This window comes from Cryptomeria japonica, chromosome 4, assembly GCF_030272615.1.
Source record: "Cryptomeria japonica chromosome 4, Sugi_1.0, whole genome shotgun sequence".
Lineage (NCBI taxonomy): Eukaryota > Viridiplantae > Streptophyta > Pinopsida > Cupressales > Cupressaceae > Cryptomeria > Cryptomeria japonica.
Window position 1 is genome coordinate 364,887,517 of NC_081408.1, and position 72,089 is coordinate 364,959,605.

Sequence of the window (72,089 nt, forward strand, 5' to 3'; positions counted from 1 at the left end):
AATTAAATGATGAATATATTACACCTTCTCTACTTGATGAATTGAATGTACATAATGCATCGATGTTAACACCTCCTAGAATCATTCATAGGAAACCAAAGTATCTAATTGACATTGATGATAATATATTGAAGTCAATGCCCAATAAAATGAATGAACAAACTTGTAGGAGAATGGTTAAAATAATATGGCAAAACTATTTTAAAAACTTAAATCAAACCACAAGATGTCAATTAATTGTTCAAATGATTAAAAATTTGAATTTTAGAGAGACAATGAAAATTCTAGGCCTAAGATCATCTAAAAGTAACAATGAAACAACTATTGTCAGAAATCTATTTGATGCATATCAATCTATTGGTTCAAAATCACATAGTAAAGATTCTAATGCTACTCAACATGTCATTACATCAACCATAATGAACAAGAAAATAAAAAAAGATCGTTTGATAAGCAAAACAAGTAAGTCATTGAATGTTAGTAGAACAACATTAAGTAAAGCATTAAAGAGGCAAGAACAAATAGAGGAACCTAACAATAATTCTCTTTGGGCATTCTCGGGTAGACTACCACGCAAAGACAAGGTTGTTGTAGATGCACTAAAAACATTAATTGAAAATTTTTGGCATGACAACACAAGAGTATCACCCAACCAAAGAGATGTTGTTAGAAGGTGAATTGGGTCTAAAAATCACGAGCCACATGCGAAACACTATTTGGATATGACTCAAACTAAATTTTATGAAAGATTCCTTCAAAAGTTTCATGAAATAAAAATTTCTCAAAGATTTTTTGAAATGGAAAAACCTTTTTATATTAAGATTAATCATGTAAACACCACATGTTGTTGTAGGATGCATATTAAATTTTCCATGCATTATGATATTTTTCATCATATTTGTTCTACTTTGCACACTAATGATGTTTTGCAGGAATGCAATATACAAGCACCTCCTAAGTCAGCAAGAGAATTTATTTCAAGTGTGTTATGTAATAGACATGATGGTTGCATTTATTATAAGATGCCTTGTTTGGAAGGTTCTTGTGCTATATGTGGTGGTTTGCAACGTTTACCAAGATGCATACATTTGGAGAGCACACATGAAATTTGTACGAAACTAGTTTCTTTCAGAAAATACAAGACAGTCACATATGGAGTTAAAGATGGAAAAGATTTGAAGAGATGTGAGCTAGTGAAAAACAATATATGTGTAGCTCAATTTATGAAAATGTTTTAAGAGAAACTAGTTTTTGAGTACATAATGCATACACATAGAGATCGATGGTTAGATGAGCAATTCAAGTTGTGTAAGGACACATTTCCTCTTGGCACCATTGTCTCTATCATTTATTTCGCTGAAAATTATACACTACAACCTCAAAATGAAGTGCAATCCATGTATTATCACTCTACACAAGTTTGTCTTTTTGTACACATAGAATTCATGCATGCAGATGATAGCACAAAGGAGGATAGAAAGGTTGTAAGAGAGTATCACTTCTACATAAGTGATGATCGTACTCATTCATCAGAGTTTGTACAAGGATGCTTTAAAGTTTTCTATGATAGTTTAAGGGAAAGGAACATACGATACAACTAACACTTAATATGGTCAGATAATTGCACTGCACAATTCAAGAATGCAAGGATGTTTTATTGGCTGACAAGGATGCATGTGACAAGCGGTGTACAACATTTTTGGAATTTCACTGAGGTTGGACATGGTAAGGGAGAGCATGATGGCGTAGGAGCAATGTTTGAAAAGAGCCCTAGCCAGGGAAGAATTGAAGTATGAAGGTGGTGCTGAGTTGGTAGATGCAGAAACAATTGTGCGATGGTGTAAGTCTACGATGGGTCCAGGTAATCCAGGTACGTCATTGGTTCGTAGAAATTTTTGGTTGATTACTGAATCTAACATTGAAAACTATCTAGATTGTTGTACAGTTGCAGGATCGAGTGACACGCAGTCATTTATGAGTTCAAATTCAAGTTCACTGGTAATTTATATGAGATAGATGGTATGTTTTTGCTCTTCATGCATGCATTGTTTGTGGGAAGAATGTGAATCAGAAGAGTGGGTTGACACATGGTCTTATAGACCATTGGTTCCCATTGATTCATATCAAATTCCCAAAGCACTACAATTGAGCCAGATGGAGACATCAATGGATTTTGACCATGTATCCGACCTAGTGGATTCAGGTGATTTTTTGAGTTAATTTTTTTGCAAGTATTCTTTTTGGTTCATTTTGTTGTACATCATACTTTATTTTTGGTATTAATTAACACTTTATAAAATGCAGGTCATGTGTATGCAGTTGTTGTAGAAGAGAACAATCAAGAAGGAACAAATTACTATTTGTGTCATTGTGTTGAGCCTAAAAGAAAATTGACAACCACAATCATTGACGGAGAGGGTATTGAGTACCCAATAGGGTCTGTTGTCGTGACAGGAACATGGCTTTGGAGATACCCTATCAAGAATTATGATGTTTGGTTGTTCAAGGACTTTGAAACACACAGACATATTCTTCATTTCTCTAACCTTGTTGTTGCAACAAATATTCATTTGATGAAGTATCGTGGTAGACCTCATAACAAGATTTTATGGAAAGTTCATGAATCTAACCATGAGGCAATACTTGAAACAATACGGATTAGAGCCAATCCTGAAGGCTCACTTGATTGATTCTATGGTTCAGAGTAGAATGATTTTGAGAATTTTGTATAAATCATCGATGAATTGTTCTATATTCATTTTTTGTATATATAAATGCCCATGAGCTGATTTTTACATGTTTAGGGGCATAATTTTGTATATTTAAGTGACAATGAGCTGATTTGTACATATGTACATGCCAAATTTTGTATATTAAAATGGCGATGAGTTGAATCACACATATTGTAATGCCAAATTTTGCATAAAAGCCCATGAGATGATTTGTATATTAAAATGGCGATGAGTTGAATCGCATATATTGTAATGCCAAATTTTGTATAAAATCCCATGAGATTATTTGTAAGACAATTTTTTGTATAGTCAAATAGCCAAGAGCTGATTTGACCATATTTAGAGGCAAATTTTTGAATAATATGTGACAATGTTTTGTGACTATTTTGTGTGTCAATGTTTTGTGACTATGTTTTGAGTATATGTGAAGTGTCCCTGGTCAATCATGAGAATTCTTGATTCTTGTATAATCATGGATAATTATTTGAGTCATTATCAGGTCATAGGGGTGATAGATTGAGACTATATACAATTTGAGCAAAAATTGTCATTGTTGTCAAAAAAATTGTCAAAAAAGTTGTCAAGCAACTTCGACATTGCGTCGATAGGGTATGACTCTTGATGTTCTGGTGCTTTGGGATGCACGATAGGGGCATGCCTAGCATAAACATGCCCACCTGGATGTGATCATGATGTCGATTTGTGCACATGAGGAACATAATCAATTCTAGCCAATCTTGCAACTTTTTCTTGCAAACAACTGACGGTTTTTTGAGCAGGCGAAAAAATGCTACTAATTGAAAATGGCTTTGATTCCTTGAAAATAGAGATAGGCCATTGTAGAAGAGCCTCACGCGACCCCACAAGATCAAACAGATCGATCGTATGTGTCGTGGATTGGAAGAAACAGTTCATCAAATTTTGACAATTTTTTGGACTCAGGGCACTTGAGAGATCTCACCGGTAGGGTATGACTCTTGATGTTCTAGTGCTTTGGGATGCATGACAAGGGCATTCCTAGCATAAACATGCCCACCTAGATGCGCTCGCAATGTCAGTTTGTGCACACGAGGAACAAAATCAATTCTAGCCAATCTTGCAACTTTTCCTTGCAAGCAACTGACGATTTTTTGAGCAGGCGAAAAAATGCTACTAATTGAAAATGGCTTCGAGTCATCAAAAATTGAGATAGGCCATTGTAGAGGATCCTCATGCAAACCCATGGGATCAAACAAATCGACCATATGTGTCATGGATTGGAAGAAACAGTCCGTCAAATTTTGATAATTTTTTGGACTCAGGGCATTTGAGAGATCCCACCGGTAGGGTATGACTCTCAACGTTCTGGTGCTTTGGGATGCACGATAGGGGTATGCCTAGCATAAACATGCCCACCTGGATGCGCTTGTGACATCAGTTTGTGCACACGAGGAACAGAATCAATTCTAGCCAATCTTGCAACTTTTCCTTGCAAGCAACTGATGGTTTTTTGAGCAGGCGAAAAAATGATACTAATTGAAAATGGCTCCGAGTCATCAAAAACCAAGATAAGCCATTGTAGAGGAGCCTCATGCAACCCCATGGGATCAAACAGATCGACTGTATGTGTCGTGGATTGGAAGAAATAGTCCGTCAAATTTTGACAATTTTTTGGACTCAGGGCACTTGAGAGATCTCACCAGTAGGGTATGACTCTCAATGTTCTAGTGCTTTGGGATGCATGACAAGGGCATGCCTAGTGTAAACATGCCCACCCAGATGCACTTGCGACGTATGTTTGTGCATACGAGGAACAGAATCAATTCTAGCCAATCTTGCAACTTTTCCTTGCAAGCAATTGACTGTTTTTTGAGCAGGCAAAAAAATGCTACTAATTGAAAATGGCTCCGAGTTGTCGAAGGCCAAGATAGGCCATTTTAGAGGAGCCTCATGCGACCCCATGAGATCAAATAGATTGACCGTATGTTCATGGATTGGAAGAAACAATCTATCAAATTTTGACAATTTTTTGGACTCAAGCCACTTGAGAGATCACACTGGTAGGGTATGACTCTCGACGTTCTAGTGCTTTGGGATGCATGACAGGAGCATGCCTAGTGTAAACCTGCCCACTCGGACATGCTCGCAACATTGGTTTGTGCACACGAGGAACAAAATTTGACCATTGTGAGCGTGAGGGTGCTCTCGCACCAAACACATTGTTGTTTAAATTCATATTGTTAATTACATATGCAAATATTCATTTAAATTTATAAAAGGGCAGCCACCAAATACAATGAATAAATAATAATGAACTGAATACAAGGAGTTTTGTAGGGTTAATTCAACATTTTAGAAATTTTATCAAATCATATTCCACGATTGCAATGCTTTATATCGTATATTTTTGTTGTTTATATTCATATTGTTGATTACATATGCAAATATTCATTTAAATTTATAAAAGGACAACCACAAAATACAACGAATACAAAATAATGAACTCATTACACATTTATTGGATCGAATATCGATATTTATATATATAAAAAAAGGCATGTCTGCCAAGTCAATACAAGTATTACAAAAATGTGGCATATGCCATGTCCAAATCGATATACAATAAAAATGTAGAATATATCTACATGTATTGGTCATTCTATGACCAAAACTAACACTATATGATCCTAAACTTCTGGTGGATCATCAAAATCAAGCCTCTTCGGCGCAGTACCCGGCTCTGTAGATGGCTGCAAAACCACAATTCAAAAGCCAAGTTAGAATTCTTTTGTAGAAAATAGTTCACAATTGACATCATAACTATGCATTTAATTTTAATTCCTTTGCAATTGAAATGTAGATTACCTCATCGGCTGATCTAGGAGCTAATGTCTTCTTTGTCCTCTCCTTGTCACTCTTAGGATTTTTCTTGAAGACATACTTAAATTGATCCACGTTATGGCTATACCGCGAAGGAGTCTATTGTAGATTAAATGTACAATTAATATAATGTACTAACATAAATATATCAAAACCACTTAAAAGCTATAATATAGAGAACAATGACGTACCTGTGCCTGAGATGCTTCTCCAATGGACTGAGGATGGCTCACCATCGATGTAGAAACTGATGCTATTACCTATACAAAAAATGTACAAAGATTAAATACAATTAATATAATGATAAGTATTGAAGGTTGAAAACAATTAATTTTACATATCAAACAAAAGTGTACCGGATCCTGAGATGCTTCTCCAGTGCAAGGAGGAGGGTTTGCCATTGATGAAATAGGTATGGATATTTCCTGTATGAAAAAATTATAAGATTATAATATATCACAAGTTCACATGTACGCGTGCCTATAATCATGAAATCAAGAAAATAAATTAGAGATACATACCTCCACCCTCTCTTGATCCGCGGGCGAATCAGGTGCATTCAACATATCCACAAAGCTTAATGGCCGCTGTACATGTAAAATAGACAAAAAACACTAATCAATCTACAAACCCCAACTAATACTTGATTTCAACATTTTCAAACAATTTTACAACTAAAAATGTGTTCAATTAACTTCTTCACACATTTTGGTATCTTTGAGGAATTCTTTTTCTTAGGACGAGCCCTAGACGCATAGGGGGTACCCTAAAAACACAAAATTAACATGAGATATTAGTAGAGATAATAAATTAAACATAATTTTAAAAATCTAAAATGAAATGACTTGCATATTCCATCAAAACAATACATAAAAAGAGTTGTACAAAATATCATACCGTATAGCCTTGTAGGCCAAAATCGATCGCTGAGAGAGTGATGTCATCAATCTGGGACATTTCGTCCCCTGTCAACACCTACAAACAAAAAATTGGACCAAGCATTAAAGATAGTTAGTATATCTTGTATTTTTTTGAATTCAAAGTGTACTATTCTATTTTAACATGTTACAAAATTTATACCTCAGGCATCGAAGTTGTAGCTGTGGTAACCGGGGGAGGTGTATGGGATACCGCTGCTACACCCTGAAATGCATATTATTTGTCTCAATTTAAATTGATGTATAAATGAAAATTCATTTATGTAATTACAAAATTAAAGTGACTGATAAATAAAATTTTATGAATTCAAATCAACACACCTGTGTCTGTGGCTCATGGGCAAACACCATGTCCATCAACTCATTTGTCAGCGCGACATCCTCAACTGTGTGAGTCTGACATCTACAACCGCAAATCATGCATAGATGATATGAGTATCCATCTACACCGACTACATCATCTATCCCTGAGCAATTGACACACATATGCTCAATGGGCTCTCTGTTGCCATCTTACGACTCATCATCCAATACAATAGGGTGTCCTAATAATGTCCCATGCTAGATGATGGCACCAGTCAATGTTGTGGCTGCCTGAAGAGTCTGTAGCTCCATCGACTCTTTCAGCTCTAATGGGACAGCCTGATGCACCTTGGGTTTGGGTGCTAGGGGGCGGTGACTCTCCGCTGCTAATCGCCTAGGGCTCTAGGTCTATCTTGGGTAGAGCCACCACCTCTACCATGAAACTCTCTCATGTCAAAATAATTTGGGTGCACATTGAGCACAAACTCACAATATATTTTTCTCAAAAAATATAATGGCACCTCATAATTATTACAAGGTGGATCGTCAAAGACCATCGACCACCTCTGCCAAAAAAGATTCTTCATCTGCACATTGGTACACCAATGTATGGGAAACCTCTTTTCATTAAGAGGTAATGACTGACCAGTTTTGGGGTCAACAAAAAGGGCACATATTTGTTGTTTAGAAATATTTTTGTTTTTAACTCCATTGTATGATAGCCCATTGGCATAGAATTGATGACACCTATCCCTAAAGCTTCCCCATTTGGTAATTTCTATGGAAACAACTATGGCACCACTAGTTAATGTTTCTAGGCTAGTGGCGAGGGATTGATGATGGTCAAGTTCAGAAGTTTTCAATTTTACAATCAGTCTATTGATTTTGGATGTATTTTGCCCTAACTGATTAATTAATTCTTCCTGTGTTTCGGCTGTGCGGTCAAAAGGAGGAATTGGGGGTTGTTCTTGTGTGTTTTCAGGAGGTGCATTTGGTTGTTCTTGCGGGTTTTTAGGAGGCGCATTTGGTTGTTCTTGTTCTGGATTAGAAGAATCTGGTTTTTGAAACAAAAAATAAAAAAACCTAATCAAAATTAATGAAATTAAATTCAAAATGTAAAACAAATTGCATAAACCAGAAGGAAAGACAAAAATAAACAAAAACTAACCTTGATCCATAGCCTGGAGGACAAATTTAGCACCCCGTTCACGGTTTAGGTTAGAAAATGGGAAAAAAAAAACTAAAAAACCGGCTTTTCGGATAAATGAGGACCCAGTTTTTTTAAAAAAAATTTTTATTAGGCACTGCGTACATAGTTTTACTAGGATTATTAGCGTGTACGTGCTCATTTTCCTATAAGCAGTGCTTACATGCTAATTTTCCTAGCCGTAGAGCATATACGCTCAGTTTCCTAAACGCAACGTGTACACACTACCTTTTCTAGGCTCGGGAAGAACAAACCTAAGTGCGTACGTGGGAATTTGAAATTTTAAAACTGCGTATGCGCTTCCTGTTTTTCCAAGTTTTTTTTGGGTGGTGTCCACTTTTCTGACCACCATCTTTGTGCACATGCCCCAATAAGGATTTCTTTTCCTTTGGACCTGATCAACAAGGCTTCCCGGTGGGGGTGTAGTCTTCCTCTCTTTCTGATCACCACCTCATTATTGCCCAATTTTCATTCAGAGATGGTATCAAGGATCTGATTGAGGGAAATAACAAATTTATTCTCAACACAAAACTGTTAGAAGATCAGGATGTTCTCGGTGCTATCCACATTGTCAGGCTTTTAACAGATGAAATTCTCACTCTAATTGCTATATTGCGAGATGGAATGCCTCTATAACCAGTTGGTAAAATTTCCTTAAGACTGTGGGCAAAAAGAAAGCCAAGGATGTGAGGCAAATTGAACTTATCCTAACCTCCAGTCTGCACAAGGTAGAAGAGTGGATCCAAGATGACCCAAGTAGTGAGGTCCTTTCCCATTTAGTGGCTATGGCTAGAGATAAAATTAGGAAATTTCAACATGACAGAGCATTAGGAGCAAGGAAGAGAGCTAGAATGTAATGGTTGCATCAGGGAGATAAAGGTTCTAAGTATTTCTTTAAGTTCCTAAAGGAGAAACAAACTAGAGAAAGAATTGATAAATTATGGGTAGAAGACAAAGAGATCTCTAGTGGGGAAGGCATCATGGCAGAATTCCTGATCTTTTACCAAAATCTTTTCTCATCTAAGGACTCACCTACCTCCCTTCTTTCTAGGGAGATATGTCACTCTCTCATTCCTAAGCTTCTTTCACCTGAAGAAAATTAGAGGCTAAATCAACCATTTTCAGTGGAGGAAATCAAGAGAGCAATTAACTCACTTCACAATGATAAGGCCCTAGGCCATGATGGGATTTCCATTAAATTCTACAAAGCCAATATTAGATGGATTGCAGATGACTTGTTGGAAGTGTATAAGGAAGCCATTGAGCAAGGTTCCCTTGGGGCTGATATTAATAGGGTCCTTATTAAATTGCTTCCTAAAGGGGGGGACATGACTTTCATAAAAAATTGGAGGCCTATCACTCTCCTCAATGTTTCCTATAAAATTCTAACCAAAATGCTAGCTATGAGACTAGAAAATATCCTTCCTAGATTTATATGTGCCACTCAGATAGGCTTCATTAAAGGCAGATGCATACCTTAAAACTTGATCACCTGTTGGGAGACAATGGAATGGTCCAATAACTTGGGTTAGAAGTGGTGCAGGAGCACCTAGGACTTAGACTATCTAGTTTTTTCAATTTTGGCTTGTACTAACCCTAGCCAAGTTAGTAGTGAATATTGACTCTAGGAGGGTCCAAGAGTTAGTGTTTTGGGTCAAAGTAGGCCTAGGTTGAGTTCATTCTTCTTCGGTTTGCATTTTTGTGTAAATAGTGGATTTGAGTAGGTAATTGACCTTTTTGATGGTCAAAAATGTCAAAACTTGGTATAGGCATTAGGGAGGGTTAAATTAGTCCTAGAAATGTTTTAAAATTCATGTGTGATTACTTAGAATAGGTATCATAGGTTGGAAAGACCAAAAAGTGCAAAAGTGCAAAGTTGCAAAAAGTTGTCATGACAACTTTTGTCCTGAATTGGTTAGCGATGGAGTTAGGGATTTTAAAACACCATAGGATGAATCCACATGTGGGAAAGCTATAATTATCCTCTCTTTCATGGTTACCAAGGTTGGAGAATGTGTCATGTAAGTTCAACAATCTGAAACTCCTCATTTTCAGACTAGTTGGCAGCATTTTGGGTTGATTTAACTCATTTTGTAATTGAAAATGGATTGAATCCATTGATCCAGAAATGGATTGAATTTCAATAGTGTGTTATAGTATTGTTGTTTCCATTTCAAGCTTTGTAGATACTATTCATTAGTGTTTTCTTGCTTTAGTTTGCAAACAACCAGTTTTGTCTTGTATTTAGCAGTTTTTTTGTAAATATGGTTGCCCCATGAGTTCCACACGTGCTGCCATCACGGATTGTTGAGAATGGAGGGAAACCAACTATAAAGTGTAAATATTTAGGGAAAAGTTCTGGAGAATAATTTAAGCATGACTGTCACCTTGTTCTAGGTGAGTCCAGGAGCAACCCGACTAGAGGAAATAAGGTGAAAACGAAGTGCTAAGTGCAAAGGTGAATGCCAAATCACTTTCTAAGTTTTTGGAGGGGTCCAAGGAGTTGAGGAAGAGTTTAAAATGCAAGGAGAAGCATTGAAAAGATTTTTTAATGCACAAACCCCAACTTGACCAGTCACTGCCACCTAGAAGGCCTAGAAACCCTTCAAAACCCTCATTTTTGGGGTTAGCACATGGAATGGTGGGATAAGAAGCCAAAACCAAAAAAATATATTGAGGTTAGGTGAATAATAGAAGAAAAACCATACTTTTTGGGGGATCTTTTGGACCGTCTTCACTCAAGCCCTAAAAAATTGGTTTTAGGAGGCCTAATTGGGCTAATTTCTTGTAGCCCTTTTCTAGGCAAGATTTTGAAATCGGTAAGAAACCTAATGGTTGCAAACCTCAAATGGACCCTAAATGCATTCAAAACATAAAAGAAGACACTTACACACCTCTGCATCATCTCACAATAGTAGGAGGTCAATTTGACAACTTGAAGCCAAGAAGCCATAATTGAGCACATGGGAAGCACTGTGAATTGGTAGGGTTCCTAGCCAAAACACTTGAAGAAAACACCTTGGAAAGGTAAAGAGTCAAGACCTAGAAGAGACTGATAAGGACTTGGAGGTCTAGAGAGAAACTAGGCCTGGTGAGTTGGTGGAATTGAGCAACACCAACTAGGTGAAGTGTTAAGCAAACTAGGTGAACCCCATCAAATTGGTATCAGAGCCTATAAGATTTGGGCTAGGTGAGTAGATGTCCTCAGTGGAATATGTAGGAGATAACAATATGGTGACCAATGCAGAATTGGCAAAGAAAGTGGATGATCAGGAGGAAGAGAATGAACTCCTAAAGGAGAAGTTGCTAGAATTGGAGAGTAAGCTTGGTGAGGTAGAAACCAAGGTAGATGAAGTGTTGGTAAAGGTAGAAGGAGCAGAAGGGAAGGGTAAAGAAGTGTCAGAGATAGAAAAAATACCTGAACCTGATCCTATCCTAGAGCAAGAACCTTTCCTGAAGGCATTGAAGGCCTTGAGTGGTAAATCACTGGAAGGATTGCCATTGTTCACTGGTAAGATGGAGGCATAAATAGTCCTAGAGTGGATAGAAGGCATGGAGAACCATTTTGAATGTGAAGGCATAACTGAAGCCTAGAGAGTCAAGGTAGCTAAGTCAAGGATGAGAGGATCTTCTCTCACATGATGGAAATTTGTGCAAGATGAAAGGAAGAAAATGGGCAAAGCATCCATCTCTTCTTGGAAAGGGATGTTAGTCAAAATCAAAGAAGTCTATCTCCCTAATGACTATGAAGTGCAAATTTATAGGAAGAGGAAAAAATTAAGACAAAAAGACATTGATGTTAGTAGCTATACAAAGGAGTTTCACAAACTTATCCTTAGATCTCATGCGGTGGAAAAAGAGAGTCTCAAGATTGCTAGGTACCTAAATGGTCTACGGTGGAACATCCAAGAAGAAATCAGTTTAATGAGCCCAAAAACAGTCCATCAAACCTATCAACTTTCCCTTAAGGTGGAGGAAAAAATGAAAAGAGGACATGACTCAAGTAGCTATAGGGGCAGGGGTAGAGGAAAAGACAATAGAGGCCATAGGGGAGGCTTTGGAGGAAGAAGTTATTTACAAAGAACACAAGGAGAGTCTAAACTCATTGAGCAACAAGAGAGTGACACTAATAGAGGAGGATTCAATAGAGGAAGGGGATCCAACAGTGGTTTCAGAGGAAGATCTAGTGGCCAAGGTAGAGGTTCCTCATATTTTGCAACAATGAAGTGTTAGCATTGCAACCAACTTGGTCATCTAGCATATAGGTGTCCAGAGAAGGGATCATCATCACATGGCAGTGAAAGAAGAGTGAGCTATGTTCAAGAAGAGTCTTCAAGTAGCAAGACTTCAGGGGTTGCCTTAGAATCAGAGGTAGGTGACAAATTGATGATAAGGAGAACTTTGATCAAAGAACTGGTCAGAGAAGATCCAAGCCAAAGAAGGTCCTTATTTAGGATTAAATGCAAGATTATGGACAAAGTGTGCAAAGTGATCATTGATTCAGGGTCTACAGATAACATTGTGTTAGAAGAGGCAGTGAGTAAGCTCAAGTTGCAAAGGATACCTCACAATAATCCTTATAGAGTCACTTGGTTGAACAAAGGCCAACATGTCCTAGTCAATGAGAAAGCATGGGTGAATTTTACCATTGGGAGGTATAAGGACAAGGTGTTATGTGATGTCCTACCCATGGATGCATGCCATCTTCTATTAGGAAGTGTTTATGGTGAAAATAGATAACAATAATAACAATATTGAAAGGCTAAATGAATCCAACCACTAAACCCTAGCCTAACAATCAACAAAGATCCACCATAACATATGAAGATTACCTAAGACAATGCAAAATAAAACAAAATCACAAAGATTATACCATCACATGTCCAATAGGGTTTTGATCTCCATTCTTCCTATCTCCATTGATCTTGCTTGATATATTTGCTCTCAGATTTTTGTATGCACAAGAGCTCAACAAAGAACGGAATGTGGTTGCAAGTAGGATCATAGTGTAGCAAGTTGCATGAAAGATCATTAGCATGAGTGATTAGGATGATTGATTAGGAATGAATGATTAGGGTTTGATAATGAAGGAAGCATCTCCTTATATAGAAGACACTATATGAAATGGAGGGATAAGATTGAGAGGTGTAAAAGGAGGTCGGCTATGATTAGAGGGTAGGTAAAAGAAATAATAAAATAATGAAAGGGGTAGGTAGTGTATGAATTAAGAGATGAATGACATGTGTCATGGGTATAAAAAGATAATGAATTAATTAAATAAATAAAGATTTATTTAATTAATAGAAGAAGTAGGATAATTAAATAAATAAAATATTTATTTAATTTAGGAAAAGGATAATTTAAATAAATAAATGTATTTATTTAAATGAGAAATAAGGCTAGAAGAGGATAAATGAATTAATTAAATAAATAAAGATTTATTTAATTAATAGAAGAATTAGGCTTAGATAATTAAATAAATAAAATATTTATTTAATTAGACTAGACAATTTTAGGTGTCTACATTTTGCCCCTCTTTGAGACAATGCGGCTTGTTGCGTTGTTTCAAAGAAGATAAGATGAACTGATACAGAGTTGCCCCAGAATGGGAATGATATGCCCCCTCGAGAGATTGGATGAAAATGTCTAGAAAGATTGCAGACAATCTCTCGATAAGAAAGACAAGATAGAATGGATTGACCGGATAAAGTGACAAAGTCACGGGATAAAAAAGACTAACTCGGGAAATGAAGGCTAGGGGTAGTCTATAAGATAGACCACGGGGGAAAATACATCCTCATTGTCATCTACACATCCACGAGAGCACATTGCAGAGCGAAAATAGAGCAGGAGCAGTCAGCAGCGATGGCTTTCATTCATAGATTCGATTGCGTTCGCCGATTTCAGAGGCCAACAGAGGCAGGAGAGCCACTAAGTACCACAAAACCTCCTTGTACTTTGATGCATTTATTGTTGTCATTAATGCATACTAGGTAATGTAATAAATGCACGTTTATGTCAGGAAAGCGCGTTTGCATTTGAAAAGTATGAATTTGCATCTTCTAGGTCAAATCGATAGTTCTGTGATGAACATACGCTGTCGATTGGATAAGCTGCTGAGGGGATACACTCAAACAGGCCCTCTAGGGAAGACTAGGATAGATCAAGGCACTTTGTGATGAATAGTGAGTACCAAGATAGAGTACTTTGTGATGAACAGGGAGTACTAAAATATGAGCAGCACTTTGTGATGAACAGGGAATACTGAAATATGAGCAGCACTTTGTGATGAACAGGGAGTACCACTAGGATAAATAGCAACACTTTGTGATGAACAGTGAGTGTCACTAGGGTAGATAGCCATATGCATTTAGATAGCGAGTAGCATTTTGTGATAAACAGTGAATGCCACTATAACTGACATGATTGATTTGCTTGACTGCAGGAGTATTTGCCTATGCTAGAGTCACGGGAGAGATTCCCGTCGACACAGAGGTTGCGACCTGAGTTGTCGTTTCAGGATAGAGCTGCCATCGAGGAGATGGGTTTGAGACATGTGCTATATGTGCCTGAGTTTCAGGCAAACATGGGTTTGCTGACTGCGCTGGCTGAGAGATGGCACTCTGAGACGTGCACGTTCCATCTGCCAATGGGTGAGATGACAGTCACCCTGGAGGATGTATATAGGATTATGCGGATATCGATTGATGGGGAGCTGATTCCGTATGATCGAGACGGAGACAGGGATGCCCTTAGATGAGTGTTCTAGGATCCAAGACTGGAGATGAGGGTGGGACACGTGGCATGGGATACCATGACATGGATAGGATTAGCACTACCAATAGTGTTGGCAGGAGTGATCAGTGAGTTCTTCTATATCAGTTTTGTACCATTTTGTATAATGATGTAGACACCTGCGGGTGATTGTAGCCATATGATTTTGACATCATTGTATCATGACACTTTATATATATATATGAGATGATGCATCTTTGCGGCAGCTATATGCATGTGTACCTATGTGATGATATGTTCTTAGAATGTATGCTTATGATATGGATGCAAATATGTATATGATACAATGCAATATTTTTGTTCTTTTATGTTTTATATGCGTATGCATGATGCAAATGTGAATGTATGTAATGCAGATGAATATGATAATGCAAATGTAAATTATGCTAACAGGTGTTGTGTGCAAGATGTGATGCAATTGTGATATCTATATGTATGTATGAGATGCTTATATGTGGTAATGCAGGTGCAGCTACATGAAATGCAAATGTTTTTGGTGTGTCATTATACTCAGTCATGTGATAGCAGGCTATGCGGACTCAAGAAGGATGATGGAAGTCAATCAAGAAGGGGGGATGGAAGACAGAAGATATGAAAGTGAAAGAGCTCCTTGTGCGTTATCATCATTGAGCTTTATTATGGCAAAATAGGTTATGACAATCGAGGCATATGTTCGACCTAGAAAGTCATTGTACCTATTTGCATGGAGATAAGACAGTCACAAACAAGGAATGCCCCAGTTCATACTAGACTCACAGTGTCCTCATATCCTTGGACAAGTCATAGCATTACTAAGAGACAATCCACAGACAGCAAATGCAAATAGGTGACGATACCCCATCCTCGCCTTTCTAGTCAAAGACATCCTGGAGATAGAATCTCTAGTCAAAGACATCCTGGAAAAGCTAAAAGACATGTCACCAAAAGATAAAATCAAAAGAAAACCAAGACTCGACACCAACATCCACTGTAGTCCTCAAGTTTAGTGTCTCTTGTCACTTGTATAAGTCTTATTTGATTGTGGTCACAATGTTCACTTTCACAAAAAAGGATAGATAGCACTGAACCATATGTTGTCTGAGTCTGTTGAAAGATTTGATTTTGTTGAAGCCCATTGTTGCTGCTGTGTCTCATCTGAAACTGACTGAATCCATGAAACTGATACTTTATTGCGGAGAAGATGAAACTTTATTGTGGATCTATGATGCAAATGTTGCTTTATTGCGGATTGTGCGCGAATAGACTGAAGAAAGCTAGAAGAAACTGTACTCCTCAAAACATGTGATGTTCTCAGTTCCAAACCCATTACTAGACATAGGATTTGCCTTAGCCACAGATAGGATCTGATTTATTATAGATGGAAAGGGAGGTGAAAAGGGAGATTTATTATGAATGGCTAACCAATCTTGGGTAGATCAATAACAAGCCATGATGGGAATGGGTAAGTTTATTATGAATGAAAAGGTTGTGAGTGTGTGCAAAGTGAAATGATGAAAGAGAATCCTGAAGGAGGGAGGGGCAATGTCTCTACGCATGGCACTGGTGACCCAGTTTTCACCATGGTACTTGCCCAGGGCGCCACCGATGTGGTTTTCACCGTTGGACGAAATTATTTCTCTTTACTTTTTTTGATTTTTCAATGTTTTTTGTGTCACAAGGCGCCTGTTTGCCAGGTTTTCACCAAGTAACGATTTTTTTGTTTTATAAATTTTATTTTTTTTTGTATTTTTTTTTTTTTTTAATTTTTTTGTATTTTTTGAATTAGGATACTCTAAAGAGCTATGTGTAGAACTTGCGAAGGTGCATGTTGTTGATAGGATCCTCTAAAGGTTCACCTTCTGTAGTAGAGAGCTGATATGCCCCAGATCCATATGTTGTTGTAATGATGTAAGGACCAAGCCAGTTTGGTTCGAACTTGCCCTTCTTCTCTCTGTCTTGTTGATTTTTGGGGTTTTCTCTGAGAACTAAGTCACCTACCTCAAATGTGCAAGGCTTGACCTTGTGATTGTAGCTGCATTGTTCCTTGACTGAATGATGTGTAGCTTGAGTGTCTGTCTTCCTTGATAAGGGAATTGAGATAGAATTACTAGTGTGTGGACTACACAGGCCCGTATGCGTGTCACCTGAAGAAGTTTGGGCATCCCTGATAACAAAGTCCTTTGAGGAAGCTCCATTAAAGGTCCATGATGTATCACTAGAAGGGGATGGATGTGTGGAACAAGTGGAAGAGTTATGAAGGCTTATGATTGTGAAAAGAAGTGAAAGTAGGATAGCATGATGGAGACTTAGGATCAACAAGCATGCTTTTTGACTTAAAATTGTAGAACTTTTGCCCCCAGTTATTTTGGTGTTAGGGGAGATCAACTCTTGCTCTTTTTGCTTCATATGAGTTTTATCCTTGACTTTGATTTTTGTAGAGTCCAATAGCTTTTGATTTTGATTTGGACTGAAGCACTTTTCTTTATTTTTGACTTTTAAATTTTTCTTTTCAAAGCTTGATTTTTGATCCCTAATGAGTAAGGGCTTTTGTGATTCTTGTTGATCCAAGTCTAGAAGTGGAGTGGAAATGGAATGAGTGGATGATATGGTAAAGCTATGTGAGTCCTCAAGAGGGTTGGCGATACGCTCAATAGATTCTTTGTTGGAACCATTCTTAGGACTATTGATATCAAGAGATGCTTGCACCACTAGGGGAGATTTGCATTCAGACTTAGTAGCCACAACACTAGGTGGTTCACACCCAATTCCTTGATATTGCAAATTGTTTGTATATTGTTCATGTTGACTGAATGTGTTAGGAGATAGTGGGAGGTGATCAACATGAAAGATATACTCACCACATCCCATGTCTTTAAACTTGAACTTTTCTTTGATCTCTGCTTGTTTTGATGTAAAAGCTTTCAAGGATTCTGGATCCACATATGCTGAAGATGGAACAATTTCTCGATTAGCTGGAATTGTTATTTCTGATCTAGGTCGCAGATTGTTGCAATATATGAATGGATTTGGATCCGCTTTGATGGTCACTTCAACTCCATTGTGTGGGAACTTGATACATCGATGATATGTAGATGGGACTACCCTCATTTCATGAATCCAAGGACGTCCCAAGAGTATGTTGTATGTGAGATCTAGATCAAGGATTTGACAAACCACATCCTTTGTAACGGGCCCAACTCTGAGAGGTAAGGTGACTGTGCCCTTGGATGAACGCTCTTCATCATCATATGCCTTGATGGTGATTTTGTTTGTAGAATTCACAGCTTTATCAGAATATCCCAATTGTTTAATTATGCTCAATGTACAAATGTTTAGACCTGCTCCTCCATCTATCAAGACTCGTTTTATTTGATGTTTGTGTATGAAGGCTTCAATGTGTAATGGTGCATTATGTGGCTGACTTATGGAGGCATCATCGGCTTCTGTGAATGTGAGAGAGTGTGGAATGGAAAGGTATCCCACCATGGCTTGAAATTGGTCCACGTTTAGATCAATAGGAACGGCGGTGTCTCTCAAGATTTTGTCTAGAATAGCTTTATGTGCGGGAGATATGCGTAATAGCTCAAGGATTGAAATGAGCGCGGGTGTCTTCCCTAACTATTCTACAAGGTCATACTCAGGCTTGGTTGATGAAGAAGCGGTGTTTTTAGTTGGAGCACCTTACAAAGTGATTTTACCTCGATGAGTTGTAACATGACATTCAGAGGTAGGTTTAGAAGAAGATCCAATACCTTTTAGGACAATCTTGGGTCTCTGAGTAGAATGCTCGGACGCTTTGTCCTTGATGATAATAGTAGAGACATAATTGTCCATCGATATGTGGTTGATAGTTGAGTCATAGTTGTAAGGTGCTCTAGTATAGTTGGCTTGATCATCTGTGGCTTTACCTTTTCCCTTGTCATGCTTTGGGAATGGTTCCTTAAACATCTCATGTTCTTGATTAGATGAATGTCCCTCAATCTCAATGTCACCTCTATCAATGAGATCTTGCACAATGTTCTTCAGTCGATGGCAATTTCTTGTCTTATGACCCTTGCTCTTATGAAATTCACAATACTCATCATCATTCCACCAATTTGGTTTGACCTTTGGTTCATATGGAGGAAAATCTGGAACTGTGATCACTTTGTTTGCCACAAGCTTTTTGAATACTGATTCAAGTGGTTCTCCTAATGGAGTGTACTTCCTTCGTGGTCTAGAAGTTGTTTGAGTGTTCACCTGATTGTTGGTAGAACTTGATCCAGAAAAGACGAACTTGGGTCTCACTATGTTGGCATCAACAACACCATCATTAACTGTGTTCTTGTTCTTGTTCCAAAATTTTGGTTTGTCCTTTCCTTTAAAGTCCTCTTTGTTTTCTTTGAATATCTTAATGACTCCTTGTTCAATTAAGACTCTTTCTGTGGCTAAGCCCTTTTCAATAACATCCTTGAATGTGGATAAACAAGCTTTCCTGAGATCATAGCCAATAGCCTTATTAATGTTTTGAGTGAACATTTCTACCATTTGTTTCTGTGGGATTTCGCAAGAGCATCTGCTAGCTAAATTTCTCCATCTTTGTAAAAATGTTGTGAAAGATTCTCCTTCCTTTTGTTTCGTATTGCACAAGGTAGTAACTGAGACATTTGTTTCTATATTGTAAGAGAAATGCTGAATGAATGCCTCTGCTAAGTTGCCCCATGACTTAATACCAGGAGGTAATTGAGAAAACCATTCCATAGCTTGATCGCCTAAGCTCTGTGGGAACAACCTCATCAAGTATGTTTCTTCTACCGCTACCTCAATGCAAGCTGTGAAGAATTGTCTTATGTGTGCCTTGGGGTCTCCTTTCCCTCTATACTTGTCAAATTTTGGTGTCACAAAGTGTGCAGGAAATGGAGGCATTGGAATGCTCTTATCGAAGGGATAAGGACATATATCTCTCATAGTGTATGTTGGTTTTGATGTACTCATGTCCTCCATTTTCTTTTGTAAATCTCTTATTTGTTGCTCCAAATTATTTTTGGGAGGAGATTGATTTCTTGTAGCATACCCCATGTTTGAAACACCCATTTGAGGAGGAGCTTGTTGCATGTATGGATGATACTGATCGTAGACATGTCCATATGGAGGTCTATATTGATGTGGCATATATGGAGCACTTGGCATAACTTCATGTTGAGGGACCCCATATCTATTTTGTGCATATATACCATATTCAATAGGCATTTCATTTTCCATTGTGTTGCCCCCAATTTTGACATGAGGTCTCCTTGTGTCAAAATTTTGGGGATGCCTTTGAGTATCTACTTGTTTTGATTGATCCATACCTTGAGCATGTGATTGAGCATATCTGTCTGCATAAGGCTTCCATGATGGTCTTCGAAGGTAAGTATCATATGTTTGAGCTTGTGTATGTGGGATCTCTGGTTTTTGAAGCAAAACTGATGGTGACTCAGGCATCATATTTGGTCCTCTATTTCCTTCACTATTTGGTCTCCTTTGATCCATGTTGGATTGAGTTTGTTGTGAGGGTCGACTTTCCATAAGTTGAGACATGTCAAAGTCATGAGGTATTTTAACTCCACTTTGTGCCATCATGTGTAAAAAGTACTGTCGATCTCTCCTCATTATCTCTTCGACCAATCTATTGAAATGAGGATTCATTATGGAGTCTTCTATGTCTACCGATAGTATTGAAGAGTTGTCCACATTGTCATTGTGTGTAGTATTGTTGTTTATAGTGTTTGCGCTTTCCACATTTGGATTGTTTCTATAAACATCCATGTCTAGTAATGTAGTGTGCTCAGGATTATAGAATAAATCATTGTCATACTCATAAGAACTCATGTTTGCGGATTCTTGAGCTTCTTTAGCTATTCTCTTAGATTTTTGAAAGCGGGTTTCAACCATGAACTAGGTGTTTGACCAAGATGTGAGAGACTAGATGAAAAATGAAAAGAGTACGGAAGACCAAGAATTGTATGGAGTGCAAATGAATCTTGAGGTGTACTTGCAATGTCCAAAGTGTAAGACCAAGTATGTATGTAATAGAGTAGGTGTGACTTCCAAAGAGATGATTGTTTCTCTTGATGAGGTAAGTTGACCTTGACTCTAAGTAAGACCAAATGAGACCCAAAGGTAAGAAACCTTGATGAGGGACCACTTAGCAAAGTGTAGTTGTATGTAGTGTGTTGACAAAGTATGATGAGGACAAGCAAGTGACCTTTTGACTCAAGTTTAGACAATTGTGAATGTAATGAGAGATGTAAAGCAATGATGGGCTATGTGAGACCCAAAGACAGGTTGAATGCTAGATGAAACCTGAAGAAACAACCTAGGAAGCTCAAGTATTCCGAAACTGATTTCTTTTGTTTGCTGGACTGTAAAATTTTTCCAATTTGTGAAGTTGTTGGTTGTGACCAAATCTGAATGTTTGACTATTTTTCGTGACAAGAGGACACAATGTTGATGAGGACTCAATGTTTGCAAGTGTTTAGACTGACAATGACTCCAAGAAAAGTGTGTTGTTTGATGTAAAATTGTTTTGCATACACTTGAAGACACAAAAGACACAATGTTTTGCTGTTTGGTCTTGATTGTTTGAATGTTTAACATAAGTCAAGCACAATTCTTATGGCTGGCCAAGACAATAGTTGTTGATCCCACATGGGGTTTTACCCCCGAGGCTACGCTATTCAGAGCGGATACTTAGATGCTTGACCTCACTGGCTCCACCCTCGGCACTCACTTCTTGGGTCAGCCAAGCATCAGTCCCCATGAAAACTCCCCATGGTGAACTTTGTATCTCTACTAAGAACCGTATGTGTGTGGGCCGCTACCAGAGGTCCGACCTCCTGCCCCAACAACTAGAAGGATTTGGGCTTCTAAAACAAAAAGGTGCTAGTAAGGGCATCCGCTCGTGTGGCCATACATGCAGCACTTTCAGCTCTGTAAATACAGAAGGCTCCCAGCCGGTAGGGGTTATGCCCTACAAATGATCAAATAAATTTGATCAAACGGGTTTATGGGGAGACATAGTGTCGGTATGAACTAATCAACACACGTTATTCATAGTTTTCACCATGAATACATTTGATTATAGTGGTTTGGATGAGGTGGGTTTTCCTCGCTACCACTTGGGTCATTCTCTTCTCACTAGTAGTCCTAATGACCACACGGGAAGACAGGCCCTCTAAAGATTAAACAAAAAGAGCCTATTGCTCAAGACACAAAAGACAATGATTCAATTTTAGTGCACCAATTGAAGTGTTTGCTAGTCTATGAAAACAAGGTACACAATAAAAATCCAAAAAACCTTGCCAAGGACCTGCAACAAAGATTTATTAGTAGTTTGGATTGTTTCAAATGATCACCCCTTCCTGCAAGCACACAAGTTAGGTAAATTTTAGATCCAAAAGACTTTGTGAAATAGGGGCCTTCAACAATGCGTTTTGTTGACCAATTCAAAGACCTGCTTCATCATAAAAAAAGACCACTTGTAAAATTTTAAGAGATTTCCAGAAATGTAAGAAAATCCAAAAAATTTGCTAATTTGCTCCAAAAATTAATTTTTTATGAAAAATCATAAAAAATTCATATAAAATACAAAATCGATCCAAAAAATCTCAAATTTTTAGTGAAGAGTATTGATGGTCTTCCAAACCCGCACAAAAAATTTCATACAACAAATCCAAGTACTTTGTGAGATATGAGTAAAATAATGCAAAACCCTAATTTTCAAAGATCTAATTTTTGAAGAATGATTTTGCATCAAATTTAAAATCACAAAGAATAGATCCTATGTATAATTCTAAGAGATTTCCAAAAATGTAAGAAAATCAGAAAAATTCTCTTATTTTCTCTCAAAATTAATTTTTTATGAAAAATAATAACAAATTCATATAAAATGCAAAATCAATCCACAAAATCTAAAATTTTTATTGAATCTTTTTGACACTGTTCTTGACCTGCACAAAAAATTTTATGGAAAAATTCAAAGCGGTTTATGAGATCTGATCAAAATAAATAAAAACCCTAATTTTTAAAGATCTAATTTTTAGGGAAATATTTTGCATCAAAATTAAATTCACAAAGAACAGATCCTGTGTATAATTATGAGAGATTTCCAAAAATGTAAGAAAATCCAAAAAATTCTCTCATTTGCTCTCAAAATAAATTTTTTATGAAAAATCATAAAAAATTCCTAAAAATTGAAAATTTGCTCCAAAAATTCTGAATTTTGGATTGAGAGCTCCTGATACTTTCTTCAACCTACAAAAACAATTTGGTGCAAAATTTCCTAGCCGTTTATGAGATATGATCGAATCTCTCCAAGATCTTGATTTTGTGTCCAAAACCCTAGCTGCACAAGGTTATTCTCCAAATTGTTTTACAAAACAGCAATACAGGGTTAGAAAAATCTGCAAAAAAAAACATAGATCTAAGAAAAATCCATGTCCCACCGGGCGTGCCAAAATGTGTATGGTGAAAATAGATAACAATAATAACAATATTGAAAGGCTAAATGAATCCAACCACTAAACCCTAGCCTAACAATCAACAAAGATCCACCATAACATATGAAGATTACCTAAGACAATGCAAAATAAAACAAAATCACAAAGATTATACCATCACATGTCCAATAGGGTTTTGATCTCCATTCTTCCTATCTCCATTGATCTTGCTTGATATATTTGCTCTCAGATTTTTGTATGCACAAGAGCTCAACAAAGAATGGAATGTGGTTGCAAGTAGGATCATAGTGTAGCAAGTTGCATGAAAGATCATTAGCATGAGTGATTAGGATGATTGATTAGGAATGAATGATTAGGGTTTGATAATGAAGGAAGCATCTCCTTATATAGAAGACACTATATGAAATGGAGGGATAAGATTGAGAGGTGTAAAAGGAGGTCGGCTATGATTAGAGGGTAGGTAAAAGAAATAATAAAATAATGAAAGGGGTAGGTAGTGTATGAATTAAGAGATGAATGACATGTGTCATGGGTATAAAAAGATAATGAATTAATTAAATAAATAAAGATTTATTTAATTAATAGAAGAAGTAGGATAATTAAATAAATAAAATATTTATTTAATTTAGGAAAAGGATAATTTAAATAAATAAATGTATTTATTTAAATGAGAAATAAGGCTAGAAGAGGATAAATGAATTAATTAAATAAATAAAGATTTATTTAATTAATAGAAGAATTAGGCTTAGATAATTAAATAAATAAAATATTTATTTAATTAGACTAGACAATTTTAGGTGTCTACAGGAAGACCATGGCAATTTGATAGACAAGCTATCCATGATGGAGTAAAGAATGCATACTCATTCAAGAAAGATGGAGTCACATTCAAGATTCAGTCTATCCTCGAGGAAGGTGAAAAGAGGGCAGTAGGTCCTAATGTTCTTTTGGTGAGTGAAAAATAGTTCTTGAAGACACTTGAGGAAGGTGAAGGTATAGGGTTTGCACTAGTAGTGAATCCCAAAGAGGAAGACAAGAAAGAGTAGCCAGATTTTCCATTAGAGGTGCAAGATTTGTTGAAGAAATTCAAAGGCATAGTAAGTGAAGGATGGCCAACCACCTTGCCTCCTAAAACAAACATAAGCCATCAAATAGACTTCATTCCGGGAGCATCCTTTCCTAATAAGGGAGCTTATAAAATGACCCCTCAACAAAATGTTGAAATTGCCAAGCAAATCCAAGTGCTCTTAGACCAAGGCCTAATTATTAAAAGCATTAGCCCTTGTGCTATCCCTACCATGTTAGCACCAAATAAAGGTGGTACTTGGAGATTGTGTATTGATTCTAGATCCATAAATAGGATCACCATCAGATATAGGTTCCCTATTCCTAGAATAGAAGACCTAATGGATTGTTTAGGGGAAGCCAAGTACTTTACCAAGATTGACCTTAACAGTGGATATCACCAAATTAGGATTAAGGAGGGTGATGAATGGAAAACTGCATTTAAGACTACTGAGGCTCTTTATGAGTGGCTTGTAATGCCATTTGGCTTATCCAATGCTCCAAGCACCTTCATGAGACTCATGAGTGAGGTGATGAAGGACTTCATAGGTAAATTTGTGGTGGTATATCTTGATGATATTCTCATTTGCAAGATGTATTACAAGGATTGTATGATGAAAAGCTAACCATGAACTTGGATAAGTGTGAGTTTGTTAAGCGGGAGTTGGTTTACCTTGGGTTTGTGTTGTCTCAAGGAAACCTCAAGATGGATCCCAACAAGGTTGATCACATTAATCATTTGCAAGATGTATTACAAAGATTGTATGATGAAAAGCTAACCATGAACTTGGATAAGTGTGAGTTTGTTAAGTGGGAGTTGGTTTACCTTGGGTTTGTGTTATCTCAAGGAAACCTCAAGATGGATCCCAACAAGGTTGAAGCCATTGTAAATTGGCCCACCCCTAAGTCAGCAACAGAGGTGAGAAGCTTCCATGGACTAGCTCAGTACTACAAGATGTTCATTAGATAATTCAGTGCTATATGTGCACCAATGCTAGACACCATTAGAGGTGGAATAAAGGAAAATTTTCAGTAGGGTGAAGAAGAAAACAAAGGTTTTGAAACCTTGAAGGAGAAGATAGCTACTCAACCGGTGCTAGTGTTGCCTAGTTTTGAAAAACTTTTAATAGTAGAGTGTGATGCAAGCAATGTTGCAGTAGGTGTTGTCCTAAGCCAAGAAGAAAGACTAGTAGCTTTCCATAGTGAGAAGATAAGTGATGCCAAGAGGAAATACTCCTCTTATGATCTTGAGTTATATGCTTTAGTGTAGGCTTTGAGGAAGTGGAGACACTATCTCCTCCCTAAAGAATATGTAGTCTATACGAACAACAAAGCATTGAGTTTTCTAAACTCACAAGAGAAACTCAGTCATAAACACATGAAATGGGTGGAGTATATGCAGGCCTATATATTCACCATTAAGCACAAGAAAGGGTAGTTAAACTAGGTAGTTGATGCATTAAGTAGGAGGCTTTTGACAGTCCAAGAAATCCAATTGAGAAGCATAGGTGTGGACAATTTTAGAGACTTGTACCCAGAGGATGAAGACTTCTCAAATGCCTACAAGGTGTGTAAGGAGTATCAAAATCACTTCCATAATGAGTATTATGATTTTACTTTGCAAAAGGCTATTGTTTAAAGGTGGGAAGCTTTGTGTGCCTAAAGGCTCAATGAGAGAAAACCTCATCCAAGAGAAGCATAATGGAAGCCTTAGTGGATATTTTGGAGTCAATAAGACTCAAGAGTTGGTTCAAAGGTATTACTATTGGCCAAGGATGAATCAAGATGTGAAGAAATATGTGGAGACTTTCATAGTTTGCCAAAAGGACAAAGGTACTTCTACAAATGCCAGTTTATACCAACCTCTTCCCATACCAAATAGACCTTGGGAATGCATTAGCATGGAATTTGTAGTAGGTTTACCAAGGACAAAGCAGGGATATCACAACATTTATGTCATTATGGATAGATTTAGAAAAATGGCTCACTTTGTGCCTTGAAAGACTACTCATGATGCATGCCAAATAGCTCATTTCTTCTTCAAAGGGGTAGTGAGGATACATGGTTTACCCATGAGCATTGTTTAAGATAGGGACTCAAAGTTCATGAGTCATTTATGGAAAACACTATAGCAAAAGCTTGGCACCAACCTCTCTTTAGGATTAGCCTACCATCCTCAAACATATGGGTAGACCAAAGTGGTGAATAGAATCTTGGGAAACTTATTAAGGTGCCTTAGTAAGGAATATGGTCAAACATGGGATCAAGTACTCTCACAAGCTGAATATGCATATAATGATACCATGAATAGGACTACCGGCAAGAGCCCTTTTGAAGTGGTCTATGATGTGCACCTAAGAGGCATTTTGGAGTTAAGAGACTTAGGAAGTGTAGAAGCAAGAAGTGGATATGCAGAAGACTCCACTCAATCAATGAAGGAGGTCCATGAATCAGTCAAGCAAGCATTGAAGGAGAACACAAGCAAAATCAAACAAAAAAGTTGATGAAAGAAGGAAGAACCTCCAATTTCAAGTGGGAGATCTTGTCATGGTGCACCTAAACAAGGCAAGGCTACAACAAGGAGTGCCAAACAAGTTGCAAATGAGGAGGATAGGCCCATGTTCCATTCTAGCCAAGTATGGAGAAAATGCATACAAGGTGGATCTACCTAGTGACATAGGATTGTCACCAGTTTTCAACATAGCAAACTTAGTTGCATAAAAGGGACCAATTCAAGGTTTAGATTGCAATGACTTAGAGGTATCAGATGATGTGAACAACCTTCAGTTACCATCCAAACCAAATGCAAAGGTCGAGAAGGTGTTGAGTTCAAGGATTGCTAAGAAGATAAGGCATCAAGCCTATTGGGAGCACCTAATCAAATGGCAGGGTATTGATGATGCTGAAGCTACATGGGTTCTTGATATAGAGTTTTAGAAGCTTGGAATTGATCAGAATCTGATTCCCAAGAAGGTGACATGATCTTATTTTGTTTGGGAGAAAGGTGCAGGAGCACCTAGGACTTAGACTATCTAGTTTTTTCAATTTTGGCTTGTACTGACCCTATCCAAGTTAGTAGTGAATAAGGACTCCAGTGTGGTCCAAGAGTTATTGTTTTGAGTCAATGTTGGCCTAGGTTTAGTTCATTCTTCTTAGGTTTGGATTTTTGTGTAAATAGTGGATTTGAGTAGGTAATTGACCTTCTTGATGGTCAAAAATATCAAAACTTGGTATAGGAATTAGGGAGGGTTAAATTAGTCTTAGGAATGTTTTAAAATTCATGTGTGATAACTTAGAATAGGTATCATAGGTTGGAAAGACCAAAAAGTGCAAAAGTGCAAAGTTGCAAAAAGTTGTCATGACAACTTTTGTCCTAAATTGGTTAGCGATGGAGTTAGGGATTGTCCAATGCCCTAGGATGACTCCACACATGGGAAAGATATATGTACCCTCTCTTTCATGGTTACCAAGGTTGGAGAATGTGTCATGTAAGTTCAACAATATGAAACTACTCATTTTCAGACTAGTTGGCAACATTTTGGCTTGATTTTACTCATTTTGTAATTGAAAATGGATCAAATCCATTGATACATCAATGGATTGAGTTTCAATAGTGTTTTATAGTACTATTTTTTCCATTTCAATCTTTGTAGATACTGTTCATTAGTGTTTTCTTGCTTTAGTTTGCAAACAACCAGTTTTGGCTTGTATTTAGCAATTTTTTTGTAAATATGGTTGCCCCATGAGTTCCACACGTGCTGCCATCATTGCTTGTTGGTAAATGGAGAGAAACCACCTTTACAGTGTACATATGCAGGGAAAAGTGCTGGAGAAGAGTTTAAGCATGACTGTCACCTTTATCTAGGCGAGTCTAGGAGCAACCCGACTAGAGGAAACAAAGTGCCAAGTGCAAAGGTGAATGCCAAATCACTTTCTAAGTTTTTTGAGGGGTCTAAGGAGTTGGGTCAGAGTTTCCAATGCAAGGAGAATCCTTGACAAGATCTTTTAATGCACAAACCCCAACTTGACCAGTCACTGCCACCTAGAAGGCCTAGAAACCCTTCAAAACCCTCATTTTTGGGGTTAGCACATGGAATGGTGGGATAAGAAACCAAAAACACAAAAATATCTTGAGGTTAGGTGAATAATTTAATAAAAACCAAACTTGTCTGGGGGTCTTTTGGACCATTTTCACTCAAGCCCTAAAAAATCGATTTTAGGAGGCCTAATTGGGCTAATTCCTTGTAGCGCTTTTCTAGGCAAGATTTTGAAAGCGGTAAGAAACCTAATGGTTGAAAACCTCAAATGGACCCTAAATTCATAAAAAACATAAAAGAAGACACCTCCATAACTCTGCATCATCTCACAATGGTAGGAGGTCAATTTGACAACTTGAAGCCAAGAAGCCATAATTGAGCACATGGGAAGCAACTATGAATTGGTAGGGTTCCTAGCCAAAACACTTGAAGATAACACCTTGGAAAGGTAAAAAGTCAAGCCCTAGAAGAGACTGATAAGGACATGGAGGTCTGGAGAGCAACTAGGCCTGGTGAGTTGGTGAAATTGAGCAACACCAACTAGGTGAAGTGTTAAGAAAACTAGGTGAACCCCATCAAGAAGGTAGCCATGTTTCCTCTTGAATTTGAAAAGGCCTTTGACAGGGTTGAATGGAAATTTATCATCATGATGCTTGAAGAATTTGGTTTTCCTGAGGTCTTCTGATACCTTGTCTAGGTCATCCTCAAGGATGACCATGCATAGATTGAAGTCAATAGTTCCATCTCACATGCATTTCATCTTAGTAGGTCTATTAGGAAATGTTTTCCTCTTGCCCCTTCCCTCTTGCCTTTTCCCTCTTTCTTATTGCCTCGAAAGCTTTGTACTACTTGTTAAGAGATGGAACCCTATATCCTAAAGTTAAGGGAATTATTATACTGGATAAATCAGATCTTCTTAACATAAAGTTTGCAGATGATACTGCAATATTTCTCGAGCTATCTAAGAGTAACATGGAATCTTTATCTTTCAAACTTAAGATGTTTTGTGATGCATCTGGTGCAAAAATTGCACAGTCTAAATCTACCCTGCTCAGTTGTTCTAATCACCTCCAAGATTGGCTTGCTACTTATGGGTTTAAGTAGTGATGACCTAACAAGATTGTCAGATACCTAGGGATTTTGTTCTATATTTCTCCTTGTCTTAAAGATATGTGGAATTGGATCAAAAGCAAGATTGAAAGGAAACTCACCAAGTGGAATAACCATTACCTCTCACTAGTAGGGAGATTACAAGTTCCTCATATAGTATCTACTATGCATCGGTGTGGATGTTCAGTAACTACCAAATTAATGATATTCAAAAAATCATCAGAAATTTCTTGTGGTCGGATGGAAAAGGGAATAGAAAGGTTCATTAAGTTAAGTGGCAGTGGTGTTGTATGGACAAGGAAATTGGGGGATTGGGGTTGAAGGACCTTAAAGCTCAAGGGACTTCTTTAGCAGCTAAATGGATATTCCATGCATTGGAGGGAAATGAGCCATGGAAGATACTTATTAGGAATAATATCAGGTTGGGTGTTCCCAAAACTGCTAAATCCTGGAAATCCGTTCCTCTTAGTGACCTTTTAGATGGAAGTTTCCTTGTCTCTACTAGCGGGCTCATTCATGTTCAAGTCAATTTAGAGAATGTGGGAGAGCATTAGGCACAATATAGCTAATAGTTGGGCTAGTAGTGATGATCTCATATTTGGGGAAAGGTCGATTTGGTGGAATTTATTCCACAATGGAAAACCCCTAGCCCTTACTCAAGGTTGCTCGGCCAAAAATTAGGCTAACAGAGGCATTTGTTGTTTCAAGGATATTTTTTTGAATAATGATCTCATCTAATGGGATGACCTCTCTAGTAAGTATCACCTCCCTACATCCAATAAGAGAACTTATAACATCATGTATAACACATGTGTTGCTTTGCAGCTTCCCGAAAGATGTGTTACTATTGATAACATGTTTGTAAACTTCTCTTCGTTTGACGACACTAAGCTATGTAAGTTGAAATCCATCTCTGTTTATAACTCTCTTATGCACAATGATAGCATTCTTAAGCACATTAACTCTTACTGGTATTCTAATTTAACACCCATGCAATGGGGTAAGTTGTTTAGAATGTTTTGGAGCAGTCCATTGGCTCCCAAAAAGAAGTCATTCAGTTGGTTGCTAATGCTTGATAAGCTTCCTATTAGACCTGATCATAATAGAGATGTTATTTGTACCATATATAAAGTTAATGAAACCACTAGACATATATTCTTTCATTGTATCATTGCTAAGGAAATCTAGATAATATTTGGATTTTCAATTTCATTGCATGTTAGCCCTCTTGATATTGTTACTTGTTATATTAAAGGCATTAAAAAAGACAACAATTTATTTTGGAATATGTTATCTTGCAAAATTCTTTGGTATATATGGAAAATAAGAAATGAAGAAAGGTTTCAAAGTAAAGAGAGGGTCCTTACTTGTTACCTTGGGGAGATTATTGGTTTTTGGTATTTGGCATTTCTGTTCTGGCACTTTGATGGTTTTTCCATCTTGTGTTGCCATCAATGCCAAAGGGGGAGATTGTTGGTATTTTGGTATGGTTTTGTCATTGATGTCAACACCTACTAAACACTTATCAACTCTGGCACATTGGAGAATCAGCAACATTCACTGGCAAGCAAGTGACTTATGCACAGTCACCAATATCTGGTACACTGACAGGATATAATGTTCACCAAAACTTGGAATAGCATGGAAAACACCTGGTTATGTCAAAGACATTGTTTGAACACTTTGTCTTGGAGTTTTGTTCATTGGCATATTCATATTTGCATATTTGTTGTTACCGGCAAATAGGTCCAGGATATACATCGACAGGATTATCTTTTCCAAATTAGCATGGTACACTATGGAGATGTCTCATTATTGTTGTAAATGCATCAAGCCAACATGTTGAATCAGTTATTGCATCGGACATTGTTTTGTTTGTAAATTGATTTTATTGTAATATCCTTTAGAGCCGACCTACTAAAATTGGTCTTAGGTTATGATATAAATTTATGATCTTATTTGTAAGATCATGCGTGGAATGTGAAAAAGAATTATGTGAAGGTATATGCGAGAATAAGCAGAGCTATACATATAGACATCATTTTAAGGTTGAAGGAGGGTTTTTGTGAAGACAATTAGAACTACACCAGTACTTAATCCAACATAGAAAGATGCAAATTTGAGCAGTACATCCTTATTGGATTTAACCATCCAATTGTAGTCAATGTGACTCCTATTTGTGTTTTAGCAGTGAGCTTTAGGCGCTTGGCCTTTCTACATGTGTAGATCCCATTTGTATACACATACTACTTGCAGTAGTATCATTTGATTGTGGGTAAGGTTTCCCACCGTGGTTTTTCCCCTTACAGGGTTTCCACATACAAATATTGGTGTTATGTGTTGTGGATGACTTTGTCTATTTGTTTCATGCATTAATCTTTACCGGTATTACAATTAACTGATAAAACTATCTACCGGCATAAAAGACTGGTTTACCAATATTAAGCATTAAGTTGGTAAAGTTGTTTTTGGTTTGAATTTATTAGACAACTGATTCACCCCCCCCTCTCAGTTGTCTTTGGGACCTAACATTACTAAGTCTTGTTGTAGACTCACACACTACTTTGTCTCTTCAAAGGTGGATTTAGTGATCAGGTTGAACAAGGAGAAATTCTGGAGGTTTTTGAATGACAACCACACCAGGATCTTTGTCCATGAGCTCTCTCATGGATACATGTGGCATAGGCTAAACGATAAGGGTACTCCTTTTGTTAGCGCCCTAGATGCCCTCTAGAGGAAATCAAGAGAAATAGAGCCCTGATTCATTAGCAAATGATATACTCAACCTGGATGAGGGAGGATCAGAGGTTGGTCTGATAACTCAATGATGAACAAATAGTACCAAACCAGTACTGAGAGGGGGGGGGTGAATCAGTACAGACAAAAACACACTCTTAAACCGGTTTTTTAGCAGACACTACACATTGACAGACAAACAGTAACATCGGTCCTTAAATAGAGTACAACCGGCAAAACCCAGAATAACTGAGACAAGCATAAACCGGTTGACACTTATCTTCTCATATGATCTAACACTTCATTTACATTTCACCCTAAGGCATGAACAGGTAATCTACCATCTAAGATATACATATAACTGTAGACACTCAAAATTGTCATGTCTAATTAAATAAATATTTTATTTATTTAATTATCTAAGCCTAATTATTCTATTAATTAAATAAATTTTTATTTATTTAATTAATTCATTTATCCTCTTCTAGCCTTATTTCTCATTTAAATAAATACATTTATTTATTTAAATTATCCCTTTCTTAAATTAAATAAATATTTTATTTATTTAATTGTCCTATTTCTTCTATTAATTAAATAAATCTTTATTTATTTAATTAATTCATTATCTTTTTATACACATGACACATGTCATTCATCTCTTAATTCATATACTACCTACCCCTTTCATTATTTTACTATTTCTTTTACCTACCCTCTAATCCTAGCCGACCTCTCTTTTTACACCTCTCAATCTTAACCCTCCATTTCTTATTGTGTCTTCTATTTAAGAAGATGCTTTCTTCATTGTCAAACCCTAATGACATATCCTAATGACACATGCTAATGACTGATTTTGGAGTACTTGGCTACACTACAATTCCACTTGCAACCACATTCCGTTCTTTGTTGAGCTCTTGTGCATACAAAAATCTGAGAGCAAATATATCAAGCAAGATCAATGGAGATAGGAAGAATGGAGATGAAAACCCTATTGGACATGTGATGGTATAATCTTTGTGATTTTGAGTTATTTGCATTATCTTAGGCTATCTTCATATGTTATGGTGGATCTTTGTTCATTGTTAGGCTAGGGTTTGGTGGTTGAATTCATTTAGCCTTTCAATTTTGTTATTATTGTTATCCATTTTCACCATAAACATTTTGGCACGCCCGGTGGGACATGGATTTTTCTTAGATCTATGTTTTTTTTGCAGATTTTTCTAACCCTATATTGCTATTTTGTAAAACAATTTGGAGAATAACCTTGTGCAGCTAGGGTTTTGGACACAAAATCAAGATCTTGGAGAGATTCGATCATATCTCATAAACGGCTTGGAAATTTTGCACCAAATTTTTTTTGTAAGTTGAAGAAAGTATCAGGAGCTCTCAATCCAAAATTTAGAATTTTTGGAGCAAATTTTCAATTTTTAGGAATTTTTTATGATTTTTCATAAAAAATTTATTTTGAGAGAAAATGAGAGAATTTTTTGGATTTTCTTACATTTTTGGAAATCTCTCATAATTATACACAGGATCTATTCTTTGTGAATTTAATTTTGATGCAAAATATTTCCCTAAAAATCAGATCTTTAAAAATTAGGGTTTTTATTTATTTTGATTAGATCTCACAAACGGCTTCAAATTTTTCCATAAAATTTTTTGTGCAAGTCAGGAACAGTATCAGAAAGATTTAGTAGAAATTTCAGATTTTTTGGATCGATTTTACATTTTATATGAATTTTTTATGATTTTTCATAAAAAATTAATTTTGAGAGAAAATTAGCTAATTTTTTGGATTTTCTTACATTTTTGGAAATATATCAGAATTATACACAGGATCTGTTCTTTGTGATATTAAATTTGATGCAAAATCATTCTTCAAAAATCAGATCTTTGAAAATTAGGGTTTTGCATTATTTTACTCATATCTCACAAACTGCTTGGACTTGTTGCAGGAAATTTTTTGTGCAGGTTTGGAAGACCATAAAGACTCTCCAGTAAACATTTCAGATTTTTTGGATCGATGTTGCATTTTATATGAATTTTTTATGATTTTTCATAAAAAATTAATTTTTGGAGCAAATTAACAAATTTTTTGGATTTTCTTACATTTCTGGAAATCTCTTAAAATTTTACAAGAGGTCTTTATTTATGATGAATCAGGTCTTTGAATTGGTCAACAAAACGCATTGTTGAAGGCCCCTATTTCACAAATTCTTTTGGATCTAAAATTTACCTAACTTGTGTGCTTGCAGGAAGGGGTGATCATTTGAAACAATCCAAACTACTAATAAATCTTTGTTGCAGGTCCTTGGCAAGGGTTTTTGGATTTTTATTGTGTGCCTTGTTTTCATAGACTAGCAAACACTTCAATTGGTGCACTAAAATTGAATCATTGTCTTTTGTGTCTTGAGCAATAGGCTCTTTTTGTTTAATCTTTAGAGGGTCTGTCTTCCCGTGTGGTCATTAGGACTACTAGTGAGAAGAGAACGACCCAAGTGGTAGTGAGGAAAACCCACCTCATCCAAACCACTATAATCAAATGTATTCATGGTGAAAACTATGAATAACGTGTGCTGATTAGTTCATACCGACACTATGTCTCCCCATAAACCCGTTTGATCAAATTTATTTGATCATTTGTAGGGTGTAACCCCTACCAGCTGGGAGCCTTCTGTATTTACAGAGCTGAAAGTGCCGCATGTATGGCCACACGAGTGGATGCCCTTACTAGCACCTTTTTGTTTTAGAGGCCCAAATCGTTTTAGTTGTTGGGGCAGGAGGTCGGACCTCTGGTAGCGGCCCACACACATACGGTTCTTAGTAGAGATACAAAGTTCGCCATGGGGAGTTTTCATGGGGACTGATGCTTGGCTGACCCGAGAAGTGAGTGCCGAGGGTGGAGCCAGTGAGGTCAAGCATCTAAGTATCCGCTCTGAATAGCGTAGCCTCGGGGGTAAAACCCCATGTGGGATCAACAACTATTGTCTTGGCCAGCCATAAGAATTGTGCTTGACTTATGCTAAACATTCAAACAATCAAGACCAAACAGCAAAACATTGTGTCTTTTGTGTCTTCAAGTGTATGCAAAACAATTTTACATCAAACAACACACTTTTCTTGGAGTCATTGTCAATCTAAACACTTGCAAACATTGAGTCCTCATCAACATTGTGTCCTCTTGTCACGAAAAATAGCCAAACATTCAGATTTGGTCACCACCAAAAACTTCACAAATTGGAAAAATTTCACAGTCCAACAAACAAAAGAAATCAGTTTCAGCATACTTGAGCTTCCTAGGTTGTCTCTTCAGATTTCATCTAGCATTCAGCCTGTTCTAAGGTCTCACATAGTCCATCATTGCTTCACATCTCATTTTACATTCATACTTGTCTAAACTTGAGTCAAAAGGTCACTTGCTTGTCCTCATCATACTTTGTCAACACACTACATACAACTACACTTTGCTAAGTGGTCCCTCATCAAGGTTTCTTACCTTTGGGTCTCATTTGGTCTTACTTAGAGTCAAGGTCAGCTTACCTCATCAAGAGAAACTATCGTCTCTTTGGAAGTCACACCTACTCTACTACTTACATACTTGGTCTTACACTTTGGACACTGCAAGTACACCTCAGATTCATTTACACTCCATACAACTCTTGGTCTTCCATACTCTTTTCATATTTTTCATCTAGTCTCTCACATATTGGTCAAACACCTAGTTCATGGTTGAAACCCGCCTTCAAAAATCTAGGAGAATAGCTAAAGAAGCTCAAGAATCCGCAAACATGAGTTCTTATGAGTATGACAATGATCTATCCTACAATCCTGAGCACACTAGATTACCAGACATGAATGTTTATAGAAACAATCCAAATGTGGAAAGCGCAAACGCTATAAACAACAATACTACACACAATGACAATGTTGACAACTCTTCAATACTATCAGCAGACATACAAGAATCCATAATGGATCCTCAATTCAATAGATTGGTTGAAGAGATAATGAGGAGAGATCGTCAATACTTTTTAAACATGATGGCACAAAGTGGAGCTAAAATACCACATGATTTTGACTTATCTCAACTTATGGAAAGTCGACCCTCACAACAAACTCAATCCAACATGGATCAAAGGAGACCAAATAGTGGAGGAAATAGAGGACCGAATATGATGCCTGATTCACCATCAGTTTTGCTTCAAAAACCAGCAATCCCACATACACAAGCTCAAACATATGATACTTACGTTCAAAGACCATCATGGAGGCCTTGTGCTCAAACACATGCTCAAGGTATGGATCAATCAAGACAAGTCGATACTCAAGGACATCCTCAAAATTTTGACACAAGGAGACCTCATGTCAAAATTGGGGGCAACACAATGGAAAATGAAAGACCTGTTGAATATGGTTTATACACACAAAACAGATATGGGGTCCCTCAACAAGAAGTTATGCCAAGTGCTCCATACATGTCGCAACAATATAGACCTCCATATGGACATGTCTATGATCAGTATCATCCATACATGCAACAAGCTCCTCCTCAAATGGGTGTTTCAAACATGGGGTATGCTACAAGAAATCAATCTCCTCCCAAAAATAATTTGGAGCAACAAATTAGAGATCTACAAAAGAAAGTGGAGGACATGAGTACATCCAAACCTACATACACTATGAGAGATATATGCCCTTATCCCTTCGATAAGAGCATTCCAATGCCTCCATTTCCTCCACACTTTGTAACACCAAAGTTCGACAAATATAGAGGGAGAGGAGACCCCAAGGCACACATAAGACAATTCTTCACAACTTGCATTGAGGTAGCGGCAGAAGAAACATACTTGATGAGGTTGTTCCCACAGAGCTTAGGTGACCAAGCTATGGAATGGTTTTCTCAATTACCTCCTGGTATTAAGTCATGGGGCAACTTAGCAGAGGCATTCATTCAGCATTTCTCTTACAACATTGAAACAGATGTCTCAGTTACTACCTTGTGCAATACGAAACAAAAGGAAGGAGAATCTTTCGCAACATTTTTACAGAGATGGAGAAACCTAGCTAGCAGATGCTCTTGCGAAATTCCGCAAAAACAAATGGTGGAGATGTTCACACAAAATGTTAACAAGGCTATTGGCTATGATCTCAGAAAAGCTTGTTTGTCTACATTCAAGGATGTCATTGAAAAGGGCCTAGCAATAGAAAGAGTCTTAATTGAACAAGGAGTTATCAAACTATTCAAAGAAAACAAAGAGGACTTCAAAGGAAAGGACAAACCAAAATTTTGGAACAAGAACAAGAACACAGTTAATGATGGTGTTGTTGATGCCAACATAGTGAGACCCAAGGTCGTCTTTTCTGGATCAAGTTCTACCAACAATCAAGTGAACAATCAAACAACTTCTAAACCACGAAGGAAGTACACTCCATTGGGAGAACCACTTGAATCAGTATTCAAAAAGCTTGTAGCAAACAAAGTGATCACGGTCCCAGATTTTCCTCCATATGAACCAAAGGTAAAACCGAATTGGTGGAATGATGATGATTTTTGTGAGTTTCATAAGAGCAAGGGTCACAAGACAAGTAATTGCCATCGATTGAAAAATATTGTGCAAGATCTCATTGACAGAGGAGATATTGAGATTGAGGGACATTCATCTAATCAAGAACATGAGGTGTTTAAGGAACCATTCCCAAAACATGACAAAGGAAAAGGCAAAGTCACAAATGATCAAGCCAATTACACCAGAGCACCTTACAATTATGATTCTACCATCAATCACATCTCAATGGACAATCATATCTCTACCATTACTATCAAAAATAAAAATCCTGAGAATCCTCCTCAGCGACCTAAAATTGTCCTAAAAGGTGTGGGATCTTCATCCGAAGCTACCTCCGAATGTCATGTTACAACCCATCGAGGTAAGATCACATTTCCAAGTGCCTCCACTAAGAATACCAATCCTTTATCTACCAAGCCTGAGTACGACCTTGTAGAACAACTAGGGAAGACACCCGCGCTCATCTCCATTCTTGAGCTCTTACGTATATCTCCTGCACATAAAGCTATCCTTGACAAAATCTTGAGAGACACTGCCGTCCCTACTGATCTGAACGTGGACCAGTTTCAAGCCATGGTGGGATACCTATCCGTTCCACACTCCCTCACATTCACAGAAGCCGATGATGCCTCCATAAGTCAGCCTCATAATGCACCTTTACACGTTGAAGCCTTCATACATAAACACCAAATAAAGCGAGTCCTGATAGATGGAGGAGCAGGTCTTAACATTTATACCTTGAGTACCATCAGACAATTGGGATATTCTGACAAAGCTGTGAATTCTACAAACCAAATCACCATTAAGGCCTATGATGATGAAGAGCGTTCGTCCAAGGGCACGGTCACCTTACCATTAAGAATAGGGCCAGTCACAAAGGATGTGGTTTGTCAAGTCCTAGATCTAGATCTCACGTATAACATATTGCTAGGACGTCCTTGGATTCATGAGATGAGAGCAATACCATCTACATATCATCAATGTATCAAGTTTCCACACAATGGAGTTGAAGTGACCGTCAAAGCGGATCCAAATCCATTCATATATTGCAACAATCTACAACCTTGATCAGAAATAACAATCCCAGTCAATTGCGAAGCTATTCCTTCATCGGCATATGTGGATCCTGAATCCTTGAAAGCTTCTACAACCAAACAAGCAGAGATCAAGGAAAAATTCAAGTTTAAAGACATGGGATGTGGTGAGTATATGTTTCATGTTGATCAACTCCCACTATCTCCTAAGCCATTCAGTCAACAAGAGCAATCTACAAACAATTTGCAATGCCAAGGAATTGGGTGTGAACCACCTAGTGTTGTGGCTACTAAGTCTGAATGCAAATATCCTCTAGTGGTGCAAGCAACTCTTGATATCAATAGTCCTACGAGTGGTTCCAACAAAGAATCTATTGAGCATATCACCAGCCCTCTTGACAGCTCACATAACCTTACCATATCATCCACTCATTCCATTTCCACTCCACTTCCAAACTTGGATCAACAAGAATTACAAAAGCCCTTACTCATTGGGGATAAAAAATCAAGCTTTGAAAAGAAAAATCTAAAAGTCAAAAATAAAGAGAAGTCCTTTAGTCCAAATCAAAATCAAAAGCTACTGGACTCTGCAAAAATCAAAGTCAAGGATAAAACTCCTATAAAAGGAAAAGAACAAGAGTTGATCTCCCCTAATATCAAAAAAACTGGGGGCAAAAGTTCTAAAATTTCAAGTCAAAAAGCATACTTGTTGATCCTAAGTCTCCATCATGCTATCCTACTTTCACTTCTTTTCACAATCATAAGCCTTCATAACTCATCCACTTGTTCCACACATCCTTTTCCTTCTGGTGATACATCATGGACCTTTAATGGAGCTTCCTCAAAGGACTTTGCTATCAGTGATGCCCAAACTTCTTCAGGTGACACGCATATGGGCCTACGTAGTCCACACACTAGTAATTCTATCTTAGTTCCTTCATCAAGGAAGACATTCACTCGAGCTACACATCATTCAGTCAAGGAACAATGCAGCTACAATCACAAAGTCAAGCCTCACACATTTGAGGTGGGTGTCTGGGTTCTCAGAGAAAATCATAAAAATCAACAAGACAGAGAGAAGAAGGGCAAGTTCGAACCAAACTGGCTTGGTCCTTACATCATTACAGCAGCATATGGATCTGGGGCATATCAGCTCTCAACTACAGAAGGTGAACCCTTGGAGGATCCTATCAACAACATGCACCTTCACAGGTTCTACACATAAGCTCTTCGGAACATCCTAATTCAAAAATACAAAAAAAATCAAAAAATTTCAAAAATACAAAAAAAATTATAAAACAAAAAAATCGTTACATGGTGAAAACCTGGCAAACAGGCGCCTTGTGACAACAAAAAAAAAAAATTGAAAAATCGAGAAAAGTAAAGAGAAATAATTTTGTCCAACGGTGAAAACCACTTCGGTGGCGCCTTGGGCAAGTACCATGGTGAAAACTGGGTCACCAGCGCCATGCGTAGAGACATTGCTCCTCTCTCCTTCAGGATTCTCTTTCATCCTTTCACTTTGCACACACTCACAACCTATTCACTCACAATAAACTTACCCATTCCCATCATGGCTTGTTATTGATCTACCCAAGATTGGTTAGCCATTCATAATAAACCCTCCCTTTTCACTCCCTTTCCATCCATAATAAATCGGCTCCTATCTGTGACTAAGGCAATTCCTACGTCTAGTGATGGGTGTGGAACTAAGAACATCACATGTTTCGAGGAGTACAGTTTTGCCAGCTTCCTTTAGTCTATCTATGCATAATCTGCAATAAAGCAGCATTTGCATCACAGATCCGCAATAAAGTTTCATCTTTTCCGCAATAAAGTATCAGTTTCATGGATTCAGTCAGTTTCAGATGAGACACAGCAGCAACAATGGGCTTCAATAAATCAAATCTTTCAACAGACTCAGACAACATATGGTTCAGTGCTATCTATCCTTTTTGTGAAAGTGAACATTGTGACCACAATCAAAATTCGACTTATACAAGTGACAAGAGACACTAAACTTGAGGACTACAGTGGATGTTGGTGTCGAGTCTTAGTTTTCTTTTGATTTTATCTTTTTGGTGACATGTCTTTTAGCTTTTCCAGGATGTCTTTGACTAGAGATTCTATCTCCAGGATGTCTTTGACTAGAAAGGCGAGGATGGGGTATCGTCACCTATTTGCATTTGCTGTCTGTCGATTGTCTTTTAGTAATGCTATGACTTGTCCAAGGATATGAGGACACTGTGAGTCTAGTATGAACTAGGGCATTCCTTGTTTGTGACTGTCTTATCTCCATGCAAACAGGTACAATGACTGTCTGGGCCGAACAGATGCCTCGATTGTCATAACCTATTCTGCCATAATAAGCTCAATGATGATAATGCACAAGAAGCTCTTTCATGTTCATATCTTCTGTCTTCCATCCCCCTTTCTTGATTGACTTCCATTGTCCTTCTCGAGTCCGCGTAGCCCGCTATCACATGACTGAGTATAATGACACACCAAAAACATTGGCATTTCATATAGTTACACCTACATCACCACATATAAGCATTTCATACATACATATAGATATCACAATTGCATCACATCCTGCATACAACACATGTTAGCACATCTCACATTTTCATTATGTAAATAATCATTTGCATTATCATATTCATTTGCATTACATACATTCACATTTGCATCATGCATCACATATACAACATAAAAGAATAAAAATATATTGCATTGCATCATAAGCATCCATATCATAAAACATACATTATAAGAACATTTCATCACATAAGGTACACATGCATATAGCTGCCGCAAAAATGGATCATCTCTCATATATAATCAAAAGTGTCATGATACAATGATGTCAAAAGAATCATATGGCTACAAAATCACCCGCAGGTGTCTACAATACAAAAATGGTACAATACTGATACATAGGGAGCCCTCTAAGGCTATGATGAACTCCCTCCCTCGGAGCCGCCTGGCCTCAATGGAGTTTGAGCCCTAGAAGGACCCACCCCAAGATCAACTCTCCTAGCCCCTGCGTCCCCTGCAGCCACCCCTCGTGTCGTCCTATCCAGACAGAGGAACCCACTGATAACTCCTGTCAACACTATTGGTAGTGCTAATCCTGTCCATGTCATGGTATCCCATGCCACATGTCCCACCCTCATCCCTAGTCCTAGATCCTAGAACACTCGTCTCAGTGCATCCCTATCTCCATCTTGATCATAGGGTACTAACTCCCCATCGATCAGTATCCATAGAATCCTATATACATCCTCCAAGGTGACTGTCATCTCACCCATCGACAAATGCAAACTACAAGTCTCTGAGTGCCATCTCTCAGCCAGTGCAGTCAACAATCCCATGTTCACCTGAAACTCAGGCACATACAGAATGTATCTCAATCCCATAACCTCAATCGCAGCTCAGTCCTCGGCTGTCAACTCAGGTCGCAACCTCTGAGTCGATGGGAATCTCTCCCATGACTCCAGCACCGACAAGTACTCCTGTAGTCAAGCAAATCAAATAATGTCAGTCATAGTGACACTCACTGTTCATCACAAAGTGTTGCTATCTATCCTAGTAGTACTCCCTGTTCATCACAAAGTACTACGTGTGTGACACTCACTGTTCATCACAAAGTGTTACTCACATTTGCACTCCCTGTTCATCACAAAGTGCTGCTCATATTTTAGTACTCCCTGTTCATCACAAAGTACTCTATCTTGGTACTCCCTATTCATCACAAAGTGCCTTGATCTATCTTAGTCTTCCCTAGAGGACCTTCTTGAGTGTATCCTCTCAGCAGCTTATCCAATCGACAGCGTATGTTCATCACAGAACTGCCGCTTTGACCTGGAAGACACAAATTCACATTTTTGGACACAAACACATTTTCTTGACATAAACGTGCATTTATTACATTACCTAGTATGCATTAATGACAACAATAAATGCATCAAAGTATGAGGAGGTTTGGTGGTACTTACCAGCTCTCCTGCCTCTGTTGGCCTCTGAAATCGGCTAACACGGTCGAATCTGTGAATGAAAGCCATCGCTGCTGACTGCTCTTGCTCTATTTTTGCTCTGCAATATGCTCTTGTGAATGTGTAGATGACAATGAGGATGTATTTTCCCTTGTGGTCTACCTTATAGACTACCCCTAGCCTTCGTTTCCCAAGTCAGTCTTCTTTATCCCGTGACTTTGTCACTTTATCCGGTCAGTCCATTCTAGCCTCTCTTTCTTATCGAGAGATTTTCTGCAATCTTTTCAGACATTTTCATCCAATCTCTCGAGGGGGCATATAATTCCCATCTTGGGGCAACTCTGTATCAGTTCATCTTATCTTCTTTGAAACAACGCGACAAGCTGCATTGTCTCAAAGAGGGGCAAAATGTAGACACTCAAAATTGTCATGTCTAATTAAATAAATATTTTATTTATTTAATTATCTAAGCCTAATTCTTCTATTAATTAAATAAATTTTTATTTATTTAATTAATTCATTTATCCTCTTCTAGCCTTATTTCTCATTTAAATAAATACATTTATTTATTTAAATTATCCCTTTCTTAAATTAAATAAATATTTTATTTATTTAATTGTCCTATTTCTTCTATTAATTAAATAAATCTTTATTTATTTAATTAATTCATTATCTTTTTCTACACATGACACATGTCATTCATCTCTTAATTCATACACTACCTACCCCTTTCATTATTTTACTATTTCTTTTACCTACCCTCTAATCCTAGCCGACCTCTCTTTTTACACCTCTCAATCTTAACCCTCCATTTCTTATTGTGTCTTCTATTTAAGAAGATGCTTTCTTCATTGTCAAACCCTAATGACATATCCTAATGACACATGCTAATGACTGATTTTGGAGTACTTGGCTACACTACAATTCCACTTGCAACCACATTCCGTTCTTTGTTGAGCTCTTGTGCATACAAAAATCTGAGAGCAAATATATCAAGCAAGATCAATGGAGATAGGAAGAATGGAGATCAAAACCCTATTGGACATGTGATGGTATAATCTTTGTGATTTTGAGTTATTTGCATTATCTTAGGTTATCTTCATATGTTATGGTGGATCTTTGTTCATTGTTAGGCTAGGGTTTGGTGGTTGAATTCATTTAGCCTTTCAATTTTGTTATTATTGTTATCCATTTTCACCATAAACAATAACAACTAGATCAACATGAATCACCACTTAATAGAAAACAATCATAGCATCACATGAAGAAGACATCACACATGACACACTAATTTTTCACGTGGAAACCCAACTGGGAAAAACCACGGTGGGGATGAATACCCACAAGCTTGTTTTTGAACTCTTTAGAAGTCCGTTCTGTTAGGAGCTTTGTTCGGTTAAAGACTGATACAATAGGTTCTATTAGGAGCTGATCCTGTTAGGGATTACCCAGTTAAGGGATGGCTAAAATACTCGGTTAAGGGTTAAACCCTGTTAGAGGTTACCTTGTTAGAGGATTTCAAGAACTCAATGGTTTTGAGTCACCCTGTTAAAGGATTTACAACAAGACGGTTAAAGCTACCCTGTTAAGGGATTTCTCAACTGTTTAAGTGTTAGAGATCAACAGGTATTACAATGATCTGGTAACAACACTCAATGCCAATGCAGATCCGCTTTAGCTCCTCTTCACCTTCTGCACTTACACTCTGTAGGTATCACTTCTCTCCTCTGGTCTGGCAAGAATCATGTATCTCTTCTCTTGGATACACCCACACAACTTTTGCCAACAACCTCAGAAAGAAACACAACATCGACCTTATAGGAAAACAGATAGGTCGGTAGCATAAACCCTAAACCCTAAACCTGTTAGGTTAAGGAATTCAAACAGTTCAAACCTGACCGTTGAGCACACTGCATTAAATACAATAGTCTTGATCCAATCTCAAGACATTCTCCATCATTTGTTTTCCACCAATTTCATGGCGGTTGATAACCCATCATGCGTTATTACCATTTACAGGCTTCACACATTCCCGAGGTAGATGGGAACAATCTCCTTCATGCCAGATCCTTCATGCGCACAAGGCTGACGTGGCAACACAATCTGTTCTTCATTACAAACCTAACTCATCACACAAAGTCATTGATTGAGTCACACAGGCTTGAGACAATTCAATCGGAAACCCTGAAGTTGAGACTACCAACCGGTAGTCATACATCGCTTCCATGTGCCGGTTCCCATAACCATATGCTGGTTCACCTTAAGCAAACACACCGCTTCACTTTGGCACAAATGCTGGTTCACATTGTTATATTGGTTCTCACATATATTGGTTCTCTCCTCTTCATCATATTGACATCAATGACAACATACAATGTCATCATGTTCACATGTCGGTTCACATAATGCCAACAATCTCCCCCTTTGGCATTGATGGCAATATACAAAGATATCTCTCTGCTTCACATCTTCTCCCCCAATTTCTACAGATATCTTTTCTACTTCTCTTCTTCTCCCCCTTTGACAACAATGCCAAAGTGGAGGCATAAGCTTCCCTGCTCCATTATTCTGCTCCCCCTGAGGAGTAGCATCCTTCAACACATCAATCCAGAAGAAAAATTTGACTATGCAATACTTGACTAATGTGGAGCATATACCTTTAGTTTACTTCTTGAAGGGGCAACACCCCTAATTCACCTCTTAAGTACATAAATGTAGCCTTTGGGAGAGGCTTGGTGAGTATGTTTGCTAACTATTCCTTACTAGAAACATGTTCCAGTGCAATCTCTTTGTTCTAAACCTTTTCCCTCAAGAAATGATACTTAAGCTCAAAGTGCTTGGTTCTAGAATGCAAAACTGGATTCTTGGAGATGTTAATTGCACTAGTATTGTCACAAAATATACTTACTGCTTCAGATACATGAAATTTGAAGCCATTTAATACATGCTTCATCCAGATTGTTTGAGTGCAGTTCATGAAAGTTGCAACATACTCTACTTCCACTGTAGATTGAGAGATACAACTCTTCTTTTTACTCATCCATGAGACCAGTCTACCACCGAGAAAGAATGCACCACTGGTTGTGCTCGTTCGGTCATCTACATTACTAGCCCAATCAGCATCTGTGAACACTTTCAGGTTAAAATCATTATTGTATGGATACCATAACCCATAGTTAGTAGTTCCTTTTAGATACCTAATAATCCGCTTGACTACAACCAAGTGGGATTCTCTTGGACTTTTCTAGAACCTTGTAGTAATGCCAACTACATGTGCAATATCTACTCTGCTATGCACTACATAATGCAACATACCAATCATGGATTAGTATTCCTTCTCATCAACCAATACTGAGTCATCCTCTTTGGATAGTTTACAACCAGTTACCATCGGTGTACCAATCGGTTTTCTATCTTCCATGCCAAAGGCCTTCAACACCTCTTTGACATACTTGGACTGAGTGATAAAGATTCCATCTCTCATTTGCTGGATCTGCAGTCCAATGAAGAACTTAATCTCCCCTATGAAAGACATCTCAAACTCTTTCTTCATCTCTTCTACAAACTCATGACTCATCTTGTCATCTCCACCAAAGATAATGTCATCAACAAATACCTCACAGATCAAGATCTGGTCTCCTTCAGACTTCAAGTAGCTATTGTTATCTTCACTTGTTCTCTCAAATCCAATCTTCATAAGATGGGAATGCAGGTGTTCATACCATGCTCTAGGTGCCTGCTTTAGACCATATAAGGCTTTATGTAGCCTACACACCATGTCACTGTCTTCAGATAGGGCAAACTCATCTAGTTTCTCTATATACACTTCCTCTTCAAGTACACCATTTAGGAATGCAGATTTTACATCCATTTGATATACTTTGAATCCTTTAAAAGCTGCATATGCAAGAAGCATACGAACTCCTTCCAATCTGGCTACAACAACAAAGGTTTCTCCATAGTCTTCTCCTTCTTCTTAGGAATATCCTTTGCACACTAGTTTGGCTTTGTTCCTAATCACTGTGCCATCCTCATTCAACTTATTTCTGAAAACCCATTTGGTACCAATGACATTTTTATGCTCCGGTCTGGGTACCAAAGACCATGTACCATTTTTCTCTATCTAGTCAAGTTCCTCTTCCATTCCCTTGATCCAGTCTTCATCTTGATGTGCCTCTTTGAGTGATTTAGGCTCAAATTTAGAGATCATACATGAGTTTTCTTTGACTTTTCTTCTTGTAAGGATTCCTGCATCCTTATCTCCTATGATCTGCTTAGGATCATGATCCAGCTTGACATATCGAGGAATGGTCTTGATAGATTCCTCTTGCTTTTCTTCTTCTTCCTCATCTCCATCAGTATCAGCATCTACATCTACCGGTGTAGGAACACTGCTACTGGTACTTGGTTGATTGACAACCGGTTCCTAGAAGGTTACAACTGGTTCATTTACCACTTGCTCACTTCATTTACCACTTTCTTACTACCAGTTTCCTCAGTTTTCTCAGAGGTTTCATCAACTCTTACATTGATGCTTTCCATAATTCTCTGAGTTCTATTATTGAAACACTTGAGAGCTTTGCTCTTGGTGGAATACCCTAGGAATATTCCCTCATCACATTTCGCATCGAATTTGCTCTAGTGTTTGCTCCCCTTGATGTAACATTTGCTACCAAACACTCTAAAGTAGCTAACCATAGGTGTCTTACCGGTCCAATACTCATAAGGCATTTTATCCTTACCTTTCTTGATGAGTACCCGGTTCATTGTGTAGACTACAATGCTCACCGCTTCTCTCCAAAAGGTGTGAGCTACCTTTCCTTGAATCAACATGGTTCTAGCTGCTTCAACCATAGTCTAGTTATTCCTCTCTACTAGGCCATTCTATTGTGGAGTTCGGGGGGCAGACAGTTGCCTCTTGATGCCATGTTCTTCACATTACTTATTGAATTCATCGGAAGTGAATTCCCCTCCTTGACCAGTTCCCAGGCACTTGATCCTTTTATCGCTTTCCTTCTCCACTAATGCTCTAAAAGCTTTGAACTTTGCAAAAGCTTCAGACTTATCTTTCAAGAATGTGACCCACATCATTCTTGAGCAGTCATCAGTGAGAATCATAAAGTACCTATCACCCTGCACACTCCTAGTTTTCATAGGACCACACAAATCAGTATGCACAAGATCAAGTAAATTGTCAGCAGTGAAAGGTTTACCTTTAAAGGTTGAGGAAGAAATTTTCCCCAATTGATACTCTCTGCACAAGGTATTATCCGGTTTTCTTAGCACCGGCAACCCTCTAACTACCTTGATCTTACTAGCCTTCACAATGTTATCAAAGTTTACATGGCAAAGTCGCCTATGCCATATCTAGCTTTCATCAAATTTAGCCATAAGACATGTACCTATATTTGCATTCAGTTGAAATAGGTTACCTTTGGTCTACATGCCAGTGGCCACCAGTTCACCATTCTTTCCTTTGATTCTGCACACTCCATTCTTGAATTCCAGAGTGAGACCACTGTCATTCAGTTGGGCAACACTCAGAAGATTGTGTCTGAGACCATCAACCCAATACACATTATCGACACTACTCTTTTCATTTAGAGAGATGGACCCTTTTCCTTTGACCATACATGGTGCATCATTTCCAAAGCGAACCACACCACCATCATGTTCTTCCAAGGATAGAAACTTGCTCCGATCACCAGTCATATGGTGAGAACAGCCACTGTCAATGATCCACTCATTGGAATCATCAAACCAGGAGACAAGAGCCTTCTTGTCTGACACATATTCCTTGACAACAACAAACACAATATCTTAATTTTCTTCATCTTTTGATTCCTCATCTGTGACACCTTCATCAACTGCCACAAAATAGTTTCTCTGGTTTCCTCCTTTGAATTTGTTGAACCTTTCTGGTTTGTCCTTGTTGTCACTATTAGGACAGTTTACAGCAATATGTCCTATCTGGTTACAAGAAAAGCATTTCAAAGGGAGCTTACCTCTATATTTGCCGGTTCCTTTAGGAAGTTTCCTAGCAAGAAGAGCTTCAAATGCCATTAGAATCTCCTCATCATCCATTTCTCTTCTCTATCTTGGTTCACCACTAGTGCTAGCTTCTTTTCCTTTTCTGGATGGTACAACAAAAGCTTTAAAAGTTGATTTAGTCTTTTGAACACTGCCATCAAAACTATTTAGCTCATAGGCTATCAACTTTGTAATGATGGAGTCTAGGGATACCTTAGTCTTGTCTATAGATCTTAGCTCCTGAATAGCAGCAACCCTTATTTCATAGACCGGCAATAGGGATCTCAGGACTTTGCTTACCATAGTGGAATCTTCCATTTTACCACCTGCACTCTTGATATCTCCAACAACGGTTTTGATTCTTATTCCATACTATTGAATGGTCTCACCTTCAACCATCTGCATGTCTTCAAACTTCCCTCTAAGGCTTTCTTCTTTAGCCTATTTTACATGCTCATCACCACCATAGATATTTTCAAGAGTATCCCATACCTCTTTGGGATTTACCTTATCTTTGACATCAATAAACTCAATGTCAAATAACTACTAATTAGGGCTTCCATGACTTGCCCATTCTCCTACATTTCTCTCTTTTGGTCATCGGTGAGAGTACTGGTAGGAGCAACATAGGCATTCTCAACATAACTCCAGTGTTGAGCACACATTCTTCTTATGTATATCTTCATCCTATCTTTCCATATACTAAAATTTTCTCTGTTGAACTTTGGACCTTCCCTCTTCATCATTTGACTAGGATCTTTACCTCAAGTGGTTAAGCTTATAACACAGAGGACCTGGAGGATGCTCTGATACCAATTGATAACTCAATGATGAACAAATAGTACCAAATTGGTACAGAGAGGGGGGGGTGAATCAGTACAGACAAAAACACACTCTTAAACTGGTTTGTCAGCAGACACTGCACATTGATAGACAAACAGTAACACCGGTCCTTAAACAGAGTACAACTGACAAAACCCAGAATAACTGAGACAAGCATAAACTGGTTGACACTTATCTTCTCATATGATCTAACACTTCATTTCCATTTCACCCTAATGCATGAACAGGTAATCTACCATCTAAGATATACATATAACAGCTAAATCAACATGAATCACCACTTAACAGAAAACAATCATAGCATCACATGAAGAAGACATCACACATGGCACAGATTTTTCATGTGGAAACCCAACTAGGAAAAACCACGGTGGGGATGAATACCCACAAGCTTATTTTTGAACTCTTTAGAAGTCTGCTCTGTTAGGAGCTTTGTCTGGTTAAAGACTGATACAATAGGTTCTGTTAGGAACCGATCCTATTAGGGATCACCCAGTTAAGGGATGGCTAGAATAACTGGTTAAGGGTTAAACCCTGTTAGAGGTTACCTTGTTAGAGGATTTCAAGATCTCAATGGTTTTGAGTCACCCTATTAAACGATTTACAACAAGATGGTTAAAGCTACCCTGTTAAGGGATTTCTCAACTGTTGAAGTGGTTAGAGATCAACAGGTATTACAATGATCTGGTAACAGCACTCAATGCCAATGCAGATCCACTTTAGCTCCTCTTCACCTTCTGCGCTTACACTCTGCAGGTATCACTTCTCTCCTCTGGTCTGGCAAGAATCATGTATCTCTTCTCTTGGATACACACACACAACTTTTGCCAACAACCTCAGAAAGAAACACAACATCGACCTTATAGGAAAACAGATAGGTCGGTAGCATAAACCCTAAACCCTAAACCTGTTAGGTTAAGGAATTCAAACAGTTCAAACCTGACCGTTGAGCACATTGCATTAAATACAATAGTCTTGATCCAATCTCAAGACATTCTCCATCATTCGTTTTCCACCGATTTCATGGCGGTTGATAACCCATCACACGTTATTACCGTTTATAGGCTTCACACATTCCCGAGGTAGATGGGAATAATCTCCTTCATGCCAGATCCTTCATGCGCACAAGGCTGATGTGGCAACACAATCTGTTCTTCATTACAAACCTAACTCATCACACAAAGTCATGGATTGAGTCACACAGGCTTGAGACAATTCAATCAGAAACCCTGAAGTTGAGACTACCAACCGGTAGTCATACACCGCTTCCATGTGCCAGTTCCCATAACCATATGCTGGTTCACCTTAAGCAAACACACTGCTTCACTTTGGCACAAATGCCGGTTCACAGTGTCATACCGGTTCTCACATATACCGGTTCTCTCGTCTTCATCATATTGACATCAATGACAACATACAATGTCATCATGTCCACATGCCGGTTCACATAATGCCAACATGGTCTGGATGGAAGGCCACTTTGGATGGGTCACATGGATGTAAATGTATCTAGACAATCATTGTACATGTTGTGCATATTTATGTATCTAGACAGATATATATTATTAGTTAGTGCTTCTTAGTTAGGAGTCCAGTATGATCAACATACAAAAAGTCTAATATGTTAGCATGATTTTTTGACGCCTTTCAGTTAGTAATTTACTCAGATATGTACTCTTGATTTTTGCTCTATAATCAATATAAAAAAAGAGAATGTAATAATAATATAATAAACAATAATAATATATTAAAGCCCAATAAAATAAATCAAAGGCATTATAAATAAATGTTCCAATTAAATATAAACCACAAATAATATAAATAAATAAACAAACAATTAAATAATAATATCCTCACAATCACAACTCCCAAGAGGGCCAATAATAATAAGGGGTAGGTACATGAATAATAACAAATAAATAAATAAATAATCAAAACAATCAATGATTAGATAAACAATAAATAACCCAACAATAAATAAATAAATAACAAATAAATAAGATAAATAAATAAACAATAAAGAAGATAAATAAATAAATAAACAATAGACAAATAAGAAAAATGGATAATGAATAAGTAAATGTACGGACAAACATAAATGCTTCAACTAGTAATTAAACAATTCATAAATAAATAAATGTACAGATAGGCATAAATACTCAACCAATAATTAATAAATAAATAAGTAAATAAATCAAAAGCTCATATAATAAATATTCAATTAAATATTAGACCATAAAATAATAATAATAATATAAAATCATAAAGTAAATACAAATTCATGAAATAAACATCAATAAATAATAAATCTCTAACAATAATAATTCACACATTGATATCAAATATTAATGCCATCCATTAATGTAATTTAATACTAAATAAACTATATAAATGATTAATTATTAATTAATAAATAAATAATCGCAAATTCACAAGGCAACCCGACATAAGGTTGAACAACATACCACATGACGCAGACCAACAACTCAAGCCAAGACACTAATTGACAAGGGTATCAACTTAAGCCTAGAGTATGAGAGGGAAACACATGCCATCTCCGACAACTTGCCATTGGGATAAGACACGTTCAGACCTGTGAGACCAAGTGGAGTCGATGTTTGGTACCTGCAATCCTACGTCCACCACTAAAACACAATACCACATATATACGATACATATACACCATAAATGATCAGGCAAGTGATAGAGAATCATAACGCCATATCATGCTCGCAATGAGTGGTATGACATCGTCCCTATCATGAAGACACTAGAAGACAATCACAATTATCAAATCAATCATCATCATAATTATGGCATAGGGTTAGCATATAATCAAGATAACATCAAAACTCATAAGCAATATAATCCATACATGAATAGTGAGTGCATAAGCCTGATCAACATATTAGTCCAGAACATAACTTCATCCATATAAATCACAATGAATCCACTAATATCAAATAGACTATTAGAGCACAAATCTAAAAGTGTTTATCACATTCTCTTATAAAGGATGAGTCAGGGAGGGGCACTACAATAAGAATGGACATGTCAAGAGGATTCTTAAGAGATGTTTTGTATTTTATTTCCTTAGTTCCAATCAAGATTAGGGGATGGATTTGGATAGATAGGATATGGATAGATAAGAAAGATCAAAGGTGATAATGGATAATGGAAGTAAGAAGTGGATAAGATAAGGGATACAAAGTGCAAGGTATGGATAAGGTTAGTGTGATGCCTCTCCAAGAAACCCTAAAGGAAACAACTAACACACTCGAAAAAGAGGAAATATTTTTTTTAATCATTAATAAAATGTACAATCACATTAATAGAAAATATTGCATTAAATTGCACAAGCGAAAGACTAAATCTACAACTCCTAAAAGGTTTCCCAATGTTGATTGCTTAATCTAACCAAACATTACTTAAGGAAATTAATTTGTCTAAAGATAGCATTATACATACATAAACTTAAACAATATATATTCAACTAAAGCAATCCTTGTAAGAAAAAGACTGAAAGATACATTTACATTTTATAACATAAACATTTCTAAAGCCACATCCATAATAACACATTTAAATGCATAAAATCAATGTTCCATTACTGATGTAACTCTTACCATATATATCTCATTTAATAGAAATCACATTTACATCATAAGTACTCCATATATTACATCACGATTACATCATTGCCATGAAGGCATACATATACATAGATTACATCTGATCACATATGGTATGAAAGGAATACATGAAAGATCCAAAGAAGGTACATAAAAAATCCAACTAGTACTCTGAGATGACCAAAACCAAGAGAGCAAGTTGGAGCAAGAATGAAGCCAATCTTCACAAGACTAGAAGAAAATACCCGATGGAAAAAGGGCAGTACCACCCAACCATGTGGATCCATAAGGTCCACCCCTCTGTGCTAGGAGATAGACATAAGAACCTCAAGGAAACCAAACAAGGGAAGACCAAACATGGGCTAAGCACACATCCACTAGGTAAATCACAACAAGATACACTAGAGAAAAACTCTAAAAAGGAGTACTCCAGAGGTTGCGACCACAAATGCAGATAACTGGTACTCACAAGGGAGGAGTGTCATCACATAGCTTGCCATGGGTTATCCTGGCAGGTGTCCATAGGCCCTAACCCCCATCCTAGGTTATCCTAGTAGCCTCTCCCAAACCCCTAGCCCCCATGCAAGACTCATATGGACCCAAAAAACCTTTCATGAGGACAAGGTAGTTGGTTTTGCCATTCCAGGCCTTCCCATTGCATCGTGAGTCTTTACAAGCACTCAACCATGAGCGGGGCACTTTTTATCTTTTTGTTTATCATTTTAAAACCCAATCCCCTCACTTTATTATTAGGTTACCACCTATTACACAAACTTCCAAAGGGTTATCCTGGCAGCCACTTTGGGCCTCGACCCCCACTTGGAAGCTACTCCCCCTTTATGACACAATCATACTCAGAAACAACCATCCACAAAGGATCAACATAGATAACTCACAGGTCTCATAAACATACAAGAGCATCATTAAACCATAAAATAAGTTACCAACCAAATATTGCATCTCAATACACATAAGCACCATATGCAATTGTTTCCAATGAGAGCACAACATGACTTAAACCCCACCAGGAGAGAAATACTATGAGACCAAAAAGGATTGATAATCCTCCAAAGCCATTGATAAGAAAACCCCGAGCAGAGATATAAACTTCAAAATTATTGACAATAAAGTTACCGTCCAATAACCATCCTCTAGAGACTCAATCCATATGGCCAAAAGAACACAAAAGACACTAAACATTCTCAAAGCCATCTCAATGCAATAGAGAAAATACCATCCGAGGTCACATAGCAAGATTCAACCAAGCCTTAGAGAAACTATCAAATCTCAATTATAAAACATCAATAACAATAGCTTCCATCAAAGAGCACCTCATGGCTCAATCTCAAAAGGAGCAAAAAGATAATAAATAAATAAATACCAAGAAGTGGATTAATTGCATAGTTATTCTTAACTGAATATCATTAAGAAAATAAAACAAGATACCACTGATCGGTAACATCACAAAGAATTCAAATACAAAATTGTCAACAACTTGACCACATACATCCTCTTCACAGAAAACGCATAAGGGATTATACAGGTGCCATAAATAGGTCAACCCACATTCACATCACTATAGATAGAAAATAACGAAAGCTATCACGTATGCAAGCTTCACAACAAAAACATTCTCACCAAATAATAATAACTTAATTTCGTTAAAACTATAACCATTATTTAATTAAAACAATAGGAACATAAAAACTCACAAATTCCAATTTAAGTTCATTATCTCCATCTAACCCCAAGCCAACCAACTTGACTAAATAAACAATATATATAAATAAAATATACAAAATATTATCAACGGATTAGAATAATTAATCCTTGCCATCAAACATGTGAATATACTAAATTCAAAATAGTAATGATAAAGTATATACAAATAGATATATACAACATAAATATATAAGTTTGACCATTAACAAAATTAACAAATACAGTGAAAAAGGTAATCTTCTAGTTAGTAGAATAAGTAATACTTATTCTATTAGTATTAATCCCGACACAAGAAAGAAAAATTAAATTACATTACAAATAATTTTATTTTATTTTAAAACCAAATGAAATAATATAATTTCATAGACAAATAAATATATCTAAATTTATTTAAAACCAATTTAAATAACATAATTTAATTTAATTTTACTCCAAATTAAGCCATTATAATCTCTTTTTAAACATCACTAAACTAATTTGGATTTTACAGAATAAGGTAACTTGATTTCATAAACACTAGATTTAAAAAAAAGAAAATTAATGGAGAAGCTTCCCCACCCATGTGGTGGAGAAGCCTCCCCACCCACGTGGTGGAGAAGCCTCCCCACTCACATGGAGGAGAGGCCTCCCCATGATGAGTAGGTAGAGGTCTCCCACAATGTGTGGGTACGACCACCCCCCCCCCCCCCCCCCCAATGCAATAGACAAAAAAAATAATGTCGTAGAGACAATGAAATACAAATTAATTTTTATTTTAATTTATATAAAAATAAAAATAATTCATAGCTATAATATGTGGCAGTTTAAATCTGTAGAAAGCCCCAACGACAAATAATTTAAAAAAAAAATACCAGTAATAATACTTTAACAATTAACAATTTGATTATCCTAAATTTCAAAACCCAAATTTAGAGAGATCAAAATTTACCTAAAATTTTATAAACCGAGTTGTAATTTTAAAATTCAAAGCAATAGATTTTGAAACCCCCATTTTAAGCACAAAGCAATACTTTTAAGGGATTTAAATCCCTACCTTTGCACGCTACCCTGGAAAATTATTTGCAAGGAGAGCTTCACAACCTCTAGCACTCGGCAACACACAAGACCCCAAAAAGAAAAATTCAACCTTCAAATCCACATCCCCAAAACCTCTACCAAAAATATCTTTCGAGAATGTTGAGACAAGAAAATATCCAACCCCTCTTCTAGATTATTTCCCAGACTATAAAGGGTTTTTCCCTAAAAATCCTCACGGAAGAAAGAAACTTTCTCCCCAAAAACAACACTACACAACCCATCAAAACCCATCAAAAATCACCTTTATGAAATTTTAATGAATATAATAATAAATTTCATTAAAATTTATTTAATAATTAATTTATTCCAATTGACCAACAATAACTTAACTTATTAACCAATAACTTTTATTTTAATTTATAATACAAATCATTAATGCAAATTTATCTATTTCAACCTTTAATATTAATTTCTTGATAAATTATGAAGGTACTAATATTAATTTATTAATTCAAGAACCTTACTATTAATTTCTCAATTAATAATAAGGGTATTATTATCATATACATACCTTTATAAATATTCCTGAATTATTTATTACTCGTAAGTCACAATATTTAATTTAAATTAACCTCAAATATAAACAAGGCTTAATACTAATTTAATAATTAAATTTCAACACATAAAACATTAAACCCAAACTTAACAAGAAAACTGACACATACCACAACCCGACGACATCAGATAATTGCTTATGTGGCATTTTGATTAGGCTAACAATTGACAACCGACAATGCTCTAAAACCGAGCAAGGCTAGGGATGACACTGATGGGCATGTTATGACTATCTCCTCCAACTTCCATCGGGCTAATATAGGCACGCTCAGACCTGTGAAGCCAAGTGGAGTCGGTGCCTTGTACCTGCAATCCTGCAACACCGAGAAATGCATACATACATATATATCCAAACATGACAGGAACACCGATGAAGGAGAATCATGGCATTCCATGTCTCTCCGAAGTGAGTGACAGAAGATCATCCCCTCGCACCCCATACAAAACCAAACATACAAGAAGACAAATACATCATACATCTCATTCATATAGTAAATGTGTCAGTCCATGGGTCAGTACACGTTAGTAAAATTAACATCTAATCATCCATAAAGATATAATGCAAAAGCAAAATTACATCTAGTCATCCATAAAGATATGATGTATAAATGACATAAACTAAAACACAAACATAGCATAGTATCATGATAAAAAACATCAAAACATAAGTATCCACCATCCACATAAACCACTGAGGAAGTCAACCATGGTCAGCCTAGGTTAACATAGAGTCTGATCAAGAGAGGGGTATAGACACCTAAAATTAATTAAATCAATATTTAATTAATTTAAGCTTGTCAACATAATTAATTGATTTAATTGTGTTTTCCTTATTCTTCTCAGTGTTAGTTAAATCTAATTTAATTAATCCTGTCACTATTGTCCAATAATTAATTTATCGAATAAATTAGTTATTTTCCTATTCTTCTAAAGTCCCTCCAATAATTATTTCCTCTAACCCCACTCAGTTAATTAATTTTAATTAATTAACCTAATCATGTAATTCCTACAAATCACTTTTTCCTAATCCCCACTCAGGCCAATTAATTCCTCTTAATCTCACTTATCATTATTCTCCAATTTTAAATTCCCCCACTCATGTCACATCAATCTTGAATCTCTGAAAGAAATTCAAATTTCCTTGAATCCCCCTATGCATTCTCAATTTTAAATTTAAATTTCTCCCCCGCCTTTTCCCAAGGAATTTTATATTCCTTTTTATTTCTCCAATGCATCCTTGATCCATGTCCACTATCTTGAATCAATCTTAGCCCTTCATAAGAAAATCAATCTTGGCCCTCCATTGGCCTCCTCCAATATATAAATTGTGATGCAGAGCCAGTCAAAAAACCAGGTGATAACCTTTTCTCACCCACAACTACTGTGTCCAAACCAAGTTTATTTGTTTGTTCAAGGTGTCAAACAACACACCTACCAAGTTCTCAACTCACACAACTATTTGTATGACCGGATCCATAAAGGATTGGTATCTATCGGTACTGGTGGGATGGAAACACTCAACCCTTGTGTGAATGGTAGACAATCTTCTGGTACCAGTGGGATGGAAACCTATTGGATTTTGTCTATTGGTGGTCCAACCAATACAAAACATCCATAAGATGTGACTGTCAAATGTGTTAGGGGGTACTTGTCTCACAATTGTCCTATTTGTCTAGTAACCCTACCGGTTGAGTTCTCCACACACAACTTAATAAAATTTCAAGGGACAAGACAAGATAAGGGAAGATTCTGATACCCTTTATCAAGTTACATAATTACCCAAAGGATTAGACTCTAACCCTAATTTTGAAGGTATGTACCCTTATTGTCCTTACAGACCTAATTAAGCCAATTAGGCCTAATTTAGAAAGCAAGTACCCCTTGTATTAGTACCCCGACTAAACCAACACTTATGAAAGGTGGGGGTAAGGTGTCAAACCACAAAATCCAAGGTGGACTTGATCCCATCTCCTTTGTCTACTGCAAGTGATTTTCACTTCTACAGTTTAGGCGATCACATAGAGATGCTCGCCTAGGGTCAATTCAATCTCCTTGGGCTTGGAGCCTCCCTACAAACCAATACCAAAATATTATGGTACAATGGATCCTCTAACATTTTCCCATAGGTTGTTTGTGTTGAAAAATGCACACTCCAATGAAAAATTGTAGGTTATTGAAGGTATTGTCATTGATGGCAACCTTACAATCATATCATACCGATAGGCACCAACACTAGCAGACTCTACACCGGCATACAGTTCACCCACACCAAAAAGATTTATTACCGACACCATGGCCGAAAAGAATTTTGTTTAATTATATTTTGTATTTAATTGTAAAATCTTTTTGTAAGCTGACATGGCGGATTGTAATAAGACTCATATAAGTATGAGATCTTGTAGATCATTTAGGAAGTGGATATGGTTAGATTATACAAATCCAATGTCATGTACTACTTCAGATCAGCATCTGCTATGCCAGGTTCAGTACCAGTTTAAGCTCTGCAGTAATCATAAACCCTTATCCAAAATCTGCCTTACAATTTGCACATTAGATTTGCAATAATCTAACCATATCCACTTCCTAAATGATCTACAAGATCTCATACTTATATGAGTCTTATTACAATCCGCCATGTCAGCCATGGTTCTGGTAATCAATCTTTTCGGTGACGGTGAATTGTATGCCAGTGTAGAGTTTGTTGCTGTCGGTGCCTACCGGTATCATATGATTGTAAGGTTGCCATCAATGAAAATACCTTCAATCACCTACAATTTCTCATTGGAGTGTGCATTTGCCAACAATCTCCCCCTTTGGCATTGATGGCAACGCTCATGAGAAAAATCCAAAAAGTGTCCAAAAATAATTTGCCAAAATGTGTGCTCCCCCTGAGATGATGATGTCTTCCTTCTGATCATTTTTCTCATCACCACTACTCCCCCTTTGGCATCAATGACAAAGGTTGTCATTCACTATCAATGGAGTGTGGTTCCTGCCTAGATCCTTGTAACCAGTGGGTTACAAGTTGTGAGAACAGTTGGACAGTCATCCGACACATCAATGACTGAATTCAGGCCAACAAATGTAACAGAGGTACTCTTGGATTCAATAAAGAAAATATCATAGTGTAATGCACAAGCTTATTAGGCTATAGATGACACTTTACCAATTTTGAAGATGATAGCTCTAAAGTGTAACATAGATAATAAAGATTCATTGAGCCAATTAGACACATTGTCTATGTATATAACTGGCAACCTAATAACACTAGACCAGATAAATGAAGATACATTCAAAGAGAAAATGAATAAGGAAAAAGAAAAATTCTTTGAGGAAACTGTTAAGAAGAGTAAGGAACAAATGGAAACCTTATTACCGACATTAGGAGAAACAATTTTGGATTTCAAGAAACTATATAGAGATACCTGCAAAACTGATATTTTGACAGAGGACATAGATTCAAAGATCAGCAAAGCATAAAAAGAAATCAACAATATTGCTGACAACTTAATAGGAACATCAGATTCATTTTTGGAAGTTGAAAAGAATATTGCAGTTCTTGAGGAGAAAATTGAAAAGTTAGAAAAAGACAAAGAAAAGATAAAGTTTAAGGAAAAGGATTTAAACTGCAATCTAGGCCCTAAACTAGGATTAAGGGCATCCTAACAGTTTGGCCCTCTAGTGAAAATAACAGATTAAGGGCATCTTTTTAGTGAAACCCTAGGTGCTGGAAAGGTTTGTGACCAGTCTGGATAGGTTTTGATGGATCTCTACAACCCAATTATTTCAAGACCTCAAACTTGATTAAAATGAAAGGTAAGAGACTTTCCTAATTCATCCAATTGGTTTTAGGAATCCACCAATTCGTACAGGTCAGAAATAAACATCAAACATGTAGAATTTCAGGAAACTCCAAGTATATTGTATTGCTCCAAAACTCTAAAACATCACCAATTTCAACAACTTCAATAACAACAACAACAACAACAACCCTAGAATTGATCCAAGTGGGCCTAATATAGCCTCCCTAATGGTTTCCAACCACTTTTCAAACTTTGGAACCATTGGAGAATTAGTTACCCCTTTTTACAACATTTTGCAATGACAACAAAAGTTGTTAACTTGCACTTTTCAAATTTGGTGACTCCAAGGTGTATTTGGTCTATTCCAAGGATTGGTCTGATGTTTCTAAGACCAATATTTATTGCCCGACTCATTCCTAGACTCCTATTGACCCACATGGTCATTTTTCCGTGGTGGCTTATAAAATGCAACCATGACAATGCCTTACATCAATTGGGTCTTATTGACTCACAAACCTATCAACCTACTACATATGATCATTTTCACCTCATGGGCGATAGCAGACTCTTTAGGCTTCATTTGTGTCTTTGGGTGCTCCTGCACCATACTCCCCGGGTGGTTGAATCTCAAGTCCACTTGAGATGAGTTCTTGCAATGTAGTCCCATGTTTCTTCATCTAGTCTTCATCCATCCATACTGCATCTACCTCAGGGAGTCCTTGCCACTTGACAGGGTATTGTTTTTATAACTTATTCCTAGTTTTCTTCACAATCTTGGTGTCCAAGATCCTCTCAAGTTTGGGTGGCTCTTGAATTGGAAATTCTTTTAGGATTTTGGCAACATCTTCCACTGGGAATGTACCATCTTCCTTCCCTATACCTTTGAATGGTGTTAGATCCGCAACATTAAAGATTGGGGATATACCTATATCTGAAGGTAATTGGATTTCATATTCATTGTTCCCAAACTTCTTGAGCATTTGACAAGGTCCAACCTTCCTCATCATGAGGTTTGAGTGTTTCCCTTTTGGCAATCTCTCCTTTTGTAGATTTGCCCATACCATGTCTCCAACTTGGAACTACACATCTCTCTTTCTCCTGTCATCCTACTCCTTGTACTTCTTTATACTTTTCTACAATTGCATCTTGACTTGGTCATGAATATCCTTTATCCCTTCAACAAATTCTTCTCCACAAGCACTGATATGTTTAGTTGAGGGTAGGTTTCTCAATTCCAACACACCTCTTGGATTCAACCCATAGATAATTTGGAAAGGGCTTCTTCTTGTACTCCTATTGATAGAGTCATTATAGGAATATTCTACTTGGGAGATGATGGAATCCCAGTTTTCACCATGCTGCTTGGTGAGGCACCTTAACAAGTTTCCAAGTGACCTATTGACCACTTTTGTTTGGCCATCCATTTGAGGATGATAAGCTGAACTAAAAGACAAGTTTGTGCCTAGCTTCCTCCATAAAGTCTTCCAAAAATGCCCTACAAATTTCACATCTCTGTCTAAGACAATGTTAAAGGGTAAACCATGTATTCTCACAACCTCATTAAAGAAAAGGTTTGCAACATATGTAACATCACTTGTGCTCTTGCATGGCAAGAAATGTGCCATCTTGCTAAACTTGTCAACAACCACAAAAACACTGTCAAAACCTTTTTGAGTTCTTGGCAAACCCATCACAAAGTCCATGCTCGCACTTTCCCAAGGTCTTGAAGGAATGGGTAGTGGCTGGTATAGTCCTATGTTTGTTGTTGTCCCCTTGGCCTTTTGAAATACCACACATGAATCCACAAATTTTTTGAAATTTGTCTGCAATTTAGGCCAGTGATAATCTTCTCACCAACTCAAGAGTTTTGTCTAGTCCAAAGTTTCCTCCCATGCAACCACTATGATTCTCCTTAATTATGTTATCCCTCATTGAATATTTTGGGATACATAACTGGCATCCTTTGAAAAGAAGACCATCTTGAATCAAATAATCAGAATACTCTAAATGATACTTGCTACCAAACTCAGTGCATACCTTGTAGATGTCTTTGAATTATTCATCTGTAGCATACATACCCTTGAGTGAATCAACTCCCACACTCTCCAACTATATTTCTAAAACTGTTAGTGCCCTCCTACTAAGAGCATCTGGAACTTTGTTTGAGACACCTTTCTTGTGTTTGATTGTAAAGGTGTAGACCTAAATGGACTCAACCCACTTCATATGTTTATGGCTCAATTGCTCCTGACTATTTAGGAAACTTAGTGCTTGATTATTTGTATACACAACAAACTCTTTGGGAATCAAATATTGCCTCCACTTCTTTAGTGCTTGAACTAATGCATACATCTCCAAATCATAAAAAGGATATTTATTTTTAGCATCATTCAGCTTTTCACTAAAAAATGCAATTGGTCTACCTTCATGGTTGAGTACTGCACCTATTGCCAAATGACTTGCATCACATTCAATCTAAAATATTTTATCAAAATCAAGTAAGGTAAGAATTGATTGTTGAGATACCTTTTTCTTCAACATTTCAAATGCTTCATCTGCCTCCTTGGTCCATGAAAATTTGCACTTTTGTCCACCCCTGATGGTCTCTAACATGGGAGCACAAATTTGGCTACAATTCATGATAAAATTTGTAAAAAAGGTAGCAAGGCCATGAAAAATCCTTACATCATCAATTGTTCCAGGAGTTGGCCATGTGAGAATGACATTCACTTTATCAGCATCCATTTTTCAGATTTCCTCTAGAAATCACAAACCCAAGGTAAGTCATCTCTTCCTACAAAAACACATACTTTTCCATGTTTATCATTAGTTTCTCTTCATTCAACCTTCTCAAGACCATATCCAAATGTTTTAGGTGCTCATCCTTTATCTTCCTAAACACTAGGATGTCATCTAGATATACTATGACAAACTTACCAATGAACTCCTTCAACACCTCATTCATGAGTCTCATGAAAGTGCTAGGGGCATTTGACAACCCAAATGGCATCTCCCTCCATTCATACAATCCTTCATTTTTTTTAAAATCAATTTTACATTCATCACCTGCTCTAATCCTTATTTGGTAATAACCACATTTTTAAATCAATCTTGGAATAATATCTTGCACCTCCTAAACAGTCAAGCAAATCTTCTATTCTAGGCATAGGCAACCTACACCTGATGGTTATCTTGTTAATGGACCAAGAATCAGTGCATAATCTCCATGTTCCCTCCTTCTTTGGTTCTAAGACAGTCGGGAATGCACAAGGGCTCAAGCTCTTCCCTATCAAACCTTTATAAAGCAGCTCTTGGATTTGCCTTGCAACTTCCTCATTTTGTAGGCTGGCTTGTTTGGTAAGGTGGCACTGGGAATGAAGTCAATGCAATGGCTTATCTCCCTTATTGGTGGTAGGGTGCTTGGCAACTCTTCTGCAACTACCTCCTTGTATTTGTTCAACATTTCCTTCACCTCCTCGGGGGTTGTCACCCTTTTCTTTTCTACCTTGCCATCTAAAGTGGGCTCTTCTTCTTGCCTTGGTACTGACATCATTGCAAAACAAGGTGTTCCTTCTTCCTTTACTACCTTGAGGAACTCTTTTCCTTCCATGATCATAATCTTGGCCTCCTTATCCTTCTGATCCTCACTATTATCAGGTAGGGGTATCAATTTGATCACCTTTTCATCTTTGGTGATGGAGTAGGTGTTCTTGTGTCCATCATGATGGGCCTTGAGGTCATATTGCCATGGTCTCCCAAAAAGAAGATGATAGGAATCCATCTCAACAATATCAAACAAAATTTTGTCTTTGTATGATCCTATCTGAAATTCAACCCATGATTGCTCCTCTACCAAGGTTTGTTTTCCTTTAGTAAGCCAAGAAACTTTATATGGAAATGGATGAGGAATTATTCTCAATTTTAGTTTCACTACCATTTCTAAGGATACTAAATTTTTAGTTGAACCTGAATCTATTATAACCTTACATACCTTGCCTCCTTCTTTGCATGTGGTCCGGAAGAGTGTCTTCCTTTGTGGAGGTTCAGTATTGCTTGGTACCTTCAACAATGTTCTCCTCATCATAAAGGCTTCTCCTCTCTCTGGAAGTCCATAGGAATCAAGTGAATTGACACTCTGACAATCAATGTCTTGAACCAAATGTGTTCTCCTGTCTCCTTGGGAGCTTTATCCAATCTTCTCAGGGCACTTGGCTATGGTATGACCTACTTGATTGTAGTTGTAGCATTTGAAAGGCTCCGAGCTTCTTCCACTAGATCTACCTCTATGATTGGGTCTTCTTCCTCTGAAACCCCCTCTTGTGTTACCATCTCCACGCTGACCTTCTTGGTTAGCCTCTCCTTGTGGCCTAGGACTCTGTCCTCTACCATTCATATGGCCTCTACCTCTGAAGTTTCTTCTGCCTCTACCTCTCTTATTCTGATCATTCTTTCTCTTTAGCTTCTCCTCTACCCTTAGTGCTAGTTGAAAGCACTTTTTTACTGTCTTCGGTGCTAGTATGATGATCTCATCTTGGATACTATATTTAAATCCACTAAGATATCTTGCCACTTTCTTTGGTTCCTCCTAATGGTGTTTGGTCCTTAGACTCAACCTATGGAACTCCTTGGTATATGCACTCACATGAAGGTCTTTTTGTCTCAAACCTTGTAACTTCTTGTAGACTTGGACTTCATGGTCTACTGGGATGAATTGTACCTTCACTTTTGCCAACATTATATCCCATGAGGCTATCATACCTCTACCTTCCTTCACCCTCTCACCTTGGAGGTAATTCCACCAAGTGAGTGATTCTCCTTTCATCTTGGACTTAGCAAAGACAACCTTCTTATTCTTAGGGGTCGCCTTGCATTCAAAATGGTTTTTCAATGCCTCAATCCAATCCATCACTTCTTTCGCATTCATTTTCCCACTAAACATGCGGATGCCATCTTTACTCAATTAGGATTCTCGGCCAATGGAATCTAGGACCTCAACAAATTCTCTTTGATTTGTAGGTAACTAAGCTTCCTGCCTTGGGGTTTCTTCTTCTCCCCCTTGTTCTTCTTCTCTGTTAGAGTCACATTCACCCTCCTTTCCTTTTCCCTTGGCCTTCTCTAACTCCCTCACTCTATTTTCAAACATCTCCTCAAGCAACTTGTTGATGGTATCTTGAGACATACTCTTAGGAGGCATGTTTCTAGCCTCTCCCTCACTTCCTTCCACATACACACACCAAAAATCACTTTCCCCAAGTGATCCAACTCGCACTAATACTAATATGATGCAAAGCCTGGTAACAAACTAGGTGATAACCTTTTCTCACCCACAAATACTATGTCCAAACCAATTTTTTTTGTTTATTAAAGGTGTCAAATAACACCTACCAAGGTCTCAACTCACACAACCATTTGTGTGACCAAATCCATAAAGGATTAGTATCTACCGGTATTTGTGAGATGGAAACACTCAACCCTTGTGTGAATGGTAGAAAATCTTCCGATATCGGTGGGATGGAAACCTATTGGATTTTGTCTATTGTTGGTCCAACCAACATAAAAAATCTATAATATTTGACTGTCAAATGTGTCAGGGGGTACGTGTCTCACAACTGTCCTATTTGTCTAGTAGCCCTATCGGTTGACTAGTAGCCCTACCGGTTGATTTCTCCACACACAACTTAGTAAACTTTCAAAAGACAAGAAAAGATAAGGGAATATTTAGATACCCTTTATCAAGTTACACAATTCCTCAAAGGCTTAGACACTAACCCCAGTTTTGAAGGGTACAACACAACTTAGTAAACTTTCAAAAGACAAGAAAAGATAAGGGAATATTTAGATACCCTTTATCAAGTTACACAATTCCTCAAAGGCTTAGACACTAACCCCAGTTTTGAAGGTCTGTACCCTTACTATCCTTACAGACCTAATTAAGCCTATTAGGCCTAATTTACAAAGAACGTACCCCTTGTATTAGTCCCCTTACTAAACCAACACTTCTGTAAGGTGGGGTAAGGTATCAAACCACAAAATCCAAAGTTTAAGGACTTGATCCCATCTCCTTTGTCTACTGCAAGTGATTTTTACTTCTACAGTTCAGTCGGTCACATAGAGATGCCCGCCTAGGGTCAATTCAATATCCTTGGTCTTGGAGCCTCCCTAAAAACCAACATCAAAATATTATGGTAAAATGTCCCCTCTAAATTTTTCCCATAGGTTGTTTGGTCCTATGGTGAAAATGTCAGATTAAGGGCATCTTTTTCAGTGAAACCCTAGGTGCTGGCAGGGTTTGTGACCAGTCCGTATAGGTTTTGATGGATCTCTACAACATGATTATTTAAAGACCTCAAAATTGAATCAAATTAAAGGTAAGAGACTTCCCTAATTCATCCAATTTGTTTTAGGCATCCACCAATCCGTACAGGTAATAGTTGAACATCAAACACATAGAATTTCAGGAAACTCCAAGTATATTATATTGCTCCAAAACTCCAAAACATCACCAATTTAAACAAATTCAACAACAACAACAACAAAAACCTTGGAATAGATCCAAGTAGGCCTAATATAGCCTCCCTAATGGTTTCCAACCACTTTTCAAACTTTGGAATCGTTGGAGGATTAGTTACCCCTTTTTACAAAATTTTGCAATGACAACAAAAGTTGTCAACTTGCACTTTCCAAATTTGGCGACTCCAAGTTGTATTCAGACTAATTCAAGGATTGGTATGATGTTTCTAAGACCAATATTTATTTCCTAACCCATGCCTAGACTCCTACTAACCCACATGTTCATTTGTCCATGGTGGCTTATAAAATGCAACCATGACAATGCCTTACATCAATTGGGTCTTATTGACTCACAAACTTATCAACCTACTACATATGATCATTTTCACCTCATGGATGATATTAGAATCTTTTGGCTTCATTTGTGTCCTTGGGTGCTCCTGCACTAAATTGGAGCAGTTTTCCTTCTCAAAAGAATGAGTCTTCAATTCTTTTATCATCATGTTGCTAATTTCTCCTCATCTCCCTCTATCACATTTTTATCATTTTCTCATAGACCTCTATCAAATCCTTGTTATCCATATTCGTCTATCCTTGATCCAAATCCAAATCCTTAATCTATCTATCTTGTTGACCATTCAAGAGCAATCCACATCTAGAATGAGCAAAGAGAAAATCAAGTGGAGCATCAAAGGGGCGCCTTCACTTCACCAAGCTCAATCCGAGGGAGAAGACAAGTTTGTGAGGTATAATTGGTTTTTTTATTTTGAATGCTTTTATGTTTATTTTTTGATCATCTAACCATTTCATCCCCTCACTCACTTTGCCTCTCTCCATTCTGGCACTCCTGGTGGTACCCACATCCCTAATTTAATGATTTTATTGAACTTTTTGTGAGTTTTTAGTCATAGGTATCGGATTAGCACAGGCGACTGCATTTTTACGTGAGCAATACTAGTTCAGCATGAGTGATACAAGCTTCAACGCGTGCACACGTGCTTTAGTGCATCCGATTTAAATTTAAATTTTGCCAAACCCACCTTTTTGCAGGTTTGTCGATCAGTGCGAGCGCTGCAGGAACAACGCATCTACCTGCAATGTTACTTCATCTACTTTCTTATTTTTGTTTTTGCACATTCTATTTCCTATTCTTTAATTAGCTACTAAAAACACATAGAAAGGAAAAAACCTAAAAGAACTTTAAAAAAATTAATCTTTTTAATCTAGCCTTTTTTAATCTTAGAAACACTGCTTTAGCGCGAGCAGTCTGTCTAAATCCCGCTCATTTTTGAAAATTTGAACTTTCAAATGTATGTTTAAGCACTAACCCCTTTTTTGCTTTTGGTGCGAGCACACGCACTTCAGCGCGACTGACAGTAGAGCAGCGCGACTACTCCAATCTGCGTTTTTCTATAATTTTCATACTTTATGTGTTTTCTGTTTTCTGTTTTCAGACATCACTGCAGCGTGTACGCATGCATTTCAGCGCCCTCACAGGAACTTCAGTATGACTACGTGTAGAACAATGTGAGCGCTATTTTTGCAGAGTTTTGTGTATTAATAAGATATTTTGAGTTTTGCAGGTTTTACTCGATTGGTCCAAGACATAACCTGAGACTACTAACCTGTGATTTTGTAGAATGTTAGTCCAAGATTTTGTTTGTCAAAGAATCTATTGCTCAAACCATAGGACTACTAATTTGTGGTTTTTGTAGGTTTCCTAAGGAAATACAAGCAAACATTGTGTCTTTTTTTTTAAATTATTTTCTTAGGCACTTAAATATAATTGGGTAAAAGAACTTTTTTTTTATGTGTTTGAGGAAAGTGCAGAGGTAGGAGAGTATGCTCTTGTCTATATAGACAATCATAAATCCAGACCCTTGAAACTTTTCTAGTTTGCTTGCATGCTTTTTACCCTTAGTGGGTCTGCCCTCCCAATTTGCCTGGCACACTTACACAGGCATTGGTGAGAAGGGAACAACCCAAGTGAGTATGGCTAAAACCCAAGAATTCCTACTCACTATAATAAAATTGCCTTTTGAGATGAAAATCTCAAAGGACAGAGCTATTTGAGTTTATGCCCATGAGGTTTACATCATGCTTGCATGACTACCATTATGCTTGGTACTTTGTAGGGCTATATGCCTCAATCGTGCTTGCATGAATACAAAGGGTATTCTTTGAATGAAAAACCTTACTAAAAGCCCTAGGAATAGAAGCCACCCAGTTCACCTCCAAAAGGTGGATAATCTTTGTGCAAGGGAGATAGTAACTCCCCCAAGAGACTTGTCATATCGTGCCCCCATTACTGTTTGGAGTTGGTAAATAGGACATTGAGAATCCATTGTGTGAGACTCAATGGTCATATTCTAATTAGCTATTGGGTGTGTACCTCTGTCAGCAAGCAAAGGTTTTCCTCCTCAGCCGACTTCCTAGGATGGCACGTTGTGTTTGGATTCTCTGTTTGCGTCAATGGCCAACATGTATTCATTTCTTGATCTCTTGCCAAGTCCATCCTTCTTCAAACCAATCAATCCTCCCTCTTTCCAAATTCCATCTTGTCATCATCAAATCCCTAATCAATTTCTATCTATCCAAGTAATTCTCCAATCCCCAATCCACTTTCATCCATCCAAACAATCATCCTTCCTCAACCAACATTTTTGTCCGAATCATTCATCCGACTTTGGGTAGCCTTCCCCTTTCTTCTTCTTGTTATCTATCCATTCGTCCATAATCATTCTCCTTCTAATCCAATTAAATCTCCAAAATTCTAATCATTCAATCAATCAATCCATCTTTCTAATCTAGTAATCCAATTACCCATCAATCAATCATCCAATCCTTTAATCCAATCATCCCCCAATCAATAATCAATGCTAATCCAAGGTCAATACCTTGTGAGAGTTTTATTTAGACCTTTATTTTAAATCAAATCAATCATGTTGGCTTGTGTGCTTAGGAAATCATCTCCCCCAAGCATATTTGCTCAATCCTTTTGTGGTCGATCCAGACCACTATCCTTTTATCTCCTCTTTACTTAGGGTCATAAGTCTATCCTTAGTAGAGGGAGATTTGATCAATTTTCATAAGGTCTAAATTTTACCCTACCTTGGTCGTCACCTAGTTTTGTGGTCTTTATCATCAATCCTCCACTTGAAATCCTAATCTAAGGGCTAGGGTGCAATCTTCATCAATCCTCGATCAAGCCATCAACCAATCCAATCCAATCCAATCCAATCCAAATCCAATCAAATCCAATCCATCATCATTCAAAGCCAAGTCCTAATCCTCATCCTCACTTAACATCATCTTCATCATCTTTCTCCCCCAAAACATAGTCATCCAATTCGAATCTAGTCCCTCATTCTCAACATGGCTACCCAGAATTTCAAAGCTTGGTATGAGAAGATGCTCATGGAATTTCATGAACCACCTCAACCTTCCTACCAAGTCAATCCCATAACCTCCCATCCATCTATCATATCCTCGTCCATTTCATCTCAACACACTATATCCAATCCCAATCTATATCATATCTCTTATCCTTACTCTACCTTTGACAGGGGAAATCCATCTTATTCCTCATCCGTATCTCCATATTATCCTTCATCTCCCCTCCCATCTACATCCCAATCCCCATCATTTTGCAACACTCACTATCCAAATTTGTTACCCCATAATCCTCCACACCCTACCCCTAATTCCCCAATCCATTATCCCAATCCTCCATCCAATCCTTATCCTCCATCTAATCCCAATCCTCCATCTAATTCTAATCCTCCAAAATTTGTATTATCCATATCCTCCAAGTCCATCATTCGTGATCTTATCCAAGACATGCTAGCAAAGGAGACAAAATACCCTTCTCAAAATCAAGTTGCCTCATCTCCTCAAGTCCTCCATCCACCTCAATCACCTCCACCTCAAAACAAATCCCAATCTCCCAAACTTCATGATACCCCCATTCCTCCATCTACTCACATCAAAGCTTCTGTATCATCCTCCATCACACCACCCCCACAACCCCAAACATGCCAATGGCTTGTTCCAAAAAATTCTAGCAAAGAATCCTCTCCATCTCATGATGCATCTCCCTCCACTCCATCTAATGATCCCATACCCTCCACTTCCTCTCATGATCATATGATTCCTCTATCCAACCCTCTCCCTCCGTCACATGATCCTCTTCCATCTCATGATCCAATCACCCCTCCCACTCCATCTCATGATACCCTCCCTATTCAAGATCAAAGTATCCCTTCATCTGCATGTCATGATCCCAATCCATCTCACACTCCTGATCCTCCACATAATCTCAATCCCCCGCATAATCCCAATCCCCCACATGAACCTAATCCTCCTCTAGATCCCATCACTCCTATCCAAGATGACTATCTTCAAGTGCCTACAACTCCTTCCACCTCCCATCGCTCTCAAAATAGACTCGCATCTTGTTCCCAAAATAATAAGGGTCCTCAAGCTAATACTCAGGATGTTGGTACATCCTCTATTCCTCCTAAATCCAAAATTCCTTCATGAAAATCAAAATCCCACCATCCCTCATCTTCCACATCCATTTTGGGCCCCTATATTCCAACACTCAATCCTCCATTCCTTCCATCCATTTTGGGTCCTTACATCCCTCCATCCACTATCCCTAAGCGAGATCAACAACATCATACATCCTTGAATCCCTTCCAACATTCTCCCTCCACCATCCCATCCATAAAATCCATCAACCCTTCATCCTCATGCACCCATCCTATTGCTATTGGTAGCAATTTGGATGCCTAATATAAAAAGAATAAAGCTCAAAATCCACAAAAATCAAAGGATCAACATGTTCCCTCAAAACAACATGCTCAAAAGAAAAATATGATCCAAAAGAAAGGTCAATCTAAAAGGCCGCAAAGGCCCCAAAAGAAAAAATAAAAAACTGTGTGGATTCCTAAGATACTTCTAGAAGCAAAACAGTCAAAATTGGCATCCAAACTTGCTAATCCAAAATCTCCATCCATTCATAAGTCCTCCAATCCTCCATCTAACACTCCTCCATCTTCAAAATCCCTCTTGA